Below are 72,089 nucleotides of genomic sequence, written 5' to 3' on the forward strand. Positions count from 1 at the left end.
TTTAAATCTCATTTATATTGAAGGAGTTATGTTCTGGTCAAACCTTATTTGATATCATGTCCAAGAACAATATACAGTATCAAACTTGGATCAAAACCACAAGTAATATTTTTAGTGTTATCTATGTGAAACTAATGCATGGATTGAGTTTAAAATGTCAAAAATAGGCAGCACAACAAGAATCAGGGGAAAAAAATAACTTCTGGGCCTCGAAACCAAGATTCGAGTTAGCTTGGGGAAAGTCCCAAGTTTCGACCGAGATATGGTCAAAATCGAGACGAACTCGTTTTCTATCTGGTCGAAACCTAGTCGAAATCCGAGTTTTAGAACCTTGCTTATAACATCAGAGGAAGCCACTATATTTCCGTTCAACATGGGAAAGAGAACGCTATCTGGACGTGTGCGGTGCGCTGACCATACATCTAGACACAAGGGCAAGCGAAATGACCGCTATGCGTCTCGAGAATTTCCATCTTTTTATAGTAGCACGGGGTCATTTCACACGCCCGTGTCTGGTTACTATATACATACATATATATATATATATATATCCCTTTAGAAGAGGTTTCTGTCCAGCCGTGGCGGGAGCTGGAGCGTCCAACCCTGCTAAATGATAGCAAAAATAGGGGTGGGGTGGTCATTTCACAGGTGGGTCCCACTTGGGCCCTACACGTGAAATGACCACCCCCCTGTTTTTGGGGTGGTTTCTGAGTGCCAGCTCCTGCCACGATTGGATAGGAGCTAGGTCCTATGCCCTTTGAGGGGTAAGGATCATTTTAAGGGATGGAAGAGAGATGGACACATAAGGTGCTAGCATACGGTATGTCGCTAGCATACCCATCCCTCTCCCTAATAATATAATCATGTGAAGATAATAATTACAAAAGTTTCTCTTTTAGCTATGAAAATCTCACTTCCCAGTTCACATCCCTTCCTTTTAATTTTCGTTGTAACCAAACAGAGCCTAAGACGTAGGATAATTTAGTCATTTTGTCATCGTTTCTTAATACCGTTTGTATTTGAGCATCCCAAGAATAATTTTTAAAACTTTTCATTTAATTAGTACATTAAATAGGATTAGGCAAATGTAATTTACCCATTCACTCATAATGCATAATGTTAAAAACACGAAAATGACCCCACATGGAACTTCATATTACCTAATAAAGTAAAGGGTAAGATTGCCTTTTTCTTTATTTACTGTTGGTAACTAATTAGGTAGTGACAGTAGGAATCTGCTGCGATTCGTTCCCCCTCTTTCTCTCTGTATCTCCTTCCCGACCGATTTCCTAGTTTGGAAGTAAAGCTAAAGCTGTGCATTGAAAGGGAAGAAGAATCTCCGACATAGGAAATCAAGGTAGAGTTGTTCTTTCCGGATCTTCAGTATTGAGAAAAGCGAAGCAGAGATCAAGAAGAGATGATGGGATGAAGTCCAAGTGGAAGAAGACGAAGACCCTGAAGAGATATGGCTAGGGGAGAAAGCAGAGGGAAGTTGTGTTCTTACAAGCGAACCACTGTCGTCATCTGCTCCATAAACATCGTTGCTGCTCTTTACATTCTCCACTCTCTCTACACTTCTCTCTATATCTATTCTGATAATGCCGATTCCAACGGTTAGTCTTTCCGGACTAAGATGGTTAGATTGATAGATTTCACCCACAAAATCCTCATTTTGCGTTTTATCTTTTTAATCTACGATTCACTTTCTTTGGGGGCTAGTTTTTCTCTTTTTGGTGAACCGATTTTAGAATTTTGGGTTCTGGGCACAGTTTGTTTCCACTGAAGAAAACCCTTGTATTTTTAAAAAAAAATTTATGTTTATCCTTCTCCGTCCGTTGCTTGTTTGATGAAAAGATCTTTTCTTTTTATTTCAGCTGGTAAATTTACTGAAGATCAGATAAAGAGAATGGAGGATTCGATTCGGATTCGGAAGGCGTCTGAACCTATAGAACTTGTCAGAATGGTGAGTTCTCATTTTGTTTTTGGGTTTTTTTTTTTTTTTTTCCTTCTTCTTCTTCTTCTTCTACTGTTTAGGAAAAATTCTTGATTTTTCTTTAAATCCCCTCCTCTGCACGCCTGAGAAGTTGCGTGCTTTTGGTTATTGTGTCAATATGGACTTGATGTTATTCTATTTTACGTTTGTAAAAGGTGAAGAAAATTAAAGAAGATTTTTCCAGAGGAAACAGTGTACCAGAATTGTCTCGGCCTGTGAAACAGATGGTAACTAAGGAGATTCTACAGAAATTGAAAGGGCTGCATGCTAATGCAAATGTGAGTGAACAGAGAGGTAGGTGCGCTTGGTTTTAATGTAAAATCGCCTATATTTGGTCATTGCTTTACTTTGTACGGAAAAATGGTTTGAATGGAAAGTAAACAGATGACACCGCTGTGTATCATTGTTAGAATGTTTTATTTTTTACAAGGTGGACAACTATCGTCGATTGGTCAGATTGGCCTTAGCATTATTTTAAGCTTCTATTTAATAACTAATCTTTGAAAATCATTATCAGTATTCAAGAGTTGATCTCGAGGATTAATGCCCATATGGAAATGAGAGAAATGGTTCCTTGCCTTACTTGTGCTTAAGCTCTGGCTTTCAAATTGATTATTTGATTCTTATGGGTTATTTTGTACCTTATATGGAGGTGTGGTCCTGTCTACTATCTTCGTAGGAACAGTTGGCATCTCTTGAGGCATAAAAATATGAAATGGAACTTCTATTCGTTTAAAAATAAAATAAAAATATTTTCAACTTTTAAACATTAAAAATAAAATTATAGTTCTAGTATTTTGATTTTGTGAATCTTATGGCATCAAAAGTGATGACCTCCATAGGGTAATAGAACACTGTGTTATATCATTGCAAAATGCATAGATTAATGGCTTCTTTTCAGCATGTTTTCAGCATGAACAAGCAAATTCAAGTTCAGCTTTGAGGGTTGCAGTGTAGGTAGACAGAGATGTTTCTGGAGGACAAGTTGGCTACTGAATATTTTATATTTGAAGTCATAAAATATGCATTTCGTCTGTTATTTCGTTGGGTTGTGTAGTGCTTCGTTCCAAGTGCAACATAATCATTAGACATGTGATTTCCCAGTACAAATAACACGTGAAGCAGAGGTTGGCTTGGGCTTGTATTTTCAGGTTGAGACAGCCCTAGTTCCATCTGTACTATATGCATCCATTCAAGATTTGGATTGGAAATTGCAGCTTAAGTAGGGCTGTAAACGGATCGGATTTGGCTCGGATAGTGCTATATCCGCATCCGCATCTGATTAACTATCGGACGGATTCGGATAGTGCTAAACGGATGCGGACACGGATACGGATCGGATATTTTATCCGTTTACATGTAAATATAGCTTTTCGGATGGCTATAGCCTATCCGTATCCACATCCGTTTAGCTTTCGGACAGATTCGGATAGTGCTAAACAAATATGGACACGGATACGGAAACGGATTTCGGCTATTCATTTACACCCCTAAGCTTAAGTAGAGGATGGGGTGACATTTTTTGGATCACCAGCTGGACTACCACATGTAAGATTTGAACCCTTTGAAAACTGAAAACCTCTCTTATAAACACTATGGCGGTGTAATGTGTTTAGACACTACTGTAGTTTAGTTGGGTATGTAATGGGTGTAATCTTATATCAAGTGATGGTAACATATATATGTCTACTTAGATGTTTCCCTTCCTCAATGACCTTTCTAAAAATTAATACACTTCATACCCAATAGTTCATGTTAGTTGAGTTTGACCAAGTTAGGATAAAAGAAAATAAAGATAGAGTTAGTATGCATATATGCTCATAGACTGCTTGCATTTGAGATGTTTTGTCTCAGACTTTCAGTTACCTCAGACTTTATAGAAGAATCATAACAACTGAACTCCCCATGCTTTTCTTTGCCTATGAGATCACCTATTCAAGGATTTATTTTAGTGAATGAAATAATTTTCATTTTGCTGATAAAAAATATAATTCAGGTCCAATGGATCGTCTCTTTCTTCTTTAGGGTACCAATGTCAATAATATTGGGTACTAGTACTTCGGCATTCCACTCCTTCCTGAGACACTATGTTTTTTCTAGACTGTTTAATAGCTGAGGCATCTAGATCAAATCCACCTAATACGTAGTGAAGAAATGGAATTAATATATGCATAACTTTCTGGGGTATGGAACTGGATATTGGATATATAAGGAATAACATTTACATAAAATGTAAGTAACCGAGTAAAGGATGTTGTGATGGTTGGTGACAGCACAGAGAAAGATAGTCTTGAAAATTAATCTATTTAAGGCTTCTTAGGAGCAGCACCAATTAATTGTTAGATGAGGTAAGGTCTCTCTCTCTCTCTCTCTCTCTCTCTGCAACTCTCCATTTACCAGAGAGGATTTGCGTCTCAGCCATGAACAGTAGTAGGGAGCCAATGACTGCGGATATGGATAGGGATACAGGCACTGATGTGGGTAACAGGATATGACTTCATATCCAGAAATCCTGGACATGGACATGGATTTGGGTACGCAATCCAATATGATGGCAACATGGTTGTGCTACTGGTTTTTCAAGGTATTTATCTCTTTCTAGCAGTGTTATATATTGCCTGATCCAAGAAAAGTCTAGTCTGTAGAAACTTACAGTATATTGGTTGGGGAAGCCACAAGGAAATTGGGAGTTAAAGAGGATGACGTGTTATGGTTGGGAATGAAAAATTCATACTCTAAACATCCATAGAAAGACCAGTTTCAATAAGTATTTGCTTGTGTTGACAATTTATGTTTAAGCCTGTCCAAGTTTATCACAGCCAGTAGAAAGGATTAATGTTGTGATAAGGGAATGAACTCAGCAATCAGTCAACCAGAGGTTAATGAAGAGTAGAGACAACGAGAGAGAACCAGTGTGTATCTTCTATTGCTGGATTCGGCTATATTTTTAATATGTAAACAGTGAGAATTACAGCCAAATAAGTAATCATAAGCCAAATAGGAAACTACCCAAGCAATACATGAAACCAAACCTAACTTAACCTCTTTCACAATAGAGACAGTCCCCCTATCGTGAATATAGCCATACACTATTACCACCAACCACATTAGAGGGTCCAATAGGGGTCCACGACTCCTATCAGACCACAACTTAACAAATGTGATGCAGGTTGGAGGAATTAAGAGTACATGATAATGCCACAAATGACAGGTTGAAGTGGTGAGAAAAGTCATGCGTGCTAATGAACTAACAGAAGAATAGAAGATATGATCCTATATAGAGTGGAACAGGATTCTTATAGCCGACCCACCAATTGCAGATAGGTCTTAGCTCTGTGGAGACGGTATCAAAATATTTTGTTTGGGTAGCATATTCTTTTTTATGTGGGAGTGACTAACAATTATCATTGTCAAGTGAAAATTAACCCTTGATATTGACTAATTGGGAACCTGTGCAGTGATGTTTCGATCAACTAGGGATTAGGCACTTGTTTGGCATATTCTGAAAGCGCATATCAGTATGCGAATGTGAATTGCCTTCCTTAGTTCCCAAAAGAAGAATCTCCATTCATTAAAAAGAATGAATGAATCTCCATTAATTTGAAACTTTCATCCAGCTGTAGGATATCCATGTTTAAGTTAGCAGGTTTTATGCTGCTTTTGCTTTGGCATATTTGTTTTTGTTACACATTCTTTCAAGTTCTTTTGGTGACTGTTTCTGACAAGCAGAGGCATTGGAGAGCTGGCGTCAAGAAAAACTACGAGAGGTCAAACAATTAACACTTGGACAGACAACCTTGAATTCAACCATTCCTGCCAAAGAAGCCAGTATAATCTTTTTCCTTTGGATCAACATCTTTCTTTTTCATTTTTGTTTATTGTGTACAAGAAAATAATTGATCCTCCTATTTTCTTCGGAGCTTCAATTTTCAGAATATTGCAATGATTTAATACTTGTTGCTGGGTATACTAAGAGCTCTTCTCCGCAGAGAAGCTTTTGAAGGCCTTGGAGTTTGATTGGACTGTGCTACTTGAAGAAATTGGTGTTTGGATGCCAGCTGAAATCGTCCACAAGGAACATTATGATAAACCTGAGAGGGAGCTTGAACTTGGTAAAATATTATTTCTTTATGCTGGTTAAACTTTGTTTAATTTCTCTCTAATTTTCACCACCTAATATTCCATCATCCTTTATTCCACTTGTGGAAAGTATGAATATGTTTTTTGGTCTTTGTGTTACTATTAAGAAGCTTAGGAGATTTGCAATATGTGATTGCCTCCAGCATGCTTCATACTTAATATGGTTTTTGTCTTTTCTATGTTCGTCTATTATGGTATTGAATGTATATTTCCCTCTTGGGCTCTATCTCTTTTCTTCAGAGGATCAAATTATACCCGGCCGGCCAATTCCACCTGAATGTCATGCTGAGATTCATACGGATTATGATGGGACTGCTGTCAGATGGGGTCTTACCCACCCTAAGGAAAGTGCTGCTGACTGTTGTCAGGCCTGCTTGGATCAGGCTAAATATGCAAAGCTGGGTGAATTGAAATGCAATATATGGGTTTATTGCCCATCTGAGACAGGGTGCTATTCGCCAGATATTTATGAACACAAGCATCAGGAGTGCTGGCTGAAACATGTAAGGCTTGACTTGGCTTTATAAATTTATTTTTGTTTATTTTAGTTGTCTTGCTGGGTAATATGACCATAAAAAGAGGAGGATCTTTTTTGGGGTCACAAATGTTTGTTAGTTTCCAGGAGATCACATTCCCCACTTTATCCCCATTGAACCCCCTTGTTTAGTTTTTTTAATGAGGGGCAAAACATGTAATTTGGCCAAAGCATGGAAATCCTACTAAAATGCAGAGTAAGGGACCAGTTATGGCAATTTACAAACTATCTTGACTTGCACCATTATTAGGCTTCAACATTTCCTCCTTGCTACCTTCCTTGTCACCTGTACAAAATTTCCACATTTGGGTAGAACCTCAAAGGGTTTGCCCAGAGTGTGGTTGGAATTGGAGACCCATTGGCTCTTGCGTTTCTGGGGGATTTTGGGTTTTAATGCTAGTTACCTTAAATAGCTATTTGCCCTATGTCAAAACTCTTGCAGATTGATTAGGTTCTTCTATTATAGGCGATGAGGAAGGGCAGCTCAGTTTGTGGCTGACATCACATTCTAATGTCTTGATATCATTCATGATTTCTTTCACCTCAGAAGACAAGATAATGTAGTCCTAGATAGGTAGGAGACCTACTAGGAGCCAGACAATAGGATCAATCGCAAAAGGGGTTGCTGGTTCGAATGGACAGCATTAGGATTTAGGTTAATTCTAGGGTTTAGGATGGGAATTTGGGAATGGGTCTTATATGGCTTAATATGCAGGTCTAAGGGGTTATTATGGGATAAAAATAATTGGATTTGGTTTAGTTTGAAAAATCTGCAGAATTAGGGTTAGGGTTTCGGGTTTTAGGATTAAGGATCTAGGCTGAAAACTAGGGTTTGGACTGATCAGAATGGGCTGCAGGTCTGGTCGAGTAGAGGGATTGGTATGGGGAGGCTGTGATCTGATTTTGGTGAAAAACAGATGTAGGATGAAGGTTGGACAGGTTCTAGGGTTTCACAGAGACAATGTCAGATTACGGTTTATGGGGAAAATCAAATAAAAATAAAGGGGGATCGTTGGGGGGAAGGAAAAGGAATGAAAACAGAATTTAAAAATTCAAACTTACAGCAGGAATCCACCGGCAGCAGCTTGAACAAAGAAGGATGGAACCACCTTCAGTGAGAGATCCTCCCAGCCGTCACTGCGTAAAGAGTCAACCAGAGTCCGCCGATCCCTTTCCACCTTGAGATCCACAAGGATGCACACTCACAACGAGCAACGGCAGCAACAAAGGCAACAAGCATAAAGCTGAGTTTTTATTAATCAAAATTCGTGTTCAATGCTGGCCTCCCTTACAAACTTATATAGAAGACTCAAAAATAGACTTAGACACTAAAAAAGAATGGCATAACCCTATCCCTAACCTATTAGGTAACTTAAATTGACTAGGAAACTAAAATACTAAAGGAAATAGGCTCAAAACATGGCTGGACTTATAGAGTCCTAATCCAGCCCAACTTACATCACATGACCACTTAAGTACTTAACCAAGTCACATGATCACTTAAATTGAACCAATTGGATGCAACCAATTTGAATCGGTTCAATTAAAAAACATAAAAATAAACTAAGTATTGGGCTAATCCCGTATGCAACCTATATACCCCTAGTTTAGGCTCATTAAAGTGGCTTATTGCATAGAAAACCCTTAGGATCAAAGGCCCAACATATATATATCCCAACCCTAGACTTATTCCTAATAATATAAGCCCATTTGGGTGATGAATCTGCATCACAAGACTAATGCTCATCAAAATGGGATCAAATTCCTGAGTGCTTCAAGTGGGGACTAGGGTTTCGATGACACAATAGACAAATAAATACAAACCACTCCTCCACTACTGAGCTGCACTAAATTCACATTTCAAATCCTTTTAGTAAAGATTTTTGGCTTGCCTTAGTCATTTACCATTATAAAAAAAGAGCTTATCCAGTGCACAAGGCTTCCTCCACTGTAGGGTCTGGAGAGGGTCATAATGTATGCTCCCTTATTGAATTTACTATTATGACCGTCATTAATTTCCATCCATGTCCCTTCCTGGCTAGCATCAAGGGCATATGACGTCTTGTGAGTTTCTGGAAAAAAGGGCATGTTTGTGACCTCAAATTTGCCATAAGAAAAAAGAAAATTGAGAAGATGTTGGACTTCTAAATTAGCATTATTTGGCAGGCTAATGCTGATCTATTCATAGCTAATGATTGATTTCATGGTTTTGTGTCATTTGCTACAATTTAGTGAAGTTTTTCAATGATATGAACATGGATAATGGGCCACATCATAATGTTCATCTGGATTTTGTATTTGAATTATTGTTTGTGCATCCCCATGAGCAGCATTCTTTAGTGGTGTCCTCAGGGGACGTAGATGCTAGGGGTATCTAGGTAAGACCTGCCTGCATTTATGTGACTCTACCAGCCCGGCCATCACCTTGAATCACGTTGGTGCTTTAGCAACCATATTCTGAAGGATGGAAGTTATATGGTATTTGCTATCAAGGGGTAGAAACTAGGTATCTCAAGATGGCCTATTAAGAGTGTATCTGTCCCAGACTCGAAATCCTCCTTACTCCTATTAGGCATCTTCAATGATGACCTTCATGTTTTATTTGCAGCTTCCCTTACTCGATTGAGAAACTAAGAAAATTGATACCTGGAGTTTGTGTAGCAGTATTTAGAAACCAAACCAAAAAAAAATAAAAAAAATCAATGGACTGGGCTTCAAACTCCAACTTCTTAAATATCACTACCTGACCTACAAATTCTTGTTTAGTCTTTGCTGACCTCACTGAGTCACTGGCTTTTCATTGTGGCAACCTGTTTTGGTATGATTTCTATTTCAATTTCATGGGGTCATAAATTGAACTTATGGTGTTTGGTATGTTTTTCACCTTATTTATGAGAAATTGAAATTAATTTCATCTGCAATAGTGAAATAGCTAAGGTCTTGTTTCAATGTTGAAATTGAAATCAATTTCAAGTCTATTATGCACTCCACTTTAATGAGTATGTGTTAGTAACATGGGTAAATGTGTCATTTGACATGTTTTAGAAAGAAATGAAAGCAAAATATTCTATTTCGCCACCGCCAAAAAAAAAAAAAAAAACACTATTTCGCCACCACTGCGACCACCATCACCACTGCCACCTCCCCCTATATATAGCTGATGAGGAAGGCTAGGATGCAGGAGAACAAACACTAGCTAACCTACAGAAGGCCAGAATAACAGTGATCAAACTCGACAGAATTTGTGGATAGAATGTGGAAATAGTAATAACTCCTAATCTGACCGATGGACGAGGCTGATATTACAGTCGAAGGAAGGCCTTGTGGGGCTGGTCTTATGCTTAAAATTTCTTCCTCATCCAATGAGGGAATCGGGAGAAACAGACAGAATAAGAAAATAGAAAGCTAAGAAATCAGAAAATAGGAAGTAACAAAATACTAGTGCAGTTTTCAATCCACCAGTCTGATGAAGTCCAGAGTTGGATCGAAGGGACTAGAGAAGGGGATGAACAGCATATCAGAATATCAATATAAACTGATGATTAGATCTTCTGAAATCAAAGACTGAAAATTAATAGATGATGCTGTTAAAACAAATCAATCGCATGCACTAACAGTAGAGGAAAATTTTTAGAACTGATTAGAGATTGAAGAACAGTAACATCTTGTTAACAGATTTAGAATTAGAGTAAGACTTGGATGATTAATGATCACCCCAAGCTCTTTATTTATATCATTGAAAATAGAGGACAGAATTACAAATAAGCAATGTGGGACTAAAACCACATAATAGAAACATAATAGAAACAAGAAAGTGTCCAGAATACCCCTGCGGTTCTAACACTCCCCCTCAAGTTGGACCAAATATGTCAATTATGCCCAACTTGACTGGATTAGGATGGAACCACTTCCCAGATAATCCCTTGGTGAAAATGTCAGCAACCTGATCAGTAGATTTCACAAAGGGAATACAAGTCAACCCTTCTTCCAACTTCTCCTTAATGAAATGCTTGTCCACTTCAACATGCTTGGTGCGATCATGCTGTACCGAGTTGTGTGCAATGCTGATTGTAGCTTTGTTGTCGTAGTACAACATCATAGGAAGATGAACAGGAACACCAAGGTCTTGTAGCAAGCCTTTCAGCCAAAGTAACTCACAAATGCCCTGAGCCATAGCACGGAACTTTACTTCAGCACTAGAACAAGACACCACATTTTGCTCCTTGCTACGCCAGGTTACAAGATTGCCTCCTACAAAAGAACAATACCCAGAGATAGACTTCCGATTTGTAGAACTAGCCCAGTCAACATCAGTATATGCCTCTATCCGTAGGTGACCATGAGGAGACAAAAGACTGCCTTTTCCAGGTTCTAACTTCAAGTAGCGAAGAATCCGAAGAACAGCCTCCATATGAGAAGAATAGGGGTCATGCGTGAACTGACTCACAGTACTCACAGCAACAGCAATATCTGGATGTGTGTGTGAGAGATAAATCAGCTTCCCCACTAGTCTTTGGTACCGGCCTTTATCTTTTTCTTTGGGAGAGAAAGATGCCTTTGGAAGATCTGGCAACCTCAATCCCAAGAAAGTACAATAACTTCCCTAGATCTTTAATCTCAAACTCCTGCCTAAGAAACTTCTTCAACCGGCTGATCTCATCACCATCGTTGCTAGTAACCACAATGTCATCTACATAGACTATAAGAACAGTGAGTTTTCACCAGCCCTCTTTATAAAGAGAGTGTGATAAGCATTACTCTGCTTATAGCCCACAGAAATCACGGCCTTGTGAAACCGACCAAACCATGCTCGAGGTGACTGCTTCAGCCCATAAAGTGCTCGTTTCAACTTGCACACTTTACCTTGATTACTGTCAGAAGAAAACCCTGGTGGAATATCCATGTACACCTCCTCACCAAGCTCTCCATTTAAGAAGGCATTTTTCACATCTAGTGTTGTAGATCTCATCCAAGATTTTGATTGCACAAGATAGCAAAACCATGGTTCAAAATCTCGCGATATTTGCGAAATATCGCTTAATTTCGTATATCTCGAGCTTAGAGATGCGAAATCAGGTCGAAATGAAAAAATACCATATTTCGTCGATATCTCGTGAGATATCGTGAGATATCGACGATATCTCGTGAGATATCGACAATATCTCGATATCTCGTGAGATATCGACGAAATATGGTATTTTGGCTTAAAGTGTCACGTGAAGGGGGCTTTAATACAATATTTCGCAAATTTCGGTCCATATTTCGCCGAGAGCTGCATTTGCTAAGGAATTTCAGTCTTTGCCTATTCTTCCACTCTTCCAGCTCTCATCCAACACTCTAGCCATTGTTCGAAGCACATTGTTGTCGGATTTTCACGTAAACTCATCGGAGGGTCATCATCCAAGCTTTTTCCACTATTTAAGGTAAATTCTATTCCTCTAAAACTATTTTTTGAAAAGACTATGTACAAATTTTGTTGGATGGTGATGATATTAATATATGTTAGACACCAGGAGGCCGATCTATAGCCTCACGAACCGAAATTTTTTCCATATGTATTTTTTTTTTTTTTTTCTGGTTTTAAAAATTCATTTTCCTACAATTAAAATAGGAAATAATTAGGGGTAATATGACTTAGATGGTAATGAATTAAATATATGTTAGACACCAAGGCCGATCTACGGCTTCACGGTGTCGGATTTATTTTTCTGCTCTTAAATAATTATTTTAATTTTCGCACATACCACTCCATTGGCATCGGATTATGGTGCATCACAACCTTACGATGGATATAGATATGGATCATCATCATAGGGCGTTTAGTGGGGTAGGGGACTATGACTACCGTCCATCCCAGGGGACATTTGGATCATCTTTTGTAAATAACATCTTTGCATACCCTAGCGGACCTAACTACCAACCTCACCAGCCATACATGCGCCAATGCCATCGCCTCTTGCGGCCAACATCATATCACGGTGGATCATCTTCTTCACCGATTTGGATCGATTGGTAACCCTAGTTTATATCCTAGGATAGGTTACCTACGAGTATGTTGATGATTCCATTTACGTGACACTTGTGGATGACTACACTCGTTTCTTCTCCGATTCTATACCGTGGTCCACATATGTCCTTGAAGGAGAGCAATGGACGTCGACTCAGGAGGCATGAGTGGGATTGATCCGGGGAGGCACAAGCAACTACTATTAGCGAGTTTAGCACTTGTAATTTGTAACTTAAGTTGTGATTTCATTGATCTATGAACTTGTGAGTTGTGACTTGCGAGTTGCGAGTCTTGTGACTTACTAACTTTGACACTTAGTGTATTGCCTTTAAGGCTTTAAGCGAGTTATTGAATATTATGGAGTTTATGAGAATCATGGCACTCATCAATGTGTATTGGCTTTAACTTGATATGTGATGAAGTTAAATACTATTATTAAATATTAACGCCTAATCTATGTGTATTTAACTATTTATACATTAGGGTCGGCGACGTATGTCAATCAAGGGTGCCCAAAACACCAATTTGAATTCACATTTTTACAATTTTATGGTTTAAATGTGTTTATTAAGCTTAAATAAGGCTGTCCATGAAGTTTCGAGGCCTAGATATGGCCAAAAACCCCGAGATGGACCCCAGAAATATTGCAGAAAAAATGCAATATTTCGGTCATATTCAGCGATATCTCGGATATTTCGGATATCTCGGTAGGCCCGAGATACCGATATATCGCGAGATATAGTACTATGAGCAAAACCCAAACTGTATTCAACTTTGCAACAGAGGCAAAGGTCTCCTGGTAGTCAATCCCATATGTCTGAGTGAAGCCCTTTGCAACCAAACGTGCCTTATATCGATCCACAATCCCATCAACCTTCTGTTTGACCACAAACACCCACTTACATCCCACTGGTTTTTTTCCTGGAGGAAGGACTACAAGATCCCAAGTATTATTCCTTTTTAAAGCACTCATCTCTTCCAACATAGCTGCCTTCCACTTTCCATCTGTATAAGTTTCCTGCCAATTTCTAGGAATAGAAACAGAAGAAAGAGAGGACACAAATGCACGAAAAGACGGAGGAAGAGAACTATAAGAAAAAAAACGAGAAATTGGATGCAGGGTGCAAGTACTAATACCTTTGTGATGAGCAATAGGTAGGTCAGAAGGAGAGGTCTCACCAGGAGGAGAAGGAGTTGGATCCTGAGCCGGCAATTGGATAGGGATTGGTGCCACAGTGGATTGTTGTTACCCTTTTTTGGAACATCTCTTTGTGTAGGTAATGGTATTAGATTTGACAATCCTCTTTTGAAAGTCACCGATGGTTCTCTGGACCGGAGTCAACTCCCCCTGACTAGGAATATCACCACCATTATTTCCTACAAGCTCTCCCCTGTAAAGGAACCCCTTCAGATGAGGGGGCAGCAGCCAAAGGAGATGGTGCAGCAGCCATAGGAGATGGGGCAACAGCTATAGGAGATGGGGCAGCAGCTATAGGAGAAACTTCAAGGGGTAGAAACACAGACTCATATTCACTAGAACTAGAACTCTCCCCTTGAAGATGTGGGGATTGATAATAGGGAAGACTCTCATGAAAACAACATCCATACTGACCAGAGTACGACGGGAAGGGGGGTGGTAATACTTATAACCCTTCTGGGTGGAAGAGTAACCCAAAAAGATACACCGCAACCCACGAGGGTCAAGTTTGCCAGGAGATTTCGTGTCCCTGGCATAGCACACATAACCAAACACCTTAGGAGGAACCACAAAGGTGGAATTCCCATGTAAAATGTCAGCCGGACTGCGGGAGTCAAGAACACGGGAAGGCAACCGATTAATGAGATAGGTTGCAGTGAAAACAGCATTCCCCCAATATTGGGAGGGAACATGGTGCGAAAACATCAACGCCCTGACCATTTCCAACAAGTATCGGTTCTTCCTTTCAGCCACACCATTTTGGGCTGGGGTATCAACACAACTAGTCTGATGAATAATTCCATGATCAACAAAATACTTTTGAAATTGAGTTTCCCGATACTCAGTACCATTATCACTTCTCAAAACCTTGAGAGTAGCCTGGAACTAAGTTTGAACCATTTTATGAAAATGCTGAAAACAGGAAAAAACTTGACTTTTGGTATGCATAAACCCATGTGTGTCTAGAATGACAATCGATAAAAGAAACAAAGCAACGATGACCGGAAAGGGAAGTCTTACGACTAGGACCCCAAACATCAGAATGTACCAATTGAAAAAGTGAAGAACTCCTTTTATTTAAAATGGAATAAGTTGAACATTTCCGTTTGGCTAGAACACAAGCCTCACAAAAAAAAATCGGTCTTATCACATTTTTTGACCAAAGTAGGAAATAAAGATGCTAAAGTCCCTAAAGGAGGATGACCTAATCTAGAGTGTCACTGGTAAATTTCAAAAGAGACTAAGGAGTTCTGATGTGGAGATGGTAATGGGGGTGGAGTGAGACGACCATCATCAAGTAAATACAAGCCACCATGCACTTTACCCAATCCAATCGTCTTCCCAGAGACCAGATCCTGAAAAACATAATGTGAAGGAAAAAATGTTACTTTGCAGTTAAGGTCACGAGTAATACTACTAATAGAAAGAAGGTTAGTAGTAAAATTAGGGATATGCAAAACAGAAGACAAAGAAAGAGAGGAAGTGCAGTTGATGATTCCTTTTCCAGAGATGGAAGAAAGGGAACCATCAGCTACTTTCACTGTCTTTCCCAGAAGTTGGAGAATAACGATGGAATAAACTAGAGGACCCAGTCATGTGATCTGTAGCTCCAGAATCAATGATCCAAGAATGGGAAGCTACAGAAGCACAGTGACCACCAAATGAAATACATGACCGAGCAAAGTTTGAACCTAAAGGAGAAGCTGAATTGGTAGCTGATGTAGTAGAGGCAGCAACAACGGAAGACTTGAGCACATGTAGGAATGCCTGTAGATCTTCCTGAGATAGGCCAGTGTCAGTAGTAGGGGTTGTAGCAACAGACTCGGAGTGATTGGCTTTCTTGTTTGGTTTCTTCTTGGCAGCCTGTTTGGCTTCAAAGTCTGTTGGTTTCCCATGAAGTTTCCAACATTTGCCTTTGGTGTGGTAGGGCTTATTACAATGCTCACAAGTGACAATGCCTTTGGTAGAACCATTACCGGAAGGGGAGGAACCAGTAGTCGGAGGAATAGCCGTGGAAGCAGTCTGGAGAGCAGATCTCTCAGTAGGTGGAGGATGGAGCATGGCAGCCCTATGGTTCTCTTCAGAGGAGACCAAAGCATAGGATTGTTCAAGTGTGGAAAAAGAAAGTGGCCCAACACTTGAACTCTAATCTGATCATAATCCACATTCAATCCAGCCAAGAAGTCATAGTCTCATAGACCTGTATCTTATCAACATGCTTCTTGTAAGAGGCAATATCACCAGGAGTAGAAGGATGGTAATCAGAAAATGGTCCAACTGTTGCCAAAGGCTGCGAAGAGTAGCATAGTACTTGGAGATAGTCAATTCCCCCTGAGTGGTATGAAGGACTTTCTTCCGGAGTTCATATACCTGGGCATCATTGCCAAGCTGTCCATATGTTTCCTTGCATGCAGACCATATCTGAGCCAGCATTATCAAGAAGAAGAAATCCACCCACAAGGTCTAATTGCATGGAGCCAATCAGATAAGACATGAGAATACCATTATTAGAGATCTACCTGGTTAGAGAAGGACCAGCTTCAGTTGGCATGACAGTAGTGCCATCAATATGGCCAGTAAGCCCACGGTCAGCAATGGCAAAGTAGGCAGAGCGAGACCATATCAAGTAATTGCTCCCATCCAGTTTGATAGGATTAGGAAGAAAATCACGGGTGTCATTCCTACTGTACCCATTATCAGTAGAAGTAGAGACTTCAGAGTCACCCATAAGTGCAGCAGAGAAACCCAAATCGCAGAGAGGGGCTGTTGTGAAGAGAACCCCAACAAATACTTCAAGAGAATGGCTAGAAATTAGTGGAGAGACCTTTGGTATGATAATAATAAGTGTTCCAAAAATCAGCAGCAACAGAGGCTCAAATCCCTAAGATCGATTTTTTTAGGGTTTTAAAAAAAAACCTGATTGTGGTGAGATCGATGTAGGGAGAGAAGCCTGCAAAAAAACACTGGATTGAGCTGAAACTTGGCTCGAGTGTGGGTCTAGAAGGGACTGAGCACTCCTCCAAATATCAGCACCAACAGAGGACAGCAGCTCCTAGATCGATATTTGTCAGGGTTTTTTTAAACCCTATTTATGGAGAAATCGATCTAAGAGGTCTTCAAGGCAGATCTTGAGATAGGAGCCTATTCAACAAAGGAGCCTGCTGCAGTTCTTGATCTTCAATAAGGGAGATTGGTTCCTTATACTTGAGATGGAATAAATCCAAATATGTGAAGCTTCAAATATCGCAGCCAGGGTGTTGTAGATATCGAACAGATTTATTTAACCATGGAATGAGGTGAGAAAGGGAAGCAGCTAGATCTATGGATCACCTCATCAGTGCTGCCCTATTGGAGAATAGAAAACAAAAGAAGAAAAGAGAGAAGAGAAGAGGAGATCGAGAGAGAGAGAGAGAAGAGAAAGAAGAAGCTGAAATTAGAAGGTAGAGGACCCTAATTCGAAACCTGCTTTGATACCATGTTAATAGATTTAGAATTAGAGTAAGGCTTGGATGATTAATGATCACCCCAAGCTCTTTATTTATATCATTGAAAATAAAGGACAGAATTATAAATTAGCAATGGGGGACTAAAACCCACATAATAGAAACAAGAAAGTCGAATCAGAGTCGTACATTAGGAGTGGTGCACGATTAGGGTTTTGTTCACACGTGGTTTTTGGTCATGGCGGCTCCTCCTAGGGAGGATCGCCCGCCTGATCCTCCTCGCCTTGGGGTTGTTCTTGGTGGGGCTGCGACTTTTGCATCCGTGGTGTAGAGATCTTTGGCCCTGCCACCTGTCGCTATGGAGATTAAAAAACTTTCTTCTTTCTTTGGAACACCAGCGGTGTTCATCTCCACGGAGGAACTGGAACTTTCAGAGCAAGCCTTTGCGACTGCACTGGTAGCCAAATGCAGTTATGGAAAGCCTTTGTTGTTTCTGATCAAGGTGACCCTTCAAAAATCGCTGCACCTGCAAGGCGACTTGGTTGTTTCGACTCTCGACCCTAGGCATGTGCTTCTTCGATTCAATGTCCATGCTGATTTTGTGAAGGTTTGGATGAGGGAACAAATGCACATCCAGGGATTCCTGTTCCGTTTTATGAAATGGACCTCAGACTTTATCTCGGGATGGGAATCTCCTTTGGCTCCCGTATGGATTTCTTTGCCGGGTCTACCCGTTAACCTGTATCAGGGGAATTTCTTGATGTCAGTTGCTGGAACTATTGGCAAAGTCCTGAAGGTGGATGGTGCTACGGCGAACTGCACTCGCACAGTGGCGGCTCGAGTTTGTGTCGAGGTGGACCTGCGTGCCTTGTTGCTGAAGAAGATTTGGATTGGATGTGGTGCGACTGGGTTTCATCAGCCTGTGATTTACGAGAGACTGTCTTCTTATTGCGAATCATGTTCAAAGATTGGACATCCGAAGGAGTCTTGTAGAAAGGTGCAACGGAGGATGCTTGCCGGTGGTCGCACAGAACCTGCAGGAGTGGGTGATGCTATTGTTTCCAACAGCGTTGGAGGCGCAGCGGCAGATGTTGTGGGAGGAGCTAGAAATTGTGAAGGGGTCTTTATTCCTCACGGCGAGGGTACCTCGCATGATGGTTTTGGAGGAGGCAGAGTGACTCAAGGCCAGGGGCGTGCAGCGGCTTCTCGCCGGAAAAGTGGTCGATGGAGGCCTGTGGAGAGGCAGATGGAAGATAGCTCCCTGTTGATTGTGGATAAGGGGCCGTGTGTTAATGCCTCTACTGGTGCTTTGCTCCCAGTGGGCCAGGCAGTGGGAGATTGCCTAGGGGAAGAGACGATAGCGTCAGATTGCCCTGTCGATAGAGCAGGCGGTGATGTTGCTACTTCCGCCTTGGAAGAGGGCGAGATTCCTGGCATTTCAGTTGGGATTGTTGAAGCCGAGAAGGTGAGGGATGACGTGTGTAGGGAAGGACAATTGCGGGAGGACTTGGTGTCGAAGTGTGGAACTATAGAGCTTGCTGGCAGGGGGTTGGTAAATATTCGGTCGCTTTCGGTTGATGGCCCCTCTTCCCCTTACTTTGACGGAAGGACAACGCCTGCTGGCACGAAAGATGATTGGCATGTGCTGGATACGACGGCTATGGAGCTAAGCCGTGAGGCTCTGTTGGACAGTTTCAAGGCCTTCAATGCCATTCTCGATGGGAGGATTCGTAGAACCTTTGAGAGGATGGAAACTGAGCATAGGGCAGTAGCGCCTATTGGTCGACGGGTTAAGAAACAGTTGCCCCCTCGGGCTGCCTTCCTCAGCGCAAGCCAGTTGTATAGGAGGAAGAAAATTCTAAAGGCGAAGCATAGCCGGCAGGCTATGGAGGGGTCTCATCGGCGGGTCACAAGATCAATGCGATCGACGGTTGGCTCCTTCAATCTTGCTCAATGAGCTGCATTTTTTGGAATGCCAGGGGAGTTGGGAATAAGCCTACGAGTAGGCAGCTGATAACATTGGTAAACTTACATAAAGTGGATATTGTTGCGGTTGCTGAACCTAAAGCGCAGGTTTCTAAGGCGCGAATGGTCATGCGCAGGATTGGTATGGACATGATGCATGTCTTGGACAGGTTATGGGTTTTTTTGGAAGGCGTCGTGGAAAGTTCGAGTAGTGGAAGGGCACTGTCAGTTTGTTACTCTGGAATGCCAGGGTGCTGGTGCTGGACCTTTCCTCATGACTTTTGTCCATGGCCTTTGCACGGCGGTTGAGAGGAGGGAGATGTGGGAGAGACTCGAGGCGTTCTCTCACTTTGTCACTTTACCTTAGTCGGTGGGGGGTGATTTCAACGCTATAGTTTCCCCATTGGAAAAGATGGGTGGTAGACCGGCCTGTTCACTTTCTTTGGAGGAGTTTGGGAATTTTTTGAGCAGGGCTGACCTTGTTGATGCAGGATATGCTGGTAACATATTTACTTGGTCGAACAACCAGTCAGGTGTAGGCAGGGTGATGGCCAGACTGGATCGGTTCTTGGTGAATACGGCTTGGGTGGGTGCTTTTCCCAGGTACTTGGTCAACCATTTTAATAGAACCTGCTCAGATCATGCGCCTATTGGTTTCATCTTCTCGGTTGCTGCCCATCACACCTTTTCAGCTTTTAAATTCCAGCAAATGTGGCTCCGATACCCTGAGTTTCTGGACTTTGTGAAGGGTCATTGGGACAAGCCGGTGGCTGGCACGCCCCTCTTTATGTTATTCATGAAGCTTAAACGGCTTCACAGTGCTCTTTGCACTTGGAATAAAGAGGTTTTCGGCAACATTCATCAAAAAGGTAGAGATGCAGAGGACTCGGTTAGCAGAGCGAAAACGGATTTTGACCAGTGGGGCAATGACATCCCCAAAGGCAATCTTGTGGAGGCCAAGAAAGCTCTACAGGAGGTGTTAATGTAGGAGGAAATCTTTTGGAAGCAAAAATCCAGGGTTACTTGGCTGAAGGAAGGGGATTGAAATACTAAATTTTTTCATTCTATGGTTAAGGTCAGGAGAAGGCAGGTAGGTGTCCAGAAAATTAAAGGGGAAAATGGTGACTGGATTGATGACCCTGATGGGGTGCAAGCTGAGGCTGTGCGCCATTTCTCAGGCATCTTTACTTCTCAGGGCTGTTTGGTGGATGAGGAGCTTCTTTCGGTAATCCCACAATTGGTAACTGAAGAGGATAATGCTTCTCTTCTTTTGACACCGTCTATGGAGGAGGTGAAGGGGGCTGTTTTTTCTTTGTCTTGTGACAGTGCGCCGGGCCCAGATGGATTCTCCGGATATTTTTTTACTTCCTGCTGGGATGTGGTTCGCAATGATGTTTGGGCAGCGGTCAAGGATTTCTTTGAAGGTGGTGTCCTTCCGAGGAGCTTCACCTCTACCAACCTGGTGCTAATCCCTAAAAAGGACAACCCTGAGGTAATAGTTGACCTGAGGCCTATCAGTCTTTGTAATTTTTCGTATAAGATCATTGCTAAGATCATTATGACAAGGCTGGCAGGGGTTCTTCCCTTCTTAGCGGCAGAGGAACAAGGTGCTTTTGTCCAGGGCCGGTGCATTCATGATAATATTTCTATTGTTCTAGAAGTGACTCAAGATCTGAACAGGAAGACTAGGGGTGGCAATGTTATTCTTAAGCTAGATATGGCTAAGGCATATGACCGCTTGGAATGGAAGTTCCTCTGGATGGTTCTTGCTCAGTTTGGCTTTAGTCACAACTGGATTAGCTTAATCAGGAAGACGGTTGAGAACTGCTGGTTTTCTATTGTTCTGGGGGGCAGCCAGTCGGGGTTCTTCAAGTCTTCCAGGGGAGTGAGGCAGGGGGCCCCTTTATCTCCTGCTCTGTTTATTTTGGCAGAGGAGGTCCTTAGCAGGGGTATTAAGGAGTTGTTTGTTGCAGGGCATGCTTCTTATTTCAAGCTTCCGAGAGGGTGTCCCGGGATCTCCCACTGTCTCTTTGCAGATGATACTATAATTTTCTCAAGGGGCTTAAAAGGATCGCTCAAGCAAATCATGGGTTTTCTTCGCAGGTATGAAGGCTTTTCTGGACAGCTTGTCAATAGACAGAAGAGTTGTTTTGTGCTAGGTGACAAGGCTTCGCCTGCTAGAGCCAGGATGGTAGGGGAAATTATAGGGTTTTCGAGGAAGGCCCTTCCAATCACTTATTTGGGAGCTCCTCTTTACTCTAGAAGACTGAAAATTTGTTTCTTTGATGGTCTTGTCGAGAAAATAAGAAACAACGTTGCGGGTTGGAAGGGGAGACTTATATCTGTTGGGGGACGGGTCATTCTTTTAAAACATGTCCTCTCTTCCCTCCCGATCCATGTTCTTGCCACCTTGGATCCGCCCAAGCAAGTTATTCGGAGAATTTATAGTATTTTTGCTGATTTCCTTTGGGGAAGCTCTGAGTGGGGCAGCCGTAAGCACTGGGTTTGTTGGCGGAAGGTCTGTAGGCCGCTGGAAGATGGTGGTCTGGGGGTTAGGCTTCTCTCTGAACAATCTCTTTGGAATGGTTTTTTCAAGGCTAAGTTCTTCAAGAATCTTCATGTGGTTTTAACTGGATTGCTTGGTGTTGGTTCTAAGTCTTGGCGGAATGCCCTGGTTTTTAAGAGCCTGTTGTTGGACAACTCTCGTTGGTTGCTTGGCACTGGTAATATTCTTTTCTGGCTGGACAATTGGTCTGGGGCTGGTCCTTTATTGGATGCAGTGGACAATAGTCTCTTGATTGATTTGGAGGTTCTCCTTAAGGATGCGGTTGAAGAGGATGGCTCCTGGCAGCAGGGGCTACTGGACCACATTGATTTTGCTTCTATCAAAAACACCCTTACTTCAGGTAAATTTGCCATTACTGATAGGGAGGATGTTCTGGTTTGGACCCCTACAAGTGATGGTTGTTTTACTACTAAAGCTGTTTGGAACGAAGTGAGGAGTGCTTCCCCTGTTGTTCCCTATGCCAAGTGGCTCTGGAACTCTACCCTCCCAGTGAAAGTGGGTTTCTTTTCATGGCAGCTCATGAATGGAAAGATTCCAACTGATGATTCTTTAATGGCGGTGGGCATTCCCTTGGCATCTAAATGTGTTTGTTGTGGAAGCCCCAGGAGGGAAACGACGGACCACTATCTAGTTTCAGGTTGGACGGCATCCAAAGTCTGGGGTTACTTCGTATTTTTGACATAGAAGCTCCTCCCTACCAGGATGTCAGGAATCGCATATCTCTCTGGTAGGGATTGGCGGGCTGCCACTGTCACAGTGCTTTTATCACAGGAATTCTTCCAGCTCTGATTGTTTGGGAACTCTAGAAGGAAAGAAACAATAGAAGACATGGGGAAAAAAGGTGTTCTGCTAGCTTCATCATTCAGTGCATTAAAACCTGGGTGAAAGATCTTTCGTTACCTACGAAGGTTGGTAGACAGGGATCTGCCAGAGATTGTTGATTCTGCAGTGTTTTGGTCTCTTGGCTCCGATACCCAAGCTGAAACGTCCCCTCCCTGTCTATTGGTGTCCCCCTTTTGCCTCTGTTAAACTTAATGTGGACGGTGCTTGTCGAGGTAACCCAGGGCTTGGGGGGGGGGGGGAGGAGGTATCATCAGAGATTTGAATGGAATGGTTTTGGCAGCATTCTCTAATTGTTATGGGCTTTGCACAAATTCCATTGCTGAACTGAAAGCTCTTAGGGATGGCTTATCCTTGTGCCAGGAGCTTGGGTTTGCTGATGTGGTGGTTAACTCTGACTCTGCCTCCATTGTCAGGATGGTTAACAAAAGGAGGTGTAACCTGTGGAAGGGGCGGTATTGGTTTCAGTAGGTTCTGGTTCTTGTTGCTTCTTCAAGGGTCTCAGTGTCTTTCGCGTGTCGTGAGAGCAATAGGGCTGCTGATTGGTTGGCTAATTTGGCCTGTGACTCTGGGTCTTCAACCAATTTCCAGCCTGCTAATTTGCCTTTGGGAACTCTGAAAGAGATTCTTAAGGAGGACATGATACGTCTGCCGATCCTTAGAAAGTAGTGCAATTTTGATATTTTTCCTGTGTATGGGTTAGCAAGGTTTGGTTTGAGAGATCCTAAGAGTTTAGCTGTTCGGGTTGGGGTAAGTTGGAATGTCCCCCCCTTGTATTCTTTATTATTTTTTATTATTAATAAAATCTCAGCGGCTGACCCGCGTCCCAGATAATATTCGGGAAAAAAAAATAATAATAGAAACAAGAAAGTGTCCAGAATACCCCTACGGTTCTTACACATTTAATTAAATAAACAACAAATCAGTACTGATGTTACCTAGATCTGAACCACGACAATGAAGCGGGTATGCTGGAGTATCGCAGGACAGGGATGAATGAAATAGAAGAAGAAGAAGATAAACGATAAGGGGATATGACCGTAGGTATCACCACCTAGGCCTGTGGTTGGGCATCATCCCCCCCTCCCATGGCTTCACCACCATTGATGTGACTGATTCACCACAGCTCACCATATTCAAAAGAGCATAAATTGTGTCAACCAAATTGTGGGAAATAGAAGTCCAATGTCTTTATTTATAAACTCCATAGTTATCAATATAGAATTAGCAACTCCCAAAATCGTGGGGAGTATGCTTTGCTGCCAAACTAATTAAAAAATAGTAACTAACATCAGAATAGAAACTTTAAGGAAAGTGTCCTCCTACATGTCACTATGAAGAGTGAAGTAGTTTACTTGACAATATTTTTATCTACCCAGGGAGAACTTTTATCTATCCAGGGAGAACTTGCGTCTCTCTTTTATCTAAATTTTAGCCACCGCCCCCTTCTCTGTCATGCGCACCCGCCTTCTGCATCTCACCTGCCCCTTGGATCTCCCTGCCCTCTTCCCCCTACCACCACCTTGCCTCTGCCCCCTTCCTTGCCTACATTTTCCTCCCCCCACCCCTTGCAACCAAACGCTGCCCCCTTTTCTCACTCACCCCCGCTATGTAACCCAACCCCAAGCCCAACCCAGGCCCCTCTGTAACTCCCCTTACTAACGGACTCTTCTTCCCAACCTTCTCTTCTTAAATATGGCAGCTGTTGAATAATGTTAACCAGAATACCGTGGGGGTATTCTGGTCTTTTTGGGGTTTTATTATGTGTTTTGTGTATTGCCTAGCTAAGTCGGCTAAGCTAGGGGTGTTTTGGTCATTAGGATGTAATTCTTAATGCTATTAATATAAGGTTTGCTTGATCAAATCGATCATTCAAGCATTCTCCCAATTTTCTGTTTTGTTAACATGGCATCAGAGCCAACTTCTCTGATCTAGGTTTTCAAAACCCCATCCCCTCCATCGTTTTTCCTCTTCCACCCTCTTCCACTCGATCTTCTCTTTTTCTCTTCCTTGGTTCTCTTTCCTCACTAGGGCAGCACTAATGAGGTGATCATATGATCTAGATGCTGCCCTCAATCTCACCTCTTCAACAGATGGTTTAATCACATATCAAGTTCAATAGCTGCTGTCCTGTGTCTTTGCGATTTTTTGGAATTCTCTCCTTCTTGAAGATTGAGCTCTTTTTACTATTGGAAGCTGATTTTCCCTATTGGAGATCCACCATAGCAGTATTGGACAGCAACTATCACAGATATTGCAAGTTATTTGAAGCCCATACCCATTATCGATCTCCTTTCAGGTTTTATTCCATGCTGCTGCCTGCAAAGATTAAAGAGGACAGCTTTTACCATTTGTTCTAGAATGGAAGATGGTTCATCTTTACTTGTTGAAAACCCCATTGGTATCAACTTACAACAGATAGTCCACAAGTAGCTCAAATCGGGTCATTATTCTAAGAAGAAAGAGCCACAGAACTCACTAGCCGCTTTACTAGTAAGGCTTTCTGTCTTTGGATCATTGGTTAGAATAAAAAAAGGTTTTTTATTATCCCCGCCCAAAACCGTTCCGGTGCTTCAAATCGGATAGAGCCCGATTGTTGTTTGGGCAGTAGTACAGCCAGTTCCCCTTCGCAAGTCTCTAGAAGCTGAGTCGCATAGTTCTCACAGAATTTTTAGTATTTAAATAAGCCTCTAGGAATCGAATTGGAATGTTCTTTCTCTCTGATCATTCTTTGTTTCTCCCATGCTGGTTTGAGTGCCGGTCCCAGCAATTGAGATGGCAGCATTCGAATCAGCGGCGGGAGAGGGAGCCATAGCACTGGCAGGGGGAGCAGCATGGAAAGCGAGGCTCGTAGCACCCCCACGGAGCGGTAAGGGATGGGACTCTTATCCCCCGACTAAGGTGCTTCCATTCCCTACGTATGTCGCTACATGCCTTCGCCGCATCCTCTCATGCCCGGTCCAGAACGTCACATCTTACCATGATTGGTGGGAACGCGGCTTCTCATGATGCCGACCAGCTCTTTCCCAGTAACCGTTACTTCACTGATGGCAGGACTGGAAGATCAGCCGGTAATACTCGGCTACGTAAAGCTTATCCTCAATCTAGCGGATGTGGGATTAATAGCAGTGCCCGGCCAATGATCCTTCCCTCCTGTCCGAGTTGAAGAGCGCATTCTGACTGGGGCGTAGAACCGAGATGAACAGGACATGAAACTACTTTTAAAACTCATTGCTCATACAAGTCAAGCTTCGCAGCCCTCCCTGATGGCCTTTTCCAATGTGGTTTTGCCCACTTCCTTAGTAACAGAAGGCGTCAGCTCCCTAACTCCACTTCACGCAATGTTGTTGTGTTTGGGTTGCAAAAGACCCAAAACACAGGTCAGCAGGGAACGATGCCGATTCTCATTATCAAATTTTGGGTTTTTTTTCTCTACTTTGCTTGGCTGATCTTTGGAGATCTTATTCACACCACTTCAAGGCTCACTCGACACTGTTGGTGCTCCCTTCTACTGAAGATTTTCCAGATGTCCAGCTTTCCCAACCTTGGATCGAATTCTGCCTAGATGGATCAGGTTTTGCTGGTTTTTTTGGCTCTCGGCTGCTGCATTGTTTTTGATATTTGGTTGCTATGGATGGGTCTGATATTACATCTGCTACTTCTAATGTTGAAGGACACAATAAGCCTGAATATCTTCCTTATGCTTCAGCTATTAAGCTTGATGGGACAAATTATCTGATGTGGTCCTGTTCTACTTAACTATTGCTGGCCGTGGCCTTACTGGACATCTCCTTGGCAGTTCTGTTGCACCCTCTGAACCTGGTCCTCTTCTTGCTCGATGGCTGTCTAATGATGCTATGGTTATGGCATATTTGATACACTCTATGCAGCCTGACCTCTCCAGCAATTATCTGTTATTGGAAACTGCCCATCACATATGGAGTGCTGCCAAGGAGACCTATGGACAGGTAGGGAATGATGCTCAAGTGTATGAAATTCGAAAGAAAATTCTGGTTTACATTATTCAACAGCAGCTATGTGCCCTTATTCCATGGAATCCTCATCATCCTTCTCCCTGTTGCTTGTCCTTCGCCCACTGAAGGAGCAGCAGTCTCACCCACCTTCTCTCCGTCTCCCTACTGGTCCTTCGCCGACTGAGCCCCTATCAATCTCTTCTCTTTGAAGTTCAATCCAAGGACACTGACTTCTTGTCGCTTCGATCGACAGGCGTCGACAACCACCACGACGCTCTGTTTCCTACCCTTCTTGAATTTCAACTTGAGCCAGCTCTTTAGGATCGGTTTGCTCAAACTTGTTCGTCCCTTGTCTGCCATGGTCAAGGCCCTGCCGTCTACTTCACACACAACACGACATGGCTTCCACAAGAGAAGGAGAATAGGAGCAGTAGTCTCACTCACCTTCTCCCCGTCTCCCCCACTGGTCCTTCTCCCACTGACTGTAGATCCCATTGGTGTGTGGCATTGATTGAACGGCTTCATGTGGAGGCATCTCGATTCTCAACAAGATTTCTCAATTGATGATGGCTTGTAGAGTATCAACTCGAATGGGAGAACCCACATCAGAATGCAAAGAATCTTGTCCGTGGTGGTACCCACTGCCATGCGTTATAGGTTTGAGGAATGTGAAAAGTCTAGGAGGTATAAGGCTGGGACCATGCTGGCCCCTGATGCCCCATCATTTGATCCCAAAAGACCAAAGATGCTGGTCTCCAAGTGATGCAGATTCATTATCAAAATAAGCTTGTTTTATTAAGAATAAGTCTAAGGTTGGGTTATAATGTTATATACATGTTGGGCCTTTGATCCCATGGATTTTCTATGCAAACAACTAAAACTCGGAACTCGAACAGGTTTCGACCTTGGGAAAAAACCGAGTTGTCTCAAGATATCTCGAGATCTCGGTCGAGTTGGTGCATTTTTTTTCTTTAACTCGAAACCTGGTTTCGGTGGGTTTTAGGCTTAGTTTGGGTCTAAAACTTGGTACTCAGCCTATTTTAGGCCATTTAAACGCAATGGCACTATCAGATTTTGCATAAACAAAGTCCAAATAGGAGTTTCACTTAGTGGGAAACTAGGACAGACACTTGTACCAAAAACCAAGACAAATACTTATTTATGCCTAATATCATTTAAGTAATGTTTTTGTATTTGTATTTTCATTTACTTAAGATATTAGGCATAAATGAGTGTCTGTCCTGGTTTTTGGCATAAATAAGTGTCTGTATACCAATTTTTGCATACTTAGGTGTCTGTATACCAAGACTTCCCACCGAGATCTCGCTAAGATCTCGAGATCTGGCACTCATATAAAGGAGTTTGGGTCGAGATCTCGAGATCTCGCCGAGAACTCGAGATTTCACTTGAGTTATTGTAGTTTTATGTTTCGGATGCCATCTCGTCTTGAGCCTTGGAAAAATCGAGATCTCGTTCAAGATCTCTCGCGAGATTTAGTTCTATGTTTCTATGTAATAGGCTACTTTTATGGGGGCCTAAAATATGGGTAATTAGGTTGCATATGGACCAAAGTAGTGAATTCCCAATTACAATTGGGTTACACCAAGGATCAGCTCTAAGCCCTTATTTGTTTGCACTCACCATGGATGATTTAACTAGGCATATCCAAGATGAGGTTCCTTGGTGTATGCTATTCGTTGATGATATTGTTTTGATAGATGAGACAGTGGAAGAGATTAATGTGAAGCTGGAGTGATGGAGATCAAGCTTGGAATCAAGAGGTTTTAAGTTAAGCAGAATAAAGACAGAATATGATATGTAACTTCAGTCAAACCAGGAGAGGTGATGAAGTGGTGAAACTTGAGGAGTAAGAGCTACCACAAAGTGAATGTTTTGGATACCTGGGGTCAACCATTAACAAAGAGGGTGATATAGAGGATGATGTTTCCCACAGAATTAAAGTAGGATGGATGAAGTGGAGAGGTGCATCGGGAGTGTTATGTGACAAATGCATGGCTTTTAAGCTTAAGGGGAAATTCTACAGGACAGTAATAAGACCAACTACGACATATGGGGCGGAATGTTGGGCACTTAAGAAGAGCAATATAGATAAGATGAGTGTAGCACAGATGAGGATGTTGAGGAGGATGTGCGGCAAGACTAGGAGAGATAGCGTAAGGAATGATTGTATTAGAACCAATTTGGGAGTTGCATCAATCCAAGACAAGCTCTGTGAGAGCCTTTTGAGGTGGTATGGTCATGTCCAACAGAGACCCATGGATGCACCGGTAAGGAAGAGTGACCAGATTCAGTTTGACAGAGCTAAAACAGGTGGTAGGGGCAGGCCTAAAATGACTATTAGAGAAGTGGTAAGAAAGGATGTGCATGTGGTAGGGCCCGATCCTAGTATGATCGCAGATAGAGTTGTTTGTTGGACAAGGACCCGTGTAGCTGACCCCTTGTAGGGAGATATTCCTAGGATGCTGGTTTGACTTGTTCCTTTACTTATTTTCTTTTTTACTTCCTTTTACTCCTTTATACTTCTTTTTATTTCTCTTATTTCTATTACTATCATAGCCTCTATCGGATCCATGTAGCCGACCCCATTTAGTTGGGATAAGGTTATGGTTGTTGTTATTGTAGTGGTCATGTGATCACTTAAGTGTTCATGAGACTTGGTTAATTGGTCATGTGATAACTTAAGTGGTCCTGTGACTATTTAAGTTGGGCTGGATTAGGACTCTATACGTCCAGCCATGTTTTGAGTCTATTTCCTTCAGTATTTCAGTTTTCTAGTCAGTTTAAGTTACCTAATAGGTTAAGGATTGAGTTAGGCCTTTCTTTTTTAATGTAAAAGTCTATTTTTGATTCTTTTATATAAGGTTGTAAGGGGAGCCAAGGATTGAACACGAATTTTGATTAATGAAAAGCTTTTTGCTGCCCTTCTTCTCCATTGAAGATTTTTGTCTTGTGTTTGATCAAGGCTGGTTGGATTGGTGTTTGATCTGATTGACACCTTGCGGTGGGAAGCCCGGGTGGTTCGTTGGTGGGATTGGTGTTTGATCCAATCGATACCTTGCGGTGTGAAGCCCGGATAGTTCTTTTGAAGTTCTCCTTCAAGTTCTAGTTAAAGATGCAATTTTTATTCAAGTGTCTCAATCAAACAAGCTGTTGCCAAGGAAATTCTGCAACAACAGTAAGCTTGAATCATCCCCATCCCCAACAATTCTTCTTCTAATCCTCTTACAGCCCAAACCCTAAGATTACCCCTTCTGCTTCCAATTTTTCTAATACCTAAACTCTGGCCAGACCAAACCAGCCAGCCAAATCACACCAAACTTTGATTGAATTCTCCTCTCATTATAGGGAAAACTCGGTCCAAGTTGCTCCCTCATCTGACCATCATAAACCCTAAAAGTCCATCTTTTCCTCTCTTCAAAAACTTGAAACCGTAACCCTAACCTTGCTGCCGATTCTAATTAAAAGGCCTAGACTTGTTAAAACTTAACGTAACCTTCACTGATAGACTCCTCTACATCAACTTGACCTAACCCTACAATCAAACCCTAGGTCCCATCAAACCCTAACCCTAATTTCACAATTTCAACCTATTTTGACCTAGCCGAACTACCCTGTTCATAGCAGATCCTGGTTGATTGGCTCCTAGTTTGACTTTTCAAACCTAGGACTACATTACCAAGGCAATTGAGATTGAGCATGTAGAGAAGGCCCGAGATAAGGCGATTCAGTAGGGCGGGGATGGGGGAGTGAAGAGCCAGTGTCGGAGAGGAAGTGGGAGGATTTGGCACAGTACTATTTTAAAGGTGATTTTACAAGAAATATCCCTCCACTCTAACTCAGCAAAAATATCGATAAGGGTAAAAAAGTCTTGGTGAAGTGAACCGCTTCACTAGGCATAGTGACGCGAAAGATTACCCTCAAGGAAAATGGAACTTTAGCTATTGACTCAATAGGAATACAAGAAAATAGTAACTACTCAAATTGAAACTAAGATATAATATCCCTAAATATTGGCAGCATCTCTCAAACCATGCTAGTTGTTCATATCGGCCCACAAAAGATCTTCGTGAACAATACCACGTGAACAGTCCCATGTGAACAGTATTTCATAAACAGTACTCTTCCTTGAACTGCATCAATAGTTTTTTAGCCAAGAAATTGAAATTGTTTTGTTGCATCAATTAAAAATAATTTCAAGAACAAGAAATCTGTTTTGTAGATCACTTTTGAGGATAGATTCTTTTTTTATGCTCTTCTTCCTTTGCATAGGACCACTGATTTTCGACGCAGAGACCTCTTCTCCTTGATCTTTTGATTCGGATTGTTTCCCTTTCAATTCGTCTCAAGTTTTGTTATTCCTTTGCATAGGAACACTGAAAATCACCTTAGTTGCCACCTCAGTTCAGGGCAAAGTAAACCATGAACTGCCCCAAACAAAAAATAGGAAAGCTCTAACCCATCCCGCATCTAGGTTCTTAATTACAATCCCCAAGAACCCTGCAACGCAAGAGCATTTTCACCTTTGGAAACACAAATCCACTGAGCTTATTTTACTCCTTGAAGCAGCCACTACAGAGAGACTTAAACTACTTGATAAAGCAACAGAACCAGACCCAAAATCATCCAAAGAGATTCCAGCCAGACCAACCAACAACTCCCAAATTTAGAACTGCAAAACGTGATAAACTGTGCAAATGCAACTTCATCTCTAGAAATTAAAATAATTCATGGCCTCTTTTGCCGAAACACTCCGACTTCTGAGCACCCACATCATAATCCACCGATGGCAGGCCAAAACCACCCAAATCTACCAATGCAACAAAAACCCAGCAATCTAGCACAAAAGTGTGCTGCTTCTGAAACACTCCCAAGCAGCTGTGAACCTTCAAATTGGAACAGAACCCCTCAAAGTTCTGCCTTAAAAAAACCACTAACTGTGCAAAACCCACTTGAAAACCACCAACTTGACCAAAAAAAAACCCTCCATTCTCAGTCCAAAACCACTGCAGGAGGGAGGCGTCGCCGGGGAGAGGGGGGTCTGCGGTGGCCACTACTGAGGGAGGAGAGAGAATTGCAGGGGTTTTATTTGAGTTTTAAACAAATTTACTTTTTTATCCTCAAATTGAGCCGTTGTGAACACATGCTCATCAAACTCCAGCGCGTAATAGCCTGAATTGATTTGTCTGTGAAATTGAAATAGCTCCTCGGGTTTTTCAAGATTTCTATTTTATCAGGAATAGAGTGTGAAAATCATACGAAACAGATTCTGAAATAGAAATCACCCCCTGAAATCGAAATGGAAATCATACCAAAGAGGTGGGGTGTTAATTTCCAGCCCAAACCGGTCATACCAACTGGAAAAAATAGAAGTGAATCAAATTCTTAACCATTTGGCTTCAGTATGGGTTTTTTAGAAACTGGTAGGAACCAAAAACCAAACCAAACCCGAAAAACTGATGATGAAAACCCCTGCCCCCAAAAAAAATTCAATTATTATTATTAAGTGTATTATATCTATCTATCTATATGTGTGTGTGTGTGTGTGTTTGTGTATGGAAAACCAAACCGGAAATAAACTGATAGCAGATCGATAAGAACCCGTTGAGGAAGACCGATAGAAAACCGAACCGGACTGAAACAGAACTTCATCTTAGTGGTTTCTCTCCAATTTGGCCCACTACATGCCTAAACCCTATTCAGCCCAACCGAAACCAGACCGAACCAACTGATTCACACCCCTACAAGAGGCCTTAGACTTTGTCATACACTGGCCAAAGGATGGCATCACAACTTGGAAAATCCTATCTGATTTTTTAGTAGAATGTATTCTATGTATTCTAGGCATCCCCTTATTGTCTCCATAGGTTCTGTCCTACTGCATGCATATTATCCTAATATTCCAATTTATGGAAAGACATTGAAGTAACCACTGTCTATGATAGGTTGCGATAAGCCAATGTAATGTTTTAAGCTCTTTTTTCGTGTTGTTTAGTCTATGATAAGTTGCAAATCCCATTTAATGTTTTAAGCTATTTTGTTCTTGTTGTCCAGTGTATCATATGTTGCAAATAAGCATTTTTATAGTTTTAAGCTCTTTCATCTCATCATGGATGCCTATCGTCTTTGAATTTCTCCTTAGGTTTACCCTAATCAATTACACTTTCTCATTGTCAAATACAGGCAGAGAAACCTCGATTGAACTTCAAAGACAAGTACTTGGAATCTTACAGAGATTCTCATTCAACTGCACCAGTAATTGTTCCTTGGATCTCTGGTATTACTAGCTCATGACAAGGTTTGCACCAGGAGGAGGTTGGCTCACTGGGCTAGCCCCAAATCCTGTTGTCATGTAAACCCCAACACCCACACCCTGGATCCAGCTCTGAAAAGTAAAAGCTGTTCTGGGGTATTTTTCTAGTCTTAAGTTCATGTTGATTTATTTTACTGGCATTTTTGTAAGTTGTAACATAGGTTCTGGTCCGGGTGCAGAGACCTTTGAAGTTCAGTCTCACACCACTTGGGGGAGTTTTGATTAGTAAAACCTACTAAATCTCATTGATGGATGTAATCAGTTATTTTAGAATCATTATAATGTGGATATTATGATTTATTGGGATTTTTTCCATTTCTCTCACAAGGTAATATCTGGGCTTTAGGGCTGCACCTCTGAATGCTGAATGAAAATTTCCCAAGTAGATCAATGCCATTTTTTTTTCCTGTATTGGCTTGAACACAGAAGCTTCAAACAAGTGCACAGTAAATACACAAGGGTTACTTGAAAGGAACTTGTGAGGAAGCTGACCTGTTCTGAAACCTATTGAAAACCTGAACGTGGGCATGTGCCAGATGGTTAAAAATTATTGGGTTCATGTCTGGAGGTCTGTTTTCCTGTTTCCTTATGGGTTTTTTTTTTTGCCCTTTTTGTGTGTGGGTAATTGTGGAGTTATTCAATGGGGCCAGATTAGAGGTGGACCATGACTGACTTTTTTTTTTTTGGTAATGACCATGACTGTGACTTGGATCCTAGAGCCTTGGAGGGACCAAGTAATCCTTAAAATGGAAAAATATTGATTTTCTCCATAAAAAAATGTGCTTTTTTCAATTTAAAATATGGTCAAATAGTTAACATCTACAATTGGTCGACATGTTCAAATAGTTAAGTGATAAGCATCATATAATAAGCCAAATAACTTCCACAGGCATCCATCAAATTCAGTTGTTTTGAGTGATAGAAAAAATATTGATTGATGGAGAAGATTTTGTATAAGGCTCTCTGACACATATAATCATTATCTATAGAACATGCTTACCAATTGATATTAGTGACAAAAGGCTCTCCTACTACTCTTCTTTGTCATGATCAACCTGCGCACAATGCAATTCCCTCCCTCCCCCTCCTCCCTTGTTTTTTTTAACATCTCTTGAGACGAACTGCTGATGTTAACCATCTTTGCTCTTTACAACAACACCAGAGTGACAAAAAATTTCTTATATGATCAAATGGAAACAAAATGCAACATATATTCTTTTTCTCCCCATATCCACCACAGTATTGCTTATCACGCACAAGTGCTGCCGTAGGTGGAATTTCTTCATTTGCTGCCCTTCTAAATTGTTGTCTCTATCCAATCTTGCTCATTATTTCCTATGACTTTTGCTTGGCCTTGTCAACTGTTACTTTTGCCACACAATGCAAGATAAGACTGCTCCTCTATAGGCTGTAAACTATGTTTCTTGGACTATGATTTCTATTTCATGGGCTGCCTCTTTAGTTCTCCCTCAACTTGCCTCTATGAAACCTGTGTGCTCTTCGTCGTTCCATAGACTTGGTGATTTCTTTAAAGATGATCAAATAAAGGCACATTGTTGCATTTCTTGGCAAAATGCCCCAAACCATGATATTTAAAGCATCTAACAATGTGTTCCCTCAAGGGAGAGGAGGGTTCCTACTACTCAAGTCTCTTGGATTTTCTTTTGATATGCAATCAGGCATCATATGACAAAACCCCTGACATTGAAAACAATATCCATGAAGCCAAATGCATTGCCTCACTGATTGCTTCTGCCATTTGTGGTATGCCCTATATCTGTCAAACATTTCGAGCCTCTGTTGAATGGCCTGGGTGAAACAAAATCTATTGATCAACCTCGAAGGTTCCAAAATAATTGTGTTTTGAATGTGAAAACCTTGTGTGAAGTGTATTTGGGTATTCTAACATGTTTGTTTAAGTGCTAAGAGAATGATGAGGCCCAAATACATGAAGTAGAACCGTTGATGGAAGAAATACGTATATTGATTGGAGAAGATCTATTGTTGATGGACTTCCGTGATGAAACTACAGACTTTCGTGACAAGAAAGATTGATTTAACTTTGAAGATCAAGTTAAAGAATATATCAAGATGAAATATTTGTCGGATATAGGGCATACCACAAATCCCGATACATGATCCGATCCACAATGCGAACAAGGGTAAAAGGTAAAAAATCAGATTTTTTACAAAAAACAGGGTCAAAAGTGTCATATTTGTCCGAGTTTGGGTGATCCCGATCCAATCTGATCCAGCCAATACCAACATTACAAACCTTGTTTCTTATCTTTGAGTAAAACCATGCTTGACTCTAAAGGCTAGTTTGTGTTAGAAATTTGATACAAAAAAGGAGAGGACGGAAAAATGGCTCGAGTCGAACAAGGTCGTTCGTCCTTAAGACAGATTTGCACCCTCCTATTCCTACAAAGGGTTGCAGCAAACCCGCCTCCCAAGATAAATTAGGTCTGGACTTGACAAACCTGTTTTTGCGGAGACAAGAATCACCTTGAAGCTATGAGAATTGTTATTTGTTGACTGATCGAAATCGTGAGCTTTATATAGGCCCCGAGTCGAACGAGGTCGTTCGTCCTTAAGACAAGATTTGCACCCTCCTATTCCTACAAAGGGTTGCAGCAAACCTGCCTCCCAAGATAAATCAGGCTGGACTTGACTACTGTTTTGCAGAGACAGTAATCACCTTGAAGCTATGAGAATTGTTATTTGTTGACTGACTGAAATCGTGGGCTTTATATAGGCCCATGACACTGTTTGGATGAGTTACACCCATTGGCTCATATGCATTGATCTGATGGGTCATGACTATTGGGCTGGGCTCTCAAGGCTGTACGTATGGGCTGCGACCATTGGGCTCAACGTAGAACCAAAGGTTGCACCCCCCCCTTTGATCAGCCACCAATTCAATGGTCAGATCGATCTTAAGCACCATTTGATCAGACACCATCGATCCTGAAAAGATTAAGGCGCCACATTGCGCCTCACGCACGCGCACGCGTACGTGCTTGGACGGTCACCGTCCTCTCTCGCAAGTGCACCGTACAATCTCTTCTAAGCATAACATGTGATAATAATAACCACAAACACATATAAACCCAATGAACTTTTCTTTCCTAGCCGATGTGGGACTAAAAGTCCCACACCAATATTTTGAAAAATTCCAACAGTTTGTATCCTATATAAAAGCTTGAATCATGAGAATTCCTAATAAGAAAAAGACAATCACGATAATATCATGTTGAGAAAAGGCTAAGGCATTCTTGTGAGAATCATTGATCTTAATTGGTATAGTTTCTGGCTTGTAAGAAGTCTTATTGTTGTGTAAGCTTGTGTAGCTCTGTTTGTACTTTGTGTACATACTTGCGGATGTGTTTTGCAATTGGAGAAGGAAATCTTTGATTTGTGTGATCTGGGTAGAAATCCTTAGTCAATGTAACTCAAGTGAATATCCTTGGTTTGTGTGACCCGGGTAAGTTAATCCTTGATTTGTATGATCCAGGTGCTCAATCCAAAGGACTGTGATTGGAGGTGTAAGGCTTGATTCTTGCCATTTGAAAAGGGATCCTTGAGAGTAGAAATACTTGGAATGTGTGGTCTGGTTAGTGAATGTAGGATTGATGAATCTGAACCACTCTAAATTGTTTGTGCCTCTCATTGTCTCTGTCTCTTGCTTTATCTCTTATTATATTTGTTCTTACACTATTATTGTCACACCCCGGCTCGGTTTATAAGGGCCAAGTGTGACTGGATGTCTCTCACATCCAATCAACCCACCAGGATCGCAAGTGCTGTACTCTATTCGCAATCATATCCACAAATACAGAATTAAATGCAGCGGAAGCAATTAAATACATAAATAAGGCCGTAATAAAAGAAGACTAAAGATAAACTGTGATATATATATATATATATATATAAAAGAACTGAGTTACAGTGTTTGTTCCAAAAGCAGTAAAGTAATCAAAAGACTTATTCACATAAACTATACAAAAGTGTATAACAAAAAGAGGGGAAGAATCCTGATCTAGAAGTCACTCATGAGAAAGCCCAATCATCGCACGAGCACGAAGCATCGTGCTCCACCACCAGAGGAGTGTCAACTCCATAAGCTGAAGGAGAATCCTATGTAGAAGCGACTCCCACAGAAGCACCAGAAACAGCAATATCACCTGAAAAATATGAAGATCCACGGGGGTGAGCTCCATTGAGCCTAGTAAGGAAATGCATTCAAACATAACACAACAATCCATGATGAATGTTCTAAGTAAGCATGCTCCTAACATGTATACTAAGTCGTATGAGGTATAAGTACTACTGTAATAGAATACTAGCCTCGGTCCCAAAAACACATAACCAGACGTCGGTCACCCGAGCGAAAGCATTCTACTACGGTGGAGACCTGGCAGCTCAGGCATCATACATCTGACGCTAACGGACCCCTAGTGACTAACCCTATTGTTTGTTCCCACAGCGGAGTACACACGCTAACATGGGACAGTGAATGGCATTCCGGAATTTACCCTTCGGACCTATCACGGGTTATCCAACACTTCTTCCCCTATTGGTAAGGGACATAGTACAGGGTAATGAAGTATCCTAACCCAATGCAGTCTAGTCATGATGGCACATGTATGTATAGATCAATTGTAAAGTAAACAGTGCATCATTATCATCAATTGTACAATATCAAGTAATATCAATGCAATGCAGTATGCCAATGCAACCTAATTCACATGCAGTCTAGTGCAAAGAATTTAAAGCTAGAAAACTACATGATCTGAGCAGTAGTAATGATGCATGACATGGCATACTGAACAAGTAGTAATTAAGACAATAAACACACATAAATCAAGTCAAATTCCCTTACGAGATGTGTTTGACTAGCCTAGGTAATAATACTCCAGTAATCAGGCAAGAACAGTGAAGAACAGGCCAAAAGTAGTCCTAAAACAATGGCAAACATCAATTATTAGGGTCAAGAGATAGGCTAAGGTCAAACCAAGGTACAAGGGGCAATTTGGTCCAAAATGATTGAACCGGATTCAGGGGTCAGACCAACCGATCGACCGGTTCAAAACCTGCATCTGCATCCGATTGAAGGGGCAGAATTGGGGGTTTTGCTTGTAACCCCCAGATCTTAGCATGCATAGCCCCAATTTCATGTTCCAACCCTAATCTAAGGTGGGTCCATTCAATTTGGGGATCAATTTCAGAATTTGGTTTCAATTTGGGAATTTTTTTGTTAATTAATTTCAATTACCCATTTAAGGTTCATGAATTAGACAATTCAGCCAAGAATTGGGTTCCTAAGATGGGGATTTTAGGTCACAGCCATATCTGAACCATTAATTGGTTCAAAACAAGGTTAAATTAAGCATAATTTGGTTAATAAAGCTTGATTCCTAAGCTTTAATGGCAAATTTCAGTTTAGGCATAGTCTAGGCTTGAGTTTAGAGAAAGAGAAGATGGGAACAACAAGGGTTTTTATGGCTTACCTGAAATCAGTAGACAGCAGCCTTGAATTAAGCAGTCAGGTTACCAATTGGACTCCCAAGCTTCAATTTCAGGTGGAGAGAATCAGCCTCAAGTCTACAGCCTTCTCTTCCCTTCTTCTACTCCTTCTCCTCTCTTCTACTCTCTTCTATTTTTCTTCTCTAAGGCTGAATCGTTTCATATGTCTTAGGATTTATGAATAGTACAAATCACTTAGATATGTATAGTGGTTTAATTAAGGCATGTTTGCCTTGTAATACAAAAATCTGTTTTGTGAATTAAATTCCTAAAACTAATTATGGTATATATATATATATATATAGTAGTGTATGACTAAGGGCTGTTTGTTTTAGTAAATAAAATCTGTTTTTATAAATTAATTCTTAAATCTGATTTTATCTAGAATTAGTTGTTAATTAGGTTCTTCTAATTATAGAATGATGTCATATGACATCAGGGGTAATCCGGGTACGGGTAACTACTGGAAATAGGATTCCCCATTGGGGATATGGGTCCCACGGAGGTAATTTACTAAACTACCCCTATAAACTCTAATTGGTCATACAATACATTATAAAATACAAGTAATTTCATACTTACAATGGCTTTAATTTGAGAGAGGTTCTGCATGCTATCTAGCCAGCAGATCTGACACAAGTAACTTAGGTGCGGGGTTCCATCGGGGTTCTCTAACTCCAGAAGGGCAGGTTGGGAAGACTCCCTGGAATCCTCCATAGGTGTGTCGAGGGATTGATCTGTGTCCTCGACAAATGCAGCCCATAGCATCGAAGCAACCATGGCCACAGAACTGGAACCTGAAATCACACAAGTTCCAAAGTTTAAATTTATTGCGGTTTTCACACTCCACCCTCCTTATTAGAATTTCGTCCTTGAAATTGACGTACCTGGGAGATTTAAGAGATAAGGGTATCTTTCTTTCATTAAGTCTTCTCTTTCCCAAGATGCTTCAGCTGCAGAGTGATTACTTCACCTGACTTTAACAAAAGAGATGGTTAGATTCCTCAGGTTATCCTCCTTTGTATCAACAATCTCTTCGGGCACCTCTTCATAGGTCAGATCAACAATAAGTTCAGCTGGTTGCTGAGGTAGTAGATGTGTCGAATTAGGGATGTATTGTCTCAGCATAGAGACATAGAATACATCATATACACCGGCAAGTGATGGGGGCAGTGCGAGCTGATAGGCCACTGCACCAACTCTGGCTATAATCTCATATGGACCAATGTATCTGGGATTCAACTTCCCTCTCTTCCCAAACCTCACAACACCTTTAATTGGGGACACCTTCAAGAATGCTTTTTCACCAACCTTGAACTGTATATGCTGCCTTCTTCTATTTGCATAGCTCTTCTGCCTGGACTGTGCAACCTTAATCTTCTCTCTTATCAGATCAACCTTCTCACAGGTCTTCTGGATCAATTCAGGGCCCAATATACGTCGCTCTCCAACTTCATCCCAGTATAGTGGAGTACGACATGTCTTGCCATACAGGGCCTTGAATGGGGTCATCTCAATAGATGTGTGGTAGCTGTTATTATAAGCAAACTCTATCAGGGATAGATGTTCATCCCAGCTGCCAGTCATCTCAAGTACACATGCCCTGAGCATATCTTCAAAGGTCTGAATTGTCCTCTCTGACTGTCCATCTGTCTCAGGATGATGTGCTGAACTATGGCTCAACTCAGTACCCATAGCTTTCTGTAGACTCTTTCAGAACCTAGAAGTAAACCTGGGGTCTCTGTCAGACACAATGTTCACTGGTAGTCCATGTAATCTAATAATGTTATCCACATACAACTTGGCCAGTTGATCCATGAAGTAGGTAATCTTTATTGGGATAAAATGGGCTGTTTTGGTCAATCTGTCTACAATTACCCATATTGTATCCATTCCCTTCCTAGTGCGAGGAAGGCCAGTGACAAAGTCCATAGTGATGTTCTCCCATTTTCACTTTGGAATAACAAGGGGTTGTAGAAGTCCCTGTGGTCGGTGTCTGACAGCCTTTACTTGCTGACAAGTAGAGCATTTGGAAATATAAACTGCCACATCACATTTCATTTCACGCCACCACAAGTACTGTTTCAAGTCTTGGTACATTTTTGTACTACCTGGATGCACAGAGTAAGGAGATTGATGAGCTTCTTGTAAAATCAGACTCTTTAAGTAATTATCAGTAGGTACACACAGTCTGTCTCTGAACATCAGAACTCCATCAACTGTCACTGTGAAATCTGTATCTTTCTGTGTCCCAGCCTGAATACTTTTTACAATGTCTTGGAACTCTATATCAGAAGATTGGGCTGCAATGATCTGGGTCCACAGTGATGGCTGCACCATCTTCAAGTCTCGGTACATTTTTGTACTACCTGGATGCACAGAGTAAGGAGATTGATGAGCTTCTTGTAAAATTAGGCTCTTTAAGTAATTATCAATAGGTACACACAGTCTGTCTCTGAACATCAGAACTCCATCAGTTGTCACTATGAAATCTATATCTTTCTGTGTCCCAGCCCGAATACTTCTTACAATGTCTTGGAACTCTATATCAGAAGACTGGGATGCAATGATCTGGGCCCGCAGTGATGGCTGCACCATCAACACTGATAGTAATTCTTCAGTCTCCCCAAATATAAGCTCCACATTCAATGCACTTAAGTCCTTCAAAATATCATTATTTATCACTATTCTGCCTGTTGCCTAATCAAAGGACTTCCTGCTGAGTGCATCAGCCACAACATTGGCTTTCCCTGGATGGTATAGAATATCAAATTCATAATCATTAATGAGTTCAAGCCACCTTCTCTGCCTCATATTTAACTCCTTCTGAGTGAAGAAGTATTTCAGACTTTTATGATCTGTGAAGATCTCAATCTTCTCACCATACAGATAATGCATCCACGTCTTCAATGCAAAGACAACTGCTATCAGTTCCAGGTTATGGGTAGGGTAGTTCTTCTCATGGTCCTTTAACTGTCTAGAACCATAGGCAATAACCTTCCCATGCTGCATCAACACACAACCCAGCCCTGTCTTGGAGGCATCTGTATACACAACCACTCCCTCAGTTCCTTCAGGAAGGACAAGAACTAGGGCTGTTACCAACCTTTTCTTCAATTATTGAAAACTATTTTCATAGTCTTCAATCCACTTAAATTTGGCACCCTTTTTAGTAAGCTGTGTTATGGGCATAGCTACCGTCGAGAAGTTTTCTATGAACCTTCTGTAGAATACAGTTAACCCCAGAAAACTCCTTATCTCTGTCACAGTCTTGAGATTCTCTCAATTCACTACAGCTTTAACCTTCCCTGGGTCTACTTCAATCCCTTTGACTGATATTACATGGCCTAAGAACCCAACTTGAGGCAACCAAAATTCACACTTGCTGAATTTTGCATAAAGTTGCTTCTCTCTTAGTCTTTGTAGAACAAACCTCAAGTGTTGAGCATGCTCTTCTTCATTCTTGGAGTAAACCAAGATGTCATCAATGAAGACTATCACAAACTTGTCCAAGACATCATGGAAGACTCTGTTCATTAAAGCCATAAAGGTTGTTGGGGCATTAGTAAGGCCAAAAGACATTACCAGGAACTCATAGTGTCCATATCGAGTCCTGAAGGTTGTCTTACTAACATCAGCTTCCTTGATTCGAAGCTGATGGTACCCTGATCTGAGATCAATCTTTGAAAAGACTTGGGCACCTTGAAGCTGATCAAAGAGATCATCAATCCTTGGCAAAGGATATTTATTCTTGATTGTCAACTTTTTCAGCTCTCTGTAATTAATGCACATCCGCATGGAACCGTCCTTTTTCACAAACAACACTGGAGCACCCCAAGGTGAGATACTCGATCTTATAAATCTTTTCTTCAACATGTCTTGAAGCTGAGCCTGTAATTCTTTCAATTCACTCGATGCCATTCTATAAGGTGCTTTAGATACAGGCGTCGCTTCAGGTATTAGATCAATCACAAACTCATTCTCCCAATAATAGGAATCTCTGACATAGGCCTAACATGTGTCCTAGTGTCCATAACAGACATAAGGTATCCCTGGCATCCTTTGTCTAACATCTTCTTCATATTTAAGGCTGAAATCACCATCTTCCTGGGTTTCTTCTTCTTGTTACCCACAAAGATGAATCCCTTCTCGCCTCTAGGCTGGAATACAATCTTCCTCTCAGCACATAACACATTGGCCTTGTATGCTGCCAACCAATCCATTCCCAATATAACATCAAAGTCAGTCATATCGAGCTAGATCAGATGAGCATTCATGTCTCTACCAGCAATCCTTACAGCACAGGGCTCATATAGTGTGTTCAAATCTATCCTTGCCCCAGTAGGTGTGCTAACTGCTAGACCCTTTGTCAAACACTTTGATGACACACCAGTCCTCTTAGCAAATGACAGAGACACAAAGGAATGCGTCGCTCCCATATCAAACAAGGTGTATGCAAGTGTAGAACAGATGAGAATGGTACCTATATGCCATGACTTGATGATTATGTATGCATGATATCATTTAATGAAAATACAAGGAATGTACAAGTTCAGAATGATACCAGTAACCACAGCCTAGTTAGCCTAAGCCTCACTTGTAGTCACAGAGTATACTCGGCCTTGAGGCTTACTGGCTGGCTGGCGAGCAGGAAGTACATGCCTCCTGTGGCAGCAAGTCTTGGAGGTATGACCCATCTGACCACAGGTATAGCATTTAAATTCTGCAGTGGTTATTGGAGTTGCTGCATCAGTCACCTTGGTACTGGGGTTAGCATACACGGGCCTGGACACTGATGACTTAGACTCGCTTCTCTGAGGCAAAGCTGGAGCTGCACTAGGTCCAGAAGATCTTGTGAACTTGCTGAATCCTCTATCAAAGAAGGGTGCTGCTTTCTTGTCGGACGCCTGACTCACATGGAAAACATCCTTCTGCTTATCCTCAATCTTCTTGGCCATCTGCACAGTCTCAGAATACCCTTGATTCACTCTGGTGGACATAATAGAGGCAATCTGTGGCCTCAAACCATCTTCAAACTTCTATGATTTTGCCTCATCATTGTTCAGATGTGGGGGAGCAAAGAAAAATAGCTCTTCAAATTTCTGCTAGTACTCCAGCACTGACTTTGGCCCTTGAGTCAACTCGGCCAATTTAACATCTTTCTTCTTTCGCACACTAGTAGGGAAGTAGTTGGCGAAGAAAGAATGCTTGCTTAAAATCTCCCAAGTCAGAACAGGGTGTGCTGCCTCTAAAATAGGCCTAGTAGTCTCCCACCAAGCCTCTGCCTCATACTGGAGCTTGTACCCAGCACGTATAAGTTTCTGATCATCAGTACATCCCAGAAACTTAAAAGCCTTTTCCATTTCTTTAACCCATTTAATGGGCTGCATTGTATCTCTACTGATTCTAGCAAAGGTGAGGGGCTAGATCTTCAAAAACCTCTCCATTAGGCGACCCTCAGCATCATTATGCTGTGTAGGAGGGGTAGGGACAGCAGGGGCTACCTGTGGAGTCTGTAGGTTCCTAATGACTGCCTAAAACTGGTCACCCATGGTAGTCATCATCTATTGCATTTGCTGTTGTTGCCTTTCCATGATGGTGTCCACAAGACCAGCCACATCATGCATGGGCATATTTGGAGGGTTTCCCTGTGCACCCTCACCTGAAGGTTCATTATGGGCAGGGTTGGAGGAAGAGGCTGCATTTGCACGCCCTTGTGCATTATGTCTCCTATAGGTATTAGGATACTATCCATCCATAATGATCAGCTGAAATAAGAAAGTAGACATCAAACTATCAGCACATGTATTAGTTTGATATAATGAAGTGCACAGTAATAACAATACAGCAATGGACAATAAAGTATGCTTCACCATACTTAGCAGGATTCAAGGAAGGGCTTGAAGTTTATCCGCTCATCTGTGGAAGATAGATTCAATGCGAGTGGTGTGAAACTGAAGGTATTCCACCCTTCGATCTATGATGTAGAAGTCCCTGGTCATCAAGGACTTGTTGTCATTCCAGAGAATTGACTGAAGGTATAACCGGTCATTGGTGAGTTGCTTGAGTTTTCGATTCAACTCATCGATGTTTTCGGGATTGTAGTTGTACTCCTCGATTGGCCTTAACACATAACTCATTTTGAATTACAGTTATATGTTAAGCCAACATCCTGAATTCCTAAAAAGAAACATGCAAATTATGCAACATAATATAATACAATATAATAATAATATAATACACATGTATAAATATTTAAATAACATTTAATACTTTATACTTAATAATAATACTAAGTATTATTACATACGAATAATCAATATAAAGTACAAGATGTATAATTTTAAACTTAACATATTTATTACATATATATATATATATATATATATATATATATATATATATATATATATATATATATATATATATATATATATATATATATATATATATATATATATATATATATATATATATATATACATATATACATATATGTATCATTTACATATTACATATAAGCATTTCTTTTTACAAAAGTTTATGTTATTTTATTTGATTTTTAGCATATTTATTTTATTTTATTAAGTATATATGTATTATATATAATATAATAATAATAATATTATTATTATTATATTTATTTATGTATTTATTATATTTTTATATATTTATAAATACTACTTTATTTGATATATCCTATTGTATATAAGTTATATTTACTTATATATTTATTACATAATTTTTAAAATTATTTTTAAATCATAAAACCCAACCGAATTCAGAGACAGAATCCAATCGGATTCACAGGCAAGTCGAACCGGTCAATTGGTTCGCGAAGCAATGTTAAAAGTCACTAAAAACATGATTTTTTTTCCTGCAACTTTTCATTTCAGTTCCTATTCCGTCTTCTGCCTTCTCTTATTTTCTTCTAAGTCCTAAAACTCTAAGGGGGGTTCACCTAGGGCATTCTAAGGCTTGGGAAGACATCTCAAACACCAGATTAGCATTCCTAACTACTTGTAAGTACTCTAACCCTCTCTCTTCTCTTTCTTTTTGTCATTCTTTGGATTTAGGTTAGATTTTTTGTTGTTCTTCCCATGTCCTTGGATAGATAACAACTTTTACTCTTTCCTTTGCATTTTTCTTCCCTCTTTGTTCGTCTTACCACAATGCACTTCTCTATTGCTTGTTTTTATCCTTTTTCTTCTATCCTTATATGGTTCTTATGCTTTACAAAAACTGTGCATAGTTTGTGCACATCAAGTATTTGTAAAAATGCCCCAAAGGTCTTTTTAGACTATTTCCTAGTCCTTTTTGTTATTTTTAAGAACATTAGTGTATATATAACTATTCTAAGGTATTTTCTTCCTAAATACCCTATTTTCTATTGGTATTTCACAACTATTAATTTTCCTCCTAAAACTAAGTTTACATATGTGCATATAAGATGTTTGATTAAATGTTTGTATGAAGTTTTGAGCCTAAACTTACTTATTTTATTAGCCTCATCTACTCTATTATACTCATACATGTATAACTAAGGTTTTTGCACTTAAACATGTATACACATATAGTATTAGCTTAGACATACTTATATATATACACTTACTACTTGGTTATTGGTTTATATACATATACCAGTCGATTTTAGCATTCTCGTACTGTTTTATTCTTTACTTAGTTGCTGTATTTTTTAACAATAGTGCTCACACATAGGCTGTTGTCCTATATGTAAGCACATATTAAGTTATTTTTTATTACTTACCATCTATTATACTTGCTTGCAGCCTTTGATCACCAAATGGCAACAGCCCGAGGGAGAGGAAGAGGTGGTAAAGGAAGGGGAAGAGGGGCAGCCAATCTAGATGAGGAGTTTGAGCCTCTTTTCTTCCGGATTGCACAGGAAGAGATACGCTATGGGGAACATTTCATGGAGGAAAATATAGAGATTGAACGGGGAGTGGTCCTTGATGATCTACGGGCCCTCAAGGTCGAAGAGAGATTTGAAGCGATAGGATGGCTGCCTATGATTCAGCCAGAGCGCTATTGCTTCCTAGACTTATCTGGTTGTTCTACAGCAACCTTGGCTATCGGCATGAGGGTAATGACTTCTACATCATGAGCTACGTAAAGGGGAGGGAGATCTCCTTCAACACAGGGCAGCTAGCCCGGATATTAAGGATCTCTAATAGGGGGGAGTAGAGGTATTGTCCTCCCAAGATATAGACCACAGAGTTCTTGGCATGGACTGAGATTCGATGGCTGTTCTCCGTGCTCACCAACAGGGTATCTTATGATAGAGTGCTATTTGAGCTACATTTTATCCCATCAGCTCGAGTACTCTCCAGGATCTGCGGTCACTATGTAGCTCCGAAGTTAGGACACCACACGGAGCTTTCTTCGATGCAGATCATTACTACTTACAGCCTATAATGTGCCTATGAGACCTGTCTACCCTATTTGATCATGCGCACTATGGCTTACTTACACGATCACCTGAGGTCAGGGAACCTCCTATATTGTCGACTCCTCACCAGGGTGTTCAGGAGTTTCAGGGTGCCGATGCTAGATGAGGAGCATGCAACAAAGAAAGTCTTGAATGTTAACCGAGTGACCGTGGTGAAGATGCGCATTTCAATGCCTCCCTTCTCTCCTGAGTTACGCCATCCGGATTGCACAGAGATGGGTCAGCCTGCAGCTGAGGAGGAGTTACCTGTATTTGAGGAGGACTTGGATTATGATGATGCTCTAGCAGACATGCCTGTTGATCACCCCACAGTGCCACAGCCTACAACACCATCTGGGCATTCGGGTGCCTCTTCTTCCTCTACTGCTCCACAGTACTCCAGTGATAGCACCACCTTGGCCTAGCTGTTTAGCAGATTGGACAGCTTAGAGAGAGCGGTGCACCAGGGCTTTTCACAACTGAGTGGGAGAGTGAGCACAGTGGAGACCCAGCCTACAGAGTGGAGATCTCATTTTCATGGACAGGGTCTACCACCACAGTGACCATCAGATGTTTCTAGTCTTTTTAGTTTAGTCTTTACCTTGTAGTTTCTTTTCTTACTTTCTTTGTAAGGACTATGTTCCCCAGTTACAGTATGCTAACCTAATGTAACCCAATCAGCCTAGTTGCTGAAATTTTGTACAGACTTGAATATATATATATATAACAGAAGTTCTTATCTTTACATTTATAGTCTACAATCAAGTTTCTTTCGTTTGGTATCTTTTAATTGAAGTTTTTAATTAACCCAAAACTGGACTCACCTTCAGATCAATGAGTCAAAGAGTTGTCGTACCATGAATTTGATTGTGAATAGAAATAGAGCATGATTGCTCTGATACCACTTAAATGTCACACCCCGGTCCTATTTATAAGGGCCAAGTGTGACCGAATGTCTCTCTCATCCAATCAACCCACCAGGATCGCAAGTGTTGTACTCTATTCGCAATCATATCCATAAATACAGAATTAAATGCAGCCGAAACAATTAAATACAAAAATAAGACAGTAATAAAAGAAGACTAAAGATAAACTGTGATATATATATATATATATATATATATATATATATATAAAAGAACTGAGTTACAATGTTTGTTTCAAAAGCAGTAAAGTAATCAAAAGACTTATTTACATAAACTATACAAAAGTGTATAACAAAAAGAGGGGAAGAGGCCTGATCTAGCAGTCACTCAGGAGAAAGCGCAGTCATCGCACGAGCACGAAGCATCATGCTCCACTGCCAGAGGAGTGTCGACTCCATAAGCTGAAGGAGAGTCCTGTGTAGAAGCGACTCCCACAGAAGCACCAGAAACAACAATATCATCTAAAAAATATGAGGATCCATGGGGATGAGCTCCACTGAACCCAGTAAGGAAATGCATGCAAACATAACACAACAATCCATGATGAATGTCCTAAGTAAGCATGCTCCTAACATGGATACTAAGTCATATGAGGTATAAGTACTACTGTAATAGAATACTAGCCTCGGTCCCGGAGACACATAACCAGACGTCGGTCACCCGAGCGAAAGCATTCTACTACGGTGGAGACCCAACAGCTCAGGCATCATACATCTGATGCTAACGGACCCCCAGTGACTAACACTACTGTTTGTTCCCACAGCGGAGTACACACGCTAATATGGGACAGCGAATGGCATTCTGAAATTTACCCTTCGGACCTACCACGGGTTATCCAATACCTCTTCCCCTGTTGGTAAGGGACGTAGTACAGGGTAATGAAGTATCCTAACCCAATGCAGTCTAGTCATGATGGCACATGTATGTACAGATCAATTGTAAAGTAAACAGTGCATCATTATCATCAATTGTACAGTATCAAGTAATATCAATGCAATACAGTATGCCAATGCAACCTAATTCACATGCAGTCTAGTACAAAGAATTTAAAGCTAAAAAACTACATGATCTGAGCAGTAGTAATGGTGCATGACATGGCATACTGAACAAGTAGTAATTAAGACAATAAACACACATAAATTAAGTCAAATTCCCTTACCTGATGTGTTTGACTAGCCTAGGTAATAATACTCCAGTAATCAGGCAAGAAAAGTGAAGAACTGGCCAAAGTTTTATTAGGGTCAGGAGATAGGCTAAGGTCAAACCAAGGTACAAGGGGCAATTTGATCCAAAATGACTGAACCGGATTCAAGGGTCAAACCAATCGGTCGATTGGTTCAAAACCTACATCTGCATCCGATTGAAGGAAAAGAATTTAGGGTTTTGCTTGTAACCCCCAGATCTTAGCATGCATAGCCCCAATTTCATGTTTCAGCCCTAATCTAAGGTGGGTCCATCCAATTTGGGGATCAATTTCAGAATTTGGTTTCAATTTGGGAATTTTTTTGTTCATTAATTTCAATTATCCATTTAGGGTTCATGAATTAGAGAATTCAGCCAAGAATTGGGTTCCTAAGATGGGGATTTTAGGTCACAGCTATATCTGAACCATTAATTGGTTCAAAACAGGGTTAAATTAAGCATAATTTGGTTACTAAAGCTTGGTTCCTAAGCTTTAATGGTAGATTTCAGTTTAGGCATAGTCTAGGCTTGAGTTTAGAAAAAGAGAAGATGGGAACAGCAAGGGTTTTTATGGCTTACCTGAAATCAGAAGACAACAGCCTTGAATTAAGCAGCCAGGTTACCAATTGGACTCCCAAGCTTCAATTTCAGGTGGAGAGAACCAGCCTCAAGTCTACAGCCTTCTCTTCCCTTCTCTTTCTTCTCCTTCTCCTCTCTTCTAGTCTCTTCTATTTTTCTTCTCTAAAGCTGAATCGTTTCATATGTCTTAGGATTTATGAATAGTACAAATCACTTAGATATATATATAGTGGTTTAATTAAGGTATGTTTGTCTTGTAATACAAAAATCTGTTTTGTGAATTAAACTCCTAAAACTAATTATGGTATATATATATATATAGTAGTGTATGACTAAGGGCTGTTTGTTTTAGTAAATAAAATCTGTTTTTATAAATGAATTCTTAAATCTGATTTTATCTAAAATTAGTTGTTAATTAGGTTCTTCTAATTATAGAATGATGTCATATGACATCAGGGGTAATTCGGGTACGGATAACTACTAGAAATAGGATTTCCCACTGGGGATGTTGGTCCAACAGAGGTAATTTATTAAACTACCCCTATAAACTCTAATTGGTCATACAATACATTATAAAATACAAGTAATTTCATACTTACAATGGCTTTAATTGATAGAGAGGTTTTGCATGCTATCCAGCCAGCAGATCTGACACAGGTAACTTAGGTGCGGGGTTCCATCGGGGTTCTCTGACTCCAGAAGGGCAGGTTGGGAAGACTCCCTGGAATCCTCCATAGGTGTGTCGAGGGATTGATCTGTGTCCTCGACAGATGCAACCCATAGCATCGAAGCAACCATGGCCACAGAACTGGAACCTGAAATCACACAAGTTCCAAAGTTTAAATTTATTGAGATTTTCACAATTATTATAATTGTTTGTTACATATTACAAGAAAATATAAGAAAGCGTTGTCACCCACTTCACCCCCTTTTGGGTATTGTCATTCGATCCTACAAGTGATAACGGAAGCAAGACTCCTCATAAAGAATCTTAACAAGTTCGAGAATGGCATTTACATCAATGAACACTGAAGGACAATCTGTGGCACCCCCACCATTCTTTGATGGAACAAATTATAGCTACTGGAAAAACAGTATGATGACATTCTTGGAGGCATATAACATCGACTTATAGAGTACTGTTGAAAAGGTTACTCTATTCCAACTGTTATAGTTGATGGAGTTGTAAAACTAAAGAAGAGAAGTTAATGGACAACCACAAGGTATACACATTCGTAATTATAAAGCTAAAATTCCTTATATTGTGTATTATGTGTTAGTGAAATGGGAGTGGCACAAAGGCTTAAGAGTAAGAAAGATAAGTAAAGTAAAAAAAATAAATGAAATGAAAGTAAAACTAAGAGATAAGCTATGGTTTACAGAACATGTTTTCAATAGTAGTTTTGAATGCCATGTATGATAGTTATGTATGATCATAGAGATGTGATGTGATTCTTCTCACTGGGCTAGTTATGTATTATAGTCTGGAATATCATTCAATAGAGATATGTATTATAGTCTAGAATGATCCATTCATGAATTTAGCATGATTTTAGTATGATTCCTCATGTATGCATGTTTGATTTAGTGATGTCATGTGATTCTTTTCATTGGGCTAGTTAAGCTTGTTTATGATTCTCTATAGAGCCAAAACATGTTTAGTGTCATTGCGCTATCTGTACTTTCAGAGGTCAAGGTAACTTATATACATTCGTGATTAGAGGGGTGAAGATGATGCATGGCTATTAGATGTTTCTTTTGTTTACATTTTCAGATATGAATGTTATGATGTTGATCTGACAATGGTTTAGAATGTAATTATTCGATATTTCCATCATGTGGCTGTTAGGGCCACCAGAGCTGCTATGTTTGGATGTTCAATGATGTTATAGTCTTTCGTTGTAGCAATTATGATTATAAATTCTAACTTGTCAGATGTAGAATTTATGTTATGGATGACCAGCTGTTATCATACAATGGCCCGTGAGGGCCAACACCCATATTTTTTACTCGGATTAGGGGACAGGGGGCGCTACAACTAGCACCCTCTCTCTCTATCTCTCTCTCCTCACAGGAAAGATCTATTTGCCTCCCATTTTAAAGACTGTTCTGTTGCCCCTAGTTGGTGCACTCTCCTACCCATGGTTTGAGGAATTGGTATCGAATCGCCTATATGATATGGTAGAGACCGATACCGAATCTTGACCAATCACGTCTCTGTGGATCGGTACGGACCAAGGATAAAAATGTAAAATAAATATGATTTTTTATAAAAAAAATAGGGGTAAATCTATCCAATATGGGCCGATCCGGATTGGTATCGCCTGAAATTGATACCAACTACTAAATCCCTACTCCTTCCTCGCTTGCTCAAGACCCCTCTTCCATATAATATCTCTCTCTCTCTCCTTACATGAAATGATCTCATTGCGCTCCTATGCACGAAACCATTCCGTCGTACCTCATTGGTGCGCTCCTCTATATAACATGTTCAAAGAATCGTCACCCAAAACTAAAAATCAAAATACAAAAACTAAACCCTCAAACTAGGGGTGCAAGTTTGGCCCAACGAATTCGAGCCCGTCTTGAGCCCAAGCAAGGCTAAGCTAAGCTTTTTAGTCCATAGGGTGGGCCTAGGTTGGGATTTTCAGGCCCAGGTCGGGTCTGGTTTGAGGCCTCCATTTGAGCTAGGGCTGACCATGCATATTTAAAATAGGGAAGAGGTTTGCTGCATGGCTGCATGGCCCCTACGCCAGTTCGAGGGCAAATGAGCATGGGCATCCAAAGGGAGGGCAAGGTGTTTATTTCACTGCCCCATGTGAGAGGGCATAGGTGCACTGTCGGGGAACATTCTATTTCAGTTTTTTCCTTTAAAATAATATAATATAGAAAATATACGAAAATAGAATTGAGTTTATACTTTTAAAAGTAGTAATGATATTATATATAATTATTTTATAGAATAAATTAATACAATATGTAATTATGTATAATAATAGATGTGACATACTAAACATGCTAGCCCTGAAATGGCAAAAATTAGGAGCTAACAGGATGTCAACCCGACCCAATCAGGGTCAATCAGGGCCAGAATGGGTTGGGTTGAGCCCGATAGAACTAGGCCAGGGTAGAGATATCCCAGCCTGACCTAGGACTGGGCTGGACCATGCTTGAGTAAGGGAACATAGGGTTGGGGTAAGGTTTAAAAAAAACCCGGTCCAAACCACGACCCTGTTGCACCTCTCAAACGATCCAGCATCTAGCTCTCCCATTTCCTCTTGGCTTGCCCTCTGAATCGTTATCATCTATGGTTCCTTGACCGGTGCGGTTCCCTAGTGCCTCTCACAAGAGGGGGGTGGGACCCACTCGGGGCACCTGACCGAAGACTCTGCCTGGGTGGGGTCCACCCTCCTCTTGTGAGAGGCACTAGGGAACCGCATCGGTCAGGGAACAGTATAAGATAAAAATTCCTCTTCGCCATGGGAAAAATATCACCTCAATTTGCCTGCTCATCGATTTCCTCAATTCCCTCTAATAGAGGGAGGTGAACCCCATCTTAGGCAGTGTGTTCCGGCAGGGGGTTAGGGTGGTCATTTTCACCCCCTATTAGAAGGATCTTTATCACCTCCCAGATTCCCCAGCCTCCTTAACAGGGGCGAAAGACCTCTACCCATGCCCACACCCGCCCGGTGGGTCCAAATTAGAGGAAATGGAAAACGGGCGGGGCAAACTAGGTGATTTTCCCCTATTAGATGGAATGAGGAAATTGAGGGATAAAGATCCCTTCGCCATGTACTCCCTCCCCCCAACGGCTGTGAATTTCCCTGCCCCTCTCTCTCTCTCTGATTGAACGTGTATCATGTATGTGTGTGAAGACACGATCGGCTGCGGGATAGCAGTACCATCGCTCATCTCTATCTACGTATCTGTCTGTGAAGGAACGATGAGTTGCAACTTGCAAGGTAGTAACCCTCGTCTCTCTTTCTTCCTGTAGTATTTCATCTCATGGAGAGGCCAACGATCTTGAAAATATGTACAAATAGATTTTTGCTGTTTAAAAAAACATTTTTCCCTGTACTGTTCTGTCTTGCTTCTTAGTGATTCAATTCAATCATAGAATCCTTTATTGAGGAACCAGAAGTTTTTTTTTTTTTTTTTAAAATTTTAAAATGGCTCTATTTTTAATAAATTTTGCTTAACTTGCACTCAAATTCACCCTTGTGCCAAGGTTCTTTGTTGAAGATATCTGTAAATCCATATTAGGTTTTAAGGCTGAGTTGTATGTGCTCACATAAGCAAGTCCAACATTGAATTTGGAAAAATTCCAATTCTAATGTTGAATGAGAATACATATGACCTGTAATTAAAATTTTTTATAAAATCTTTTAATTGGATGAAAACAAACATGGTGACCTCATTGATTCATTTAGCTTTCACTCTGCTTTCTGGCTTCTTTAATGCCTTAATAAGTTCGATCATTCTGTTCATCAATTTCTTTTTCTTTTTTTCCTTTTAATCAAACTTTACTCATATCGTTGAGCTTCTTGCCATTTTGTAGACTTTAAATTTTCAATATCCTACCCCTTAAACATAAGAAAATGGGCTATGTTTTTCTTGAGCTTATAGATGTATATAGGCTTCAAACTTTCAGTGGACTACCAGTTAAGTGAAAGAAAATAAATTACACTTTTGTTTGATTGAAAAGCCTTTGCACTTTCTGAAAACATCATGTTTTCAAACCATTATGCATGTATGCACACCCTCCTTAGTCTTTTTTTATGTAATCTTTTTGCTATTGATTAATATTTTATCTACTGCAACTTATTGATTTTGGGATATTTAGTTCTACAGACATTTCTTGTTATTTGGACTTTCTCCATGCTAAGATTGCACTTGATGATGTGTTTAATAACTAATGGTTAAGGGCACAACTTAGAGGACCTAAATTGATAATCATAAGCATGAGTTGTGCACTAATTGTTTAGGGGATGTGCTAATAAGAAAATCTATAATACATCCCTTCAAAATGGGAAGATTGCTATTTAGGAAGTTGTTAGAAAAGCTGCTACTGTAGAGACTCAACCGGTCACTATAATAGTATTAATAAATATAGTAAATTCATATTATAGACCAGTTTTTGTTTTTTAATTAGATATTTATGCTTCATTTTGCTTTTTGACAGATGCAAATTGACCTTTATTGTTGGTTGGACTGCTTTGACTTATCATGCGTACTTTCTAATTCTTATTCCAGTTTAGAAAGTCTGTTAGCAGTTGGGATTAATTTATATATTGATGTTGCCTAAGATTAGAAGAAATATACTTGTTATGCAATTAAGGAGGCTGATTCATACTCTATATAAAGGGATCAACCGCCTCAGTAGTAGACATGTGTTTTCAGTTAATGAAACTGCTATTTCTCACTTATTTAATGGGTGGATTCATAGTGTAAGGAGTGTGTAACAAAGCAAAGAACAGGAATAAAACTCATGGTTGGAGAGATGAAGTTAACCCTACCCTTAGCAACATTGCTTATTTATAAAAGATTAAAGAAATAAATTACATAAGTACCCTTTCCAAGTAAATAAGCAAATTACATAAGAACCTTAACCCTACAGTAGACATTAAAGACAATAGACAGCAACTTAACACTACAGTAGATAACATGGACAATCGACAGTAAGTATGAATAGAAACTTCAACAGAGTGGATTCTCCTTGAGATGATAGGGTGGATTCCCAAGGCCTATAGGTGGGTGTAAACTGACTACTGTTGCTGTGTTTACTTTCCTTTATCTGCTGCTCCTCATCCTGCATGTCATTCTGATAGTACTCATTAATCAGGTCAGTTTTACTTCAGTTTTCCACCTTGCAGATGTTCTGTTTTCTTGTTACTTTCCTGAACCTGCAACATGACAAAACTCTTGTGGAACTGATCTGTTAGCCCTGAAACTTCACCCACTAACTATGTTTATCCATCCTTTATAGACCCAACCATTAAAGCTTCAATCCAGCCCTGATTTCGTACCTGTCTCTCACCCAACCCCTGCTTTGGCCGTAACCTATTCTCAATCCAATAGAAACCTTCTATAACCCTCTTGTCCCTGAAAATTTAACCACTGAAAGACCCATCCAAGACCTTCACTCAACCAGGGTTTCATCCCTTGCATAGGCTTGGTTTGAGAGAGATCAAATTTCTCCTTCGAAGTCTTATCCCTTTCCTGTTTCAAGCTCTGTTTCATTTCCCTTCGATTCTGTATTTCTGTTAGCAGACCTTTGTTCCTAATCTGTAACCCATAGCTCCAACTCATCCATTCCTTTTTCTGCCCTAATTTAGCCTTTGGCATTAAGCCCTAAATTCTGTTATTAGGTTAGGGTTTTCCTAGTGCCACAAAGTCCACCATAGTTTAGTTGCAGTGTGGTGGGAGAATTTAAACAGATGATGCATTTCCTATGAGGATTATTGGATTTAGCCTCGAGTTGGATCAGCCTTGTGCTCAGGTTTTGATCGAACAGGGCAAGGAGGAGACAAATCACGCTAACACAAGGGAACTTGCGAGCTCCTTAGAGTACTCCAATGGATATCAAAACTCAATAATATTCAATTCTGCCTTTTTCCTTATTACAATAGGTCCTATTATAGGATTCCCTCAACCCAATCTCAATCTCCAAACCTAACGATTGAGATTTACTAAACTAGGAACACACCATACTAAATAGAATAAAATCATACTATATTAAATAGGATTCTAAGAAATATAGAAAGATAACTAGGTAAGAATCCTTATTGCAACAGGTAAGCAATCAACTCAATTAGCCACGTTGAACTTGAGCCCTTATCCTCTCAGATCGTCGGAGGGTTTTTGGGTGATTGAGCATGGCTTCCACGTCTTCCACTGCTGATTCTATGCCTGCATCATTCCCTCCCGGTTTAGAACAATGCGACCCCGAATTGGCGTGACCATCATCTGATGACTCATCGAGGTAGGGCGTCAAATGTCGTACATTGAAGACGTCATGGGTGCGAATGTGGGATGGAAGCTTGATGCGATAGGCATTAGGATTGATACGTTTGAGCATCTCAAGAGGACCCACCTTGCGAGCATTGAGCTTGTGATAGGACCCAGCAGGTTGTCGCTCAGGTGGCAAGTACACCCATACGAAATCCACGGGCTCAAATAGAACTTCACGCCGGTGCTTATCAACAGCCTGCTTATAGGCTGCACTGCTGGTCGTTAGATGGCGTTGCACGCCGTCATGAATGAGCTGTAGTTGGGAGACCAAATCAGTAACTGATGCGAGGAGCTGTGCCGGAAAGGGAATCGGAGCAAGGTCAAGGGCTGCCATGGGCTGACGACCATATACGACCAGAAACGAACTGTAACCCGTCGACCGGTTGACTGAGCAATTGAAAGCAAATTGATTGCCGCCTATCAGACTGCACAACAGGTTTCCCAACGAACGATTGACCACCTCCGTTTGGCCATCCGTCTGAGGGTGAAAGACAGTGCTAAACTGTAGGGAGGTCCCCAAGCACTTCCACAATTGGCGCCAGAAATGGCTGAGGAATTTCATGTCCCTGTTAGAAGTAATAGTCTTGGGCAGCCCATGAAGTTTAAGACTTCTCAAAAAAATAACTCCGCTATGCGAGAGGCATCCATTGTTGTGCGACAGGGGATGAAATGGGCCATTTTAGAAAAAAGATCCACAACCACAAATACCGAATCCATGCCCTTTTGAGTGCGTGGCAAGCCGAGAACAAAATCCATGGAAATGTCGGTCCAAGGGGTTTGCGGAATGGGTAATGGCAAATAGAGACCAGCATTGGTGGCGTGGCCTTTACTCACCTGGCAGATTTGGCGGCGCATCACAAACCGATGTACATCGCGCTTCAAATGTGGCAAAAAGTACCTAGCGCGGGCAACCAACTGAAGTGTCTTATCCCGTCCGAAATGGCCTTCATTATGCACCTCCGAAATAATTTTCTGACGAAGGGAACAATTAGGGATGCATAGGCAATTCCCCTGAAATAAGAAGCCTTCACAAGAGGTGAACTTGGACGCCTGGTGAGCGGTGACAGTGGTAAGCACGCGAGAGAAATATGGGTCATCAACGTATAGCTCCTGGAATGAGTCAAAACCCAACACAGTGGTGCGCATGGTGTACAGCAGCGTGCGTTTGCGACTGAGGGCACTGCCACCTGATTTTTGGAACCGGCCTTGTGTTTGAGGATGAAACTAAACTCTTGTAAAAATTCTGCCCACTTCGCATGTCGGGAACTCAACTTTTGCTGGTTGGAAATATATTTGAGTGACTCATGGTCTGTATGCCAAATAAATTCCTGATGGATAAGGTATTGTCGCCAATGTTCTAAGGTGCGAAACAAAGCGTAGAACTCCAGATCATAAGTGCTATACCGCAGCCGTACACCACTGATCTTCTCACTAAAGAATGCTACAGGTCGGCCAGCCTGGCTGAGGACAGCGCCAATGCAGAAACCCGAGGCATCACTATGCACCTCAAATAACAAGGTGAAGTCCGGCAAAGCAAGAACAGGCGCTGTGCTAAGTTTCATCTTGAGCTGGTCGAAGCTTGATTGGGCATCTGTAGTCCATTAAAAAATTCCCTTTTTCATACAGGCAGTAAGAGGAGCGGCAATAGTACTAAAATGGGGAATAAATCGCCTGTAAAAGGACACCAGCTCATGAAAACTGCGCACTTAGTGGATATTTTTGGGGGTTGGCCAGCTCTTGATTACTTCAATTTTGGAGTCGTCAACTGCTATTCCTTCACCTGAAATATAAAATCCTAAGAAAAGGATTTTGGATACCACGAAGTAGTGCTTTTCTGGAGCTGCAAATAGGCATTCCTGTCGCAACACAGAGATGATGTCTCGGACATGCTGCAGATGTTCATCAGTATTCTTACTATAAATTAAAATGTCATCAAAATAGACAACTGCGAACCTGCCCAAGAAGGGGCAAAGCACCAGAGTCATGAAGCGCATAAATGTAGAAGGGGCATTGGACAGACCGAACGGCATCACCAACCATTCAAACCGTCCATGCGTGTCTTGAACACGGTCTTCCATTCGTCGCTGGGACGGATCTTGAGCTGGTGATATCCACTCTTGAGATCCAATTTGGAGAATACTGTTGCGCCAGCTAGCTGATCTAACAAGTCATCCGGCCTTGGAATGGGGAAACGGTATTTTACCGTTATTTTGTTGATGGCCTGACTGTCGATGCACATCCTCCATGTGCCATTCTTCTTCGGGACAAGCAATGCGGGAACAGCGCAAGGGCTTAGACTTTCCCTAACAAAGCCTTTAGCCATCAATTCTGTAACTTGTCGCTGCAGCTCCTCGTGTTCTACAGGGCTCATCTTGTAGTGAGGAAGGTTGGGTAGGGTGGCGCCCGACACCAAGTCAATCTGATGTTGAATTTTGCGCATGGGTGGAAGTCCCTGTGGAAGGTCAGCTGGAAAAATATCTTGGAATTCATGCAATAAAGGCTGTATGAGTGGGGGAACTTCTTTCACCGCCATATCAGAAGTAGTGGTCTTATTCAACAATAAATACACCACATCAACATTTTCTAGAGCACCACTAAGGTCTCTAAACGTAAGCAAGCCAAGAGAGGACGGGCTCAGAATAGCAAGGGGTTCCTTGGAAGGAGCCAAGGTGATTTTCCTTCCTTTGTGTGTGAAGGTGTAAGTATTATGGTATCCATCATGCATCGTTCGTCTATCAAATTGCCAAGATCGCCCAAGAATGAGATGGCTCGCATCCATTGGTAGGACATCGCACCAAACAGTATCAAAATAAGTGTCAGCAATTGATAAGAAGATCAGACATCGTTTTTGATACAGTTACCTCAGTACCTTTTTTGAGCCATGTCATTTTGTATGGAGTGGGGTGGTCTTCCAATTCCAGTTGCAGTTTTTGGGCTGCTTCTTCTGACACCTCGTTCTCGCAACACCCTGAGTCGATGATGAGTTGACACACCTTCTTGGAAACAATGCATGCTGAGTGGAATATGTTATGTCACAGCCATCGATCTTCCAACTCAACTCGCGGACTAAGGAAGACTCGACGCATCATATGTAACTCACCAGTATCAGCATGTAGGGTCTGCCCAACATCATCTACGTTGGGGCTATCATAGACTAGATCCCCGACAAGGTCAGAATCAAAGAGTTCTTCCTCGCCTGTTATGTCATGTTCATTCTCAACCAGGAGGTCTTTGCCGCTAGGTCTGCCAGTAACACTATGGCAAGAGTCAGCTCGGTGCCCAAGCTCGCCACAAGCATAACATCGGGTATTTGCCATGGAGCGTTGGCCTGGAGTCGTTGCCTGAGTGGGGCGGTTATTGGTGGTGGTGGGGGACTGTCCGAACCTGTTCGATGGGGTGACTCCACTTTGGGATTGGGTTGGAGGGAGTGGTCGCTGCTGCCTCCATTGTCGCAAGTGTTCAATCTTTAATGCCCTTTGATGGGCATCACTCAAATCCCAAATTTCCAAGACTTCAATCACCTCTTGGAAGTAAGTTTGCAAACCACCAATATATTTGTTTACTAACATCTCCTCTGGATCACTAATATTGTTTCGAATCAGTAGTTCATTAAATTCAGAAGTATACTATTTGACGGTCTTCATACCTTGCCTCAAATGCTGGAATCGATGATACAATTCTCTCTTATACGTTCCTGGCAAAAAGTACTTGTGAATGTGTTCTTCCATTTTGCACCAACTAGTTACGGGCCTTCGACCATCATGTCGGCGAGTTTGTTTCTCTCGTTGCCACCACGCGACAGCCTTCCCTCTCAGTCGCATGACAATAAGTCTAACTTTCTTATCGTCTGGTACTGATCTGGCATCAAAGACCTCATTCACCAATGCCAACCAGTCTACAAGTTCGTCAAGGGACTCGGTTCCATTAAGTTCTGGGATGTCGCCCTTCAACTTTTGAAACCAATCAACTTCTCGCTCCTCCGGAGCAGGTTGTCGCCATGGTCTTTCAACAAACGCACGCCTGTCTTCCCCCCATGAAGATGACGGACTGCCGAGGGTACTACCGGATCTACTGGAATGACGAGAAGAGGTTCGCAAACGCTCCATCTGAAGATTCATTGCAGCAATCTGTTGTCGTAGTTGAGTATTCTCATCCCTCAACGTGAAGTCTTCTACGCGGCCAGTTTGACCTCCCCTACGCTTGGAAGACATGCTCTCTGCATCCTGCTAGCTTTGATACCAGAATGGAGCAGCCTTGTGCTCAGGTTTGGATCGAACAGGGCAAGAAGGAGACAAATCACGCTAACACAAGGGAACTCGCAAGCTCGTTAGAGTACTCCAATGGAGATCAAAACTCAATAATATTCAATTCTGCCTTTTTCCTTATTACAATAGGTCCTATTATAGGATTCCCTCAACCCAATCTCAATCCCCAAACCTAACGATTGAGATTTACTAAACTAGGAACATACCATACTAAATAGAATAAAATCATACTATATTAAATAGGATTCTAAGAAATATAGAAAGATAACTAGGTAAGAATCCTTATTGCAACAGCTAAGCAATCAACCCAATTAGCCACGTTGAACTTGAGCCTTTATCCTCTCAGACCGTCGGAGGGTTTTTGGGTGATTGAGCGTGGCTTCCACATCTTCCACTTTGATTCTATGCCTGCATCAGATATTATAGTAAACTAGAAAACTTAGCATCTTGGAAGACAGTAAAAGTGATGAGAATTCCTTTCAAAATATGTCCGGTGGCAACAGTCACATTGCTGGTTCTTATTCTTCTTGGGAAAAACTAGATTAGTTTTGGGGAATGTGGATGTTTTGAGACCACATTTATTGTGGTAGTGCAGAATTTATATATTTTCCATCACTTCTAATTTTCCGATCCCTTCCGTCCTCAAATTTTTTTTTCCTTTCTTTAATTAGTTCTATTATTTTAAATTTTCGTTGTAAAATCCATTTTCACTCTCATTGCAATAACTCTTCTTTTCTGTATTGCAAGTGAATTTGGTGTCACAGGTGTAGTTTCGCCCACCAATCATGCCTCTCATACATAAAACCTACTATGATATTCTAGATGTGAAGGAAAATGCAAGCTATGAAGAAATCCGTGCAAGCTACAGGTGTGCAATCCTTACTTCTCACCCAGACAAGCTGCATGGGATATCTGAGGTATCCAATTCTCACCATGAATCACAAGTAAAATTTCTTAATATACAGAAGGCATGGGAAGTTCTCAGTGATTCAAGTTCTCGTGCGGCTTATGATAGCGAACTACAGGAACTGAGACGGGATATGGTAATTGCCGAAGATGTTACTTTAAAGGACATGGTGGTAGAAGATGTTGGAGAAGTCATGGACCTCTTTTACCAGTGTCGGTGTGGTGATTATTTCTCCATTGATTCAGCAGAGCTGGAGGAGATGGGATATTCATTGGATAAGGATGGGAGTAAAATGCTATTGCAGACAGTGGATGCATTGGCATCATCAGTTGTTCTTCCATGTGGGTCGTGCTCGCTAAAAGTCCGCCTGATTATTGATTCAGATTGTAGTTTTTCCAGTTGATGATCATCAGCCTTAATGCTTAAGAGCTATTTTTCAGCTGTAAGCTTGTCCGAACAATGTCCCCATCTCTGGATGATAAGCTTAAGGGGTAGGGGGAATTCTTGATGATCTGTTGATACCAATTCTCATTCAGTAGGATCAGGTATACTCTTTACCAAACCTTTCAACTGAAGTGTCACACCATTTTCCACAGAAATTTTGAGAATAAATCTGCTGTTAAGTACAGAAACTACTGATTTGTAAACCCCAAAACTTTTTTTTTTTTTTTTTTTTTTTTTTGAGGGGGTAAGGTGGGAGTTGGGCTGAGATTGTAAACCCCAAACTTGGTTGTGTAGTTTGAGAGATACAATTGATTGATGTAATTATTGATGAATCACTGATATATCTTGTGAATGCATACCTTCGAAATGATTATGGGATTTGATTTTTCTTTTCCTCTCCCCTATGGATATTTAAGAGTTTTGTATTCTTGGAGGACTACAACCTGTGTTCTACACTTGGTTCTTCATGGAATCTAGGGACTTTGTATTTCAGCCTATGGCTTTACCATTGACACCACCAAATTTCTCGCTCTTTCCAGGGATCTGCGTTATGGATTTTGGATTGGATGGCATCAGTGGAGAAGAGAAGCAGGGGTGCAACTAGTTCATTAGTTGCACTAGAACTGGGAATTTATTTCATGGATTTGAGCTGGCTGCCTTGGTATCGATCTTTGGACAGTAACCTACTTAGTCAGCCTTTTATTGAGATTGAGCCACCTGCTTATTTGGGTATGCGCTATACTTCTAACCTTAGTTAGCAAATCAATGTGTATAATATGTGTATTGTACATGTATGCATACATATAATTCAAAAAATCAATTTTTATGTATATTTCCATTTATATAGAAAAATGCTTACTCTAAAAGTCCATGTATTATACGCCATAAAAACATTGCTTTAAAATTAGTAAAAAAATGAAAAACAAAATCAAAATGCAAAACCAAGTTCAGAAACCAAAATCCTCAAATCGAAAATGAAGTTTCTCAGCTTGTCGTTTTCTTTGGTTTTGGAACCTTAGCCCCTTGCCCCCTTTTTCTTCTCTGTTCTTTGTCTCCTTTCGCAGTTGATTGCAGCGGCGGCCTGCGAGTGTCCATCTAATATATTGACTTTTGGATTGGTTTTGGACTGGGGTATGATGGGACCGGCTGAAAACTGGACCACACAAAATCGATTGATATCCAAACCGAAAACCAAACTGAATGAAACCGATAAAAAATATTGAGTATAAGGTTATGAATAGGTGACGTGATTATCCATTGATTTCAATATTAATGAATAAATTTCTGGTTGTAAGAGGAATTGTTACACATCAATGAGTATGAGGTTATGAATAGGGAATTGATTTGTAACAATGCTTCCATTGATCTCTTTGTTCACTATATTCGGTGGATAGTAAATGAATGATTTGATAGTAGGATTCATTTTTTGATTTCATTATTAGTTCTGTTCTCAATGGCTAGGTTTTCATTGATTTCAATATTAGTTGTCTTCCCCTTACACTTCATTCCTTTTTGTTCAGATTACAATATGAACACATCAAATCAATTTTCCTATTCATAGTTGTTTACTTGTTTGACTTGGGGAAATGAATTTAAAGTGTTTTTATCAAATCTTTCCTCACTACAAGTTATGAATGTAAGATTTCATTGTGGTTCAACTCGAAAACAAACTGATCTAAACCAGTATTAATCCGATATTAAAAAATCGAAATAAACCAAAACCACACCGGACCGAAATTGACTGAAAACCAAAGTTTCTTAATGATTTGGTTTTGGTTTCACTCATTCCCAGACTGAAACCTATTCAACTTGACCAAAACCAGGCCAAACTGACCGTTTGACACCCCTAGTTCAAGGAATGGGGTATGTGTTAGTTTAATTGAGTAGAATTTTAAATTTCTGTATGAATAAGAATAAGAAAAATGATTACAAAAAGATCTCAAAATACTTCGAGCACATGGAAGTAGCTAAGATGAAGATGCTTGCTAAAGGAATTAGAGCAAGGTTATAGTAGAAATACCAGCACCGGCATTAGTAGTGGTAGGAACAACCAGAGACTACAATGCAAACGTAGTAGAGAAGAATCGCCTCAGTATTCCAGACTTAACAACCATTTGATTCGGATTCTATTTGTTTACTCAAGCTTGAAAGGCTAAAACCTTAGTTCTAAAGACGGAGATAAGACGGATGCAAGGTTTAAGCTTTTACCAGTAACGATAATACCTAACACATATAAACTTCTGCGAGTGATGGCATGAATCATGTAGAAAAGGATCGGTTTGGGTCAGTCTGGGTTTTTCGGTCGGTCTTATCGGTTTGGGCTAGGTTTTGACACCCTTACCTTGAACTCTATCTATGGTCGATTCCATTAAGATGTTCCAGGTGCATAGTTGGTAAATAATTGATGTTTTCCTTATTCTTTATAACATGAAATATATTTTGTGTACATTTTATGTGATTTTTTTTTATGTTTGATGAGATGAAGTCATTGATATTTTTGATTTGTTAAATGATAATCTTATGGGATGTAATAGGTGGATTAAGTATTCAGTTATTATATTGTGTTTGTTTCAATTGTGAGGCTTCCTTTTGATAAAATCATTCTCTACATGCTATTATTTTTTTATTAGATGATGTACATGTCTGTTACATAGTACATATATGTTTCTCCAGGATATTTACTTAGCAACCATATTAAACATGCACTGTACACAATTTTTGAAAAGTATTATTGTTGTTTAGTCCGTTTTATTTGCATGCATATCGGTACATGTTTTATTGTTGATCCCAAACTTAATAACGGTGCTTCTAACTATTTATGTAATTGCCTTAACACTTGTAAACAATTCCATATTTTATCAACAGGTAGCTTTTCCACCAAATTGGCTTCCAAACATCTCCATAGTTTGTCTCACCCAAATAGGTTGCAAACCATCCAGCTCAACTCTCGGTGGTGGAATTGTTTGTTGAATCTTCAGATCCATCCCAAATTTAAATTCTATATATAGAGAAATTTCCATATTGGTATCCTAATGAAAGAAACTGTCTAAGTGGGGTATCACAAATCCCTTCAGCCTCTTGTGCAACTTAACACAGGAAACAACGTGGCATGCCCTTTTTTCCTGCACTATACCCACTAGCATCTAGGTTAATGGACCCCTTGGGCTTAGGACTAACCAGTTCCCTAATGCCTCTCCTAAAGCTGTTCTCTTAAATATGTTCTACTCTCTATCTCCCAATAAAAATAATTGCAGGTGGGTCTTTAGTGTCATCGCCATATCCCCATACTTCATCTGGAATCACAAAAATCAAGTAGTTATGACTTTGAATTGCTAAGCAACAATTATCCCCATTCTGCTTACAGGATATAATCAATGTGACAATGAAAATGGTAATGTATCCACCCCTTGCTCTATTTGAAATCTAACATATCTAACAGAACCTATTTTAAGTTGTGCAGGATATTTTAACAGATGCATAAACAAATCAGGATGGGCTTTTGGCGTTTTTTATAACAGGACTTTTGTTTTGGTTGAACTTAACAATGTTTTGACAGGTAGTTGTATAGAGGCAGAAGCTAGGGGACTTCTAAAAGGTTTGCAATTTGTTGAAACTTATGGATGAACTAACATAAAGTTTGGAATGCATCTCAGGAACTACGGGCTATGATCAAAGACCCTCCGACATTACAAAACATGTGGAACTCTTTTTATATTTTTAAGCTTTTGGACTCATACTCCCAAAAAAATTCTTTCTGTAATGATGGGGACTCTTGGGTGGTTTCTCTGTTTAACAAGCTTGCCATCAAAGCAAGCAAGCTTGAAAGGGGGTGTTTCTGTTAGAAATAGGATTCTAGGCAATCGGTATAAGACTTGACAGAATCAACTTATATATAAACGTATATATATACCCAAATGAAATATGAAATAAATACAAAAATAAAATAACTTACAGTTGATGACTGTCTTCTTGTTTCTTTCAAAGTAGCAAACAGCAACACAAGTGGAGTCGTACAAAGAGTACTTTCCTTAAATACGTGTAGATCCGGGTTGACCTTGGTGTTCTACCTCCAAGTAAAACCACTTCAATCACTATTGGTAGCACCCAAAAGTGATTACGATACGGAGTATCTGAAGGTATTTACTTAGCAATCAGGCAGAGAACAAAGAAGAAAATGAAACAAACAGAATGCAGAGAAGAAAATGAAACAAACAGAATGTAGAGAGCACACTGTTTGACGAGAGAGAACAAAGGAAACACTTGAACGAAAATGTGCATTTTGAAGCCCAAAGCCCATCTCTATTCATAGGCCCATTGGTACCTGTACGTATGGGTTGTGTCTTTATATACATGTACATGTACAAACATGTACACCCCCATATTCAGAGCTCTCTATGTATAGGTATATGTACATATATATATATACATACAACAATGCATGTGCATGATGCCTATTCGGATAAGGGTTCATGTATGTAGTGCATGTATCTCTTTTACCATCTTTGACCAAAAGAATATATAGAGTACACCTACACTCGTACGCACCCCGGCTCGGCTCGGCGCGTGCGTGTGTGAAAAGTACCCCGGATCCCAACCTCACACATGGGACAAGGGAGACTTCCCTTATAACCCTATGTCCCTTATAAGCTACACGAACTCTTATTAGCTCATCATTCCACTTGTTCGTAAGTAATGTGGGACTAAACTTGAGGAGGTTCTCAAGCCTTTCCAAGTTTCCTTAAAAGTTTACACAAGAGGTCCATGGTTCAAGCCACCATACAGACAAACACACAAGTGTTCCAAATAAACCAAAAGTGGAGGGAATGGGTTTTTTCATATTTGAAACTTTAACATTTCAAAAAGACATTTCGAAAGGAATCTTTGAAAAACACTTTTGAAAACACAAATTCCAACAGTCTTGGTTAATGGTTTTGTAAACAATATTTTATCTTTGCTTTAATGCTTAATTTTATTTTTTCTATAAATTTTTTTTTCAAATGTCATAGTTCAATTCAAAGGCCAGCTAGCCAAATTTTAGCTTTTGTATAGGCTCTCCATCGCATATGCTTTAACCTTTAGAAAAAGTCCACAAAGCTCGGCTTCATTCATAGTTGTAGACTCAAGTTACAGCTTCCAAAAGGTTTTCCAAAATGTGGGGCAGGTACTTACCTAAGATGTAGAATAGTCAAGAGATTGGGGTGGAGGTGGAGCACAACTCAGAGGACTCGTAAGACAAAGATCACAAAACTCAGGTTCGTTCACAGTTGAAGACTCAAGTTGCAACTTTTAATAGGTTTTTCAAAACATGGGGTGGATACTTACCTAAGATGTAGAATAGTCAAGAGATTGGGGTGGAGACGAAGCACAACTCAGAGGACTCGCAAGACAAAGACCACAAAGCTCAGATTCGTTCACAGTTGAAGACTCAAGCGTTCGCAGTTGAAGACTCAAGTTGCAACTTTAAATAGGTTTTTCAAAACGTGGGGTGGATACTTACCTACGATGTAGAGTAATCAAGAGATTGGGGTGGAGACGGAGCACAACTCAAAGGACTCGCAAGACAAAGACCACAAAGCTCAGATTCGTTCACAGTTGAAGACTCAAGTTGCAGCTTCCAAAAGGTTTTCCAAAACATGGGCCGGACACTTACCTAAGATGTTGAATAATCAAGAGATTGGGGTGGAGACGGAACACAACTTAGAAGAATCGCAAGATAAAATCTACAAAGCTTAGATTCGTTCACAATCGCAAACTCAAGTTGCAGCTTCCAAAAGGTTATCTAAAGTGATGAGCACATTTATGTGTGAAATCTTAGGGCATAAAGCATACATTTTACCACATTGGACGGAGTTACTTTGCTGCTTTCTTGTGTTTTTCAGGTTTTGGGCTATTTTGGGCTATTCTGGACTATCAGGAGCTGCATGTCCCAAGTTACACGTAAAGTTGACATTTTTCTTTCTATGGCTGTAAAGAGGATTAAATTTGGAGCAAGTTGGACGTGACGGAACGCAAGTACGCATTCGTCTAGCCCACCGTACAGTTGATTATTCTTTTCAGCCCAAGAAAGGATAATGGGTCAGAATGGAGCTGTAGTGCAAGCCCATAGTAATTCTACCACTGCCCAAGGATATTTTTGACGTTGTAGAAGATATTTCTAAGCAATAGTGGAGATCTACTGCAAGTACAGGGCCGTTTTGGCAATTTTGCATTCTTGAAAAGAGAGAAGGACTGCTACCCACATGGAGGGACCCACACTGCCACTAGATTCCATATTTTTTAAGGCCCACAAGGTGTCCACGATTTTTATTGAGCTGCATTTAATGCCCCACGAATTTTAAAGGACACATTGGGAATTTTATCATTTGTTGAGTGGAAATCCTAATCATCATTATCCTAGTTATCACTCTCTCTCTCCCCTCCAACTTTTCAAGGATATTTCTGGAATTTCACTTGGGAAAGATTTATTTTGAAAGATATTTTCTCATCTATGGAAGGTTGAAGATGCTTTGATTTTATTGCTTGGAGAAGATATCTACAAAGAAAAGGAAGCACTTGTTAGAATTGAAAGTTTACTTTTCTAGAAATTGAAGGCTTATGTAAACAATATTCTCTTCTCTCCCTCTTTCTATTTTTTTTCTTTTTCTTAGGAGCCAAGGCATTGTAAAAGAGGAAGGAGAAGAGAATATTCTTAGAGAATATTTCTCCTACACTTCCCTGTTCTCTCTTCTCCTCTCTTCCCCCTATAAATACCCCTACCTCTCTTGTAAAATTCATTCATTCACTTAGTAAATTTTTCTTCTCTTCTTTGCTTTCTAAATTGTGATTTTTGGCTTTCTAGTTTTTAGCTTTAATTTCATAAGATTAGTTTCTTTCAAGTTTTTAGTTTTGATTTCATGTTCTTAGTTTTAATTTCTTAAGCCTAGTTTAATGGTTGTGATAGTTCTAGTTTAAAGCCTCCTAGTCTAAGCTCCGCCTCCTAGTCTAAGCTCCTATGTTGATGACAAGACTTGGAGATTTAGAAGAGGAAGCCATGGTAAGTTCATACAAGTATTCATTCAAGCTTCTTTAATTAATTCGGTTCAAGCACATCTAGGTACGCATTCTCTAAACTCTCAATCTCATTCTCCCTCTCCTCTATCTCATTCTCTCTCTCTCTTCTTCTACTTCTTCTCCCTCTATTTCTTTTATTTTTCTATTATGTGGTTATTGTGTTTATGTGGATGTGGATATGTGGCTGCATTTTTATTACTTCTAATTTGCATTAGTTTGATTGGTTTCTTTTATTCCTTTATTCCTCTCAATTCGCTTTAGTTTAATAGGTTAGATGCTTGTGAGTAGGATCCATTAGTTTAATTTAGTACTTTAATTGATTCGGTTGATTCGGTTCACTTTGCATTATTTTTAAGTTAGTTAAATAGAGTGGCGTATATCTCCTCGTGTTCGACCCGTAGCTACGATTGACCCGTACGCTTGTGCTTTTATTTTAACTCAAACATAAAGCGTGGGATGGGCACTTGCCTAAGATGTACATTAAAGTGTATCATGGAGTTGCGTTCTATAGAGGTTCCATAGAACAATGTACTATGAGATCATATCTAATAGCTTAGTTGTTATTTCTCTTTCCTATTGTAATTAGACTTATTAGACTTAGGTAGTTGTTTCCTTTCCTTTCATTGTAATAAGTCTTTGGCTCTTAGTAGACTTCCTACTAAGAGTCGATTTTATTTTATATAAAGGATATAATAGTTCACAATAGAACGATTCTGTTAATCGCGTTCTAGCTCTTTCCCCTCTCTCGGTTTTCTCCTCTCTTATTCATCTTTATAGATACTAGTTTGCTTTCTTCTTGGTTTTGTCACATGGTATCAGAGTGAAGAAGAAGAAAATTTAAGTTGAGTTAGTCTCACGGTTGTGAATTTGCGTGTATTGAACGATACACACATGTGATATTGATTTATCATCACATGTGAATTCGTTCCTTGGGTTGCAAGTTCTGAATCTTTGTATTTTTGGAAATCCAATATTGCATGTAAGCTTACCTTGTATAAGTCCAGTGAGCTGATCTCTTCATGTAAACTCTATATATACTCCAATTGGAGGATCCAATTCTAGTGTGGAATAATATCAATATCTTCAGACTCATTATGGTATCCAGAGCCAACTAATCTCCAACGAGATTTCTTTTTCTTTGGGACGTTTTCTCTCTTCCTTCATTGGGGATGAAGTTGAATCCTCCAAGGTTGTGCCTTCCACCACTCCACCACCTCTATCCACTTCTTCTTCCCCCTGCTCCAATGTTTATCACTATATTTCCATTAAACTCACCTCTAAGAAATTCTTGTTTTGGCAAAATCAAGTTGAACCTTTTCTTGATGGCCAAAATCTATTTGGTTATCTTGATGGAAGTACACCACATCCTGAAGATCCTGTTGCCCAAGCTCACTGGCGTCATCAAGATTCTATGCTTCGAAGTCTTCTTCCTGCCTCTCTCTCTCTCTGAATAAGTATTTCCGTTAGTTCTTGGCAAGAAAACGAGTCAGGCTATTTGGGACACTTTACATACTGCTTTCTCTTCTCCGTCTGAGAGCAGGATTATATCCTTGACCATGGCCCTTCAAGATCTGACATAGAAACCTAATGAACCGGTCTCAGATTTTTTGCAACGTGCCAAGACTATTCAGTCCATGGTCTCCTCTCTTCTTACCAGGATTGATCCGATTGCTTATGATGACCTGCATGCTATGCTCCTCAGCCATGAATTTCTTCATGGCTCTCTCTAACATAGGGAATAGTGCCGACCAGCGCACCAAAAGATCGACCTTGTGGGGAAGGCGCGACACTATCCTTAAGTAGTACGCCCCTACGCGGGTCCTACCGCGCTTCCGCAACGCGGCACAGTGCTGCCAGTTTAATCACGTCGAAATACGCAGTTCGTGCGTTTCGAACCCGCGACCACCTGGCTCTGATACCAACATAGGGAATAGTGCCGACCAGCGCACCAAAAGATCGACCTTGTGGGGAAGGCGCGACACTATCCTTAAGTAGTACGCCCCTACGCGGGTTGTTCGGACGGCTTGAACTCGCCACTGCGATATCCACAGATACGACGTGTCTTGTTTGGAAGTTCTTCGAGGAGAATAGCACCCCATTGAGTATCGCTGGCATCAGTCTGGAGGATGCGAAGACCTGTAGAAGGGATCTGCAGGGTAGGAAGAGTCTGAGCCAGGGTCTTTAAATCCTTGATTGCTTTGGTATGAATAGCTGACCATGGAGGTGCATCTTTCTTCAAGAGGCGATGAAGATGACTAGTCATACGGATCTGATGAGGGAGGAATTCGGCCATATAGTTGATGATGCCGAGGAACTGTTGTAACTCTTGACGGGTAAGAGGACCGTCTGAGAATTCTAGCAGAGAGTGACCAATGTGAGGTTGAAGCTGGAAGTGTCCATTGGAGATGGTGACACCAAGGAAGTCGACAGTGTCAACTGCAACTACCATCTTTGTAGGAGAGGGCATGATGCCGTGGGCAATAGTGATGTCCAAGAATGTTTGAAGAAGAAGGGCATGATCGTCCTCTGTGGCAGAGAATAAGAGGATGTCGTCAATGTAGATGAGAGCATTTTCTCTGATGGGAGCATAGATCTGCAACATAGCCTGCTGAAATAAGGACGGAGCCACCTTGAGTCCAAAAGGGAGGACTTTCCATTGGTAGTGACCTCCGGGGATACAGAAAGCTGTCTTGGGCCGATCTTCAGGATGGATTCCTAATTGCCAAAATCCTGCTTTGAGATTGAACTTGCTGAAGAA

General features: G+C 40.7%; 2 protein-coding genes across 3 annotated transcripts; both read left to right on the forward strand.

Moving 5' to 3' along the window:
- Positions 1–1,304: 1,304 nt before the first annotated feature.
- Positions 1,305–33,315, forward strand: LOC122661282. 2 transcript variants are annotated; one of them, XM_043856638.1, is made up of 7 exons: positions 1,305–1,613; positions 1,875–1,963; positions 2,149–2,287; positions 5,723–5,821; positions 5,983–6,105; positions 6,374–6,636; positions 33,154–33,315. In XM_043856638.1, the coding sequence occupies exons 1-7, from the start codon at positions 1,466–1,468 to the stop codon at positions 33,229–33,231; spliced, it is 939 nt and encodes a 312-aa protein (XP_043712573.1). In that variant the 5' UTR covers positions 1,305–1,465; the 3' UTR covers positions 33,232–33,315. The 2 variants fall into 2 exon arrangements, with proteins under 2 accessions (XP_043712573.1, XP_043712572.1); XM_043856637.1 differs by lacking the exon at positions 33,154–33,315 and adding an exon at positions 32,863–33,008 and having other exon boundaries at positions 1,320–1,613.
- Positions 33,316–61,682: 28,367 nt separating this feature from the next.
- LOC122662285 (DPH4 homolog) lies at positions 61,683–62,331 on the forward strand. The gene has a single exon (XM_043857874.1). The coding sequence runs from the start codon at positions 61,716–61,718 to the stop codon at positions 62,238–62,240; it is 525 nt and encodes a 174-aa protein (XP_043713809.1). The 5' UTR covers positions 61,683–61,715; the 3' UTR covers positions 62,241–62,331.
- Positions 62,332–72,089: the final 9,758 nt, after the last annotated feature.

The sequence above is a fragment of the Telopea speciosissima genome, chromosome 5 (genome assembly GCF_018873765.1).
Source record: "Telopea speciosissima isolate NSW1024214 ecotype Mountain lineage chromosome 5, Tspe_v1, whole genome shotgun sequence".
NCBI lineage: Eukaryota > Viridiplantae > Streptophyta > Magnoliopsida > Proteales > Proteaceae > Telopea > Telopea speciosissima.

Excerpts from the sequence above, each read along its gene's own strand:
- LOC122661282 (XM_043856637.1), top strand. The coding sequence starts at position 1,466 with ATGGCTAGGGGAGAAAGCAGAGGGAAGTTGTGTTCTTACAAGCGAACC. Across the intron at positions 1,614-1,874 it reads TGATAATGCCGATTCCAACG|CTGGTAAATTTACTGAAGAT; the intron begins GTTAGTCTTTCC and ends TTTTTATTTCAG. Across the intron at positions 1,964-2,148 it reads CTATAGAACTTGTCAGAATG|GTGAAGAAAATTAAAGAAGA; the intron begins GTGAGTTCTCAT and ends CGTTTGTAAAAG.
- LOC122662285 (XM_043857874.1), top strand. The coding sequence starts at position 61,716 with ATGCCTCTCATACATAAAACCTACTATGATATTCTAGATGTGAAGGAA.